This window comes from Protopterus annectens, chromosome 2.part0, assembly GCF_019279795.1.
Source record: "Protopterus annectens isolate FY-2018-M chromosome 2.part0, PAN1.0, whole genome shotgun sequence".
NCBI lineage: Eukaryota > Metazoa > Chordata > Ceratodontiformes > Protopteridae > Protopterus > Protopterus annectens.
Genome location: NC_056728.1, coordinates 488,260,752 through 488,332,840, shown reverse-complemented (window position 1 = coordinate 488,332,840; position 72,089 = coordinate 488,260,752).

Sequence of the window (72,089 nt, the reverse complement as noted above, 5' to 3'; positions counted from 1 at the left end):
CTGATCAGACATTTACACCAATTGGAGCAGCCCGAAAGGTTTCTCACTAAAAAATACAAAGTGTAAGACACATGTCTTATGCAGACTGACTAAAGGCCCTATCCCTTTACTCCATCTCAGATTGTTTATTGAGATGGGACTTATGCCTGAGTTACAAGACATTCTCTGATCCAGCCTGATGAAACTGTTATATATTTGCTGGAAAAATTATATGAGGGTTACACATTCCATGGACCTGAGTATTATTTGTGACTTTAACATAACTTGCTGGAGAGTCAGATTCATATCCCAAAGGCTACCTCATCTATGGAATAAACTTCCCATCTTCATAAAACTCCTGGGGTACTGCCCATGTTCCTTATGGACATAGACTGTAAAATAACCCAGGGCTCCAACATCCAAAGACCCACTACCCTGATACTACTACGCCATCCCATATTTGAGGAATTAAAATATAATATTGTCATATCCTGGGTAATGTTAACTAGGCTTGTAAAGGCTCTTGTACCATTAGCCTAGTAATCACCTATGAACCTATAAGAAAAATTTAAAAGAATGCCTGTCTAACAAATAGAAACGCACCTGCTTTAAAATGCTGTATAACTTTTGGGTTTGATTGCTGTAGTGCTTTGTACATCTGCAGGATAAACAGTGACTAATACTCTATTACAACCACAATGAATATATTGTATATATTTAATACACTGCTCTGTAGTTTGGGATTGCTTGATCTCTTTTTCTATTTTGTGATTTCATGTCCTATGCTCTTACTCTTCTAACATGGTAACCTATGAATGCATGTATTTCTGAATTTCTACTAACCATGTAATTGTTGTTATTTCACTGTTCCTGCCTTATGACACAGGAACTGGCTGAAAAGTGTCTTGTACCAATCCATCTACCCATTTAACAAACAATAAAGGAATAAACTGGCTACAAAATCTGTTTGGCAATTGTCAGATTCAAATGTATTCTAGCAAATACTGAATTCTTCTTTGTCTAACAATTCATTTTAGTAAGGTTGTTGTGGTCTGTTAAAAGTATGTGATATGACATGGTACACTGAATAAAATGCTGACACCTCTTACAACAAAAGACAATTTACATTCCATTTCAGATGTATAACTGGCCACCCTTCTTGAGGTTGGAAAGCATTGGAATTCAGTATTTGATTCATTGGCTAGGACAGTAATGGCCTGCAGATTCAATGAAATTTTATATTTCACTTTAGACATGCCACTGACCATCTCAACCATATGACCAATATCTTTTATTTTCTAAATTGTTTTATTGAAAATTTAACAACAAAACATTAATACATGATAACCGAAATATTATGAAACAAATATACATATTTAAAAGAACAATAATAAACAACTAAAATAAGTCTTTACAGTGGTGTCTACTATAAAACAAAGCTTTTTAAACATAAAAAGAAATGTGGTAAGTGTAGTTGTTAATTAATTATTAAAGTCTGTTTATCCAGCAGTTCTTTGGATTTCAACCATATATTACATGAACAAGTGATTCTAGATGTTCTTGTCTTGAGACATCTTTGATAAAATTGGTGTCAAATATATTTTAGATTCAGAAAAAGATTCGGAATGAAAATGATCCATAACACCAGACTACAGATGTTGAAATGTTGTGGTTTAGTATGAATATTTGCATCTTGTTTAATCAAAATGTGATTATATGACCCCCAAAACATCTAAAGTCTTGAGAGGTCATTACTCAAACAGTTATACTTCCAAGGCTGCAAAAAACAAAACCACTTTTTTGCGGGGTAACATTTTTGAATGGAGGCAATTCCACCAGCACTATGTATAGCAGAGCTGTATCCTTAACCCTGCTAATTATATGTGGGCTAAATGTGAGGCTGCAAAACTATATATATATATATATATATATATATATATATATATATATATATATATATATATATATATATATATGTGGGTCTACTTGACATGACTGAAATGTCAGTAGGCCGACTTTCATAAGACTGAGACCAGAAACTCAAAGTTTCATATGAGTGAAACTTCGCATTACCAACGTTGAGAAGACTGAATGTTTGAAATGCCGACAGTCAAAGCTGAGCAGAACAGGAAATCTGCTCATTTCCACACTGTATTGCGATCTCGGAGTTGGTATATTTAATTTGCAAGGGGTTTAGGGGGGGCACAGCCCCCATGCAAAAATGTAAAAATTGAAATTAAATAGCTGTTTTTATTGAATTTAAGCATTTTTAATGAATATTCATGTCGGTGCTATAGACACCATCATGAATATTCAGTGGGATTTTCTTTGGGTTTGCATGTATTGGTTGATAGGCAGGGTGTAGGTGAGGTCAGCTACATAGTTTGGTTTGGAATGTTTTAGTGTGCTGTTGCAATGGTGTTAGTTTTTACTGTCTTACTTTTGTTGAATGGGGGCTAAGTTGGGATTTCGTCGTTTTGGTTTTGTGTGTGTCGAGTATTTCAGGTTTTGGGTTTGTGGGATTTTGTTTTTCTGGTCTTGGTCATATGAAAGTTGGTCTACTGACATTTTGATTTTATATATATATATATATATATATATATATATATATATATATATATATATATGGGTCGACTTCTACCTATCGAAAATACACTTTACCAAATCCCAGATAGACGAGTTCACGTTAGCAAAAGTGCATTCACTACAGTACTGTACTACAAAATCAAATAAAAAAAACAAAGCAAAAAAACAAATACAGCCCCCACATCCCAGCTACTTATATATACTAACTCCGAGATTGTGCTACAGTGGAGAAAACAGAATAGTCCCTTATCCTCACCATACTGCGATATATAAAAACAAGCTATCTAAACATTAAAGGTTCCCCTCCCATACACCACTGAAGAATCAATGTACCTGCACCACCACAGAATTGTGGAATTGGTGACCTCTCTTCATTGAACTGTTTTTCACGAAAGTGATGGACTCGTCTATCTGGGATTCAGTAAAGTTTATTTTTGATGGGTAGAAGTAGACCTATAGATATATATATATATATATATATATATATATATATATATATATATATATATATACACATATACATATTTTAAATATATATATATATATATATATATATATATATATATATATATATATATAAAACCCGCGGTGGTGGTGCTGTGGTAGTGTTGTCGCCTCACAGTAAGACGCTGTCCAGTTCGATTCTCAGCTAGAGCATCTTCAGCGTGGAGACATGCATGAATGGGCTTACCTTTGTTGAAGGTTGTGCGTCAGACCTGGCAAGCTGGTACGTAAAAATCAACTGCCAATCATTAGCGGACCGGAGTTCTGCCGTGGCGACCCCTAACCGGGAAAAGCTGAAAGACACAAACAAAATATATATATATATATATATATATATATATATATATATATATATATATATATATATATATGGGTCTACTTGGAATGATCTATGCTCACTAAAATAAACAATGTTATGGGATTCAATGTTGTGAATTTTTAGTGTTTTGAATTTTCAAGCTTTTGGTCTCAGTGTTTTAAATTTCAATGTTATGGGCTTTCAAGCTTCTAAAGTGAATACACACACACACACACACACACACACACACACACACACACACACACACACATTTCACAGCTACCCAGTACCTCAAAAAATACGATACAGTGGGACCTTGGACAGGATGGGAATTTGAGTAAAAACTTGATGAAGCAGTACCCATAATAAATGGATGCAATTATAAGTTTTTCATAGATGATGCTTTGAGAACACATAATACCACAGGAGAAAGGGTAAGAGTCATAAGATTAAAAGAAAATCATAAATCTGTGCAATTTGGCAACATAGCAGCAACTGGGTTAGCAGTTGTCATGCACAGGATAAAGTTCTGTGCAATTACTTCCATTTATGAAATCTTAGCTGAGAGTAGAGGAACAATAAAATGCACTACAGTATCGATTAGGTGGGAAATATTAAATCAGAACACCATCAAGCTATAAGCAATACTTGAATACTTTCAGTTCTTACATTGGTTAACCTACTGAAATGTTGTCTATAACATAAGAAATAGTGTATACAGATGAAATAAGGAAAAATATATGGAACAGTTTAAATACTGTATACTGTGGTAATGGCAGAGAAAAGAAATTCATTATCGTAGCTGTTCAAAAGCTTTTGACTGGTATAGAGTTGGTAACTATACTGGATGTCATCAAGACATTTGTCATATGGACACCACACCAGCTGTCCTACCATCCTAATCCATCACCATAGAGACGAAGGCCAGAGTTGCAGTATGGAATTGAACTACAGGGACAAGTGACACACTGGGCATATCATTTGCTTTGTTATTAAATATACTGGATACTGTCCTAATTATGCATGTTGCAGTACATGGGAGAATACATCACATCCCTTGCTACTCCTTTAGGAATCATGAATAACTCCGTTAGCATTACTCATAGTCACAGGCCTGGAAAAGGTGCTTGGTAGAACAGAATGTATACATACAGGTGTAAGTTTTTTCAAGGTGATGGGGGCTTAATGGCATATGTGATTCAGAAGGGGTTCTTTTTCTCATCTGTGAGGTGTATGCAGTGCAGATGCCCTCATTACCAATGTATTTTATAGGTGTCCTGGGAGCACACATGATACTTGTGTATGGCAAATGGCTAGCCTGTGCTATGCATTCATCCCCAGATGCTAACTAGAAGGCCATTTTTCAGCATGGAAGAAACAGTGTTACAAAGGAAAGTTAAAGGAGGAAAAAATACTGAGTAATGCACTTTTTTATTTCATAGTTAATGATGCATGCCCAATACATCCTAGAATAATGACCATATTGGGCATCTTTAGTGGTTTGGTGATATGAACTACAGTTGGGTCTAATGCCATCTGTGTGGTGTAGGACAGCATGTGTTTGGCATCTTGAAGAAGCAGCTGATATGCTTTGATACCTCAGAAAATGAGCATCAGTAGCCATCACCACCAAAGCCATTACTTCTTGTGTAAACTTCATTGGTAATGCCACATACTTATTAAGACTGTAGTTTAATAGTTTTCCAGTACAACATTGTCAGCAGAATTTCTCATAATAATTTTTGGACTCAAAGAAAGAGACATTTGTATGAGGAAAGCTGTTCAGTATATAGTGGAAAGAGGTCAGTTACATAATGCTCACTCTTGCAATGTGGAGTTGTCAGGGCAAAACAACTTTGAATACACTTAATATGTCTCCTAGGGTACACTATAGCAGTGGTGAGGACATGAATTCATGCTGTATAAGCTCTAGGTTTCCTCAGTTTGGATGCAGTTGGCATTTGGTGCATTGTGCAGTACAGCTAAGTGTCACTAAAATATTTTTGGCATGTTCACCTGCACTGTCAAATATCATACAAAACTAATCCATGCTACTGCCCCCACTGGTCAACTGGCATACATCACCTGTATTCACTTTACTTACAGGCATACACATTCTGGGATGCAGCACCAAGAAAGTTAATCATTCTGCACCGTATACCAGCTTCTTCAAACTGCATTATGCCACCTAAACTATAGCACATTTATGTTTTGTTTTTTGAATACATGTACTGTACAACTTCACAGTCTAATTTATGTTAATACAAACTAATTTACTTGGCATCATTAAGACAGACCATTCCTTATATATTAATATGGGTTATTAGCTTGTCATTGTCTTTGAACCACCTTAAAATGACTTCATGTAAATCCATGAAAAACATGCCTTATTGCTTAGTACATAATAACAAAATAAACACGGCCTAGGCTTATACAACATTTTCATGACAATTTTGACACAGTGGAGCTTTGTGTGGAAGGAATTTTGCAAGGTCTTTCAGAACAATTTTTGGATTAGATCAGATGGATTCTGGTAAGCTATTTGTTGACTTTGGGACTGAGGGAACATTGTACAGGCAATTACCCACAAAGGTAGGGAAACACTAGCCTCATATGGGAGAACTCTGAGGAGATGGAAGGAATGGTGTGAATAACTCATGAAATCAGTGGACATGTCCTTCTTTGAGGAGGCACTGCTAGATGCAACTTGGAAAACTGGGTCCATTTTAGTAGATAAAGCCATTCCAGCAACTTAACAGTTCTGTGGTGGCAAGGCAGTGAATGTGGACACAATTAATCGGGAAAATGCGGAAGATGCTGGAGATGATTGGGGTCCTGTAGTTAACATACCATTTCACTGTGGTGTGGAAAGTAGGGATGTTGCAGCTGAACTGGCGGACTAGGGTGATGGTCCCTCATCTTCAAAACAGTGTTTTCCAGTTAGTGGAATTATTCTTATCATCCTCCCAAGGAAAGCATATTCCAGAATAGCTAGAATGGAGAACTCATCCAAAAGATGAACCTCTGATTCAAGATGGGCAGTGTACATTCTATTATGGCTATGGAACTGTTAATCAGCTCCAACCTTGAAAGGACATATGAGAAGTGGTGGCAAGTTATGGTCTAAATGTGTTTTGGGAATCTGGAGAAGGTACACAAATATACACCTTTCAATGTCTACTGTGAGGTGTTTCAAAAAGGCTGCTACTGCATGATCTTTGGTTCCTATATTTCAGTAGAGAAAGAGAGAGCGTGCATGCCCACATTATCAGAATTAAGTTGGTGCCTGTTGAAATTCCATGGACCTTAAGTGGGATCTTTTTAGTCAGAGAACTGAAAGTGCATATATGGGGGATCTTATGTTAACTCCAGTGGTGTGGTATCCTGGATTATTCCACCTCTTCTGAGGTACAGCAGTAATTAGTAGAGTTGTGGGGTGCTTTAAAGTTGAAACACTCAATTTTAAAATGATCTGTTTGTTTTTTGATTACAGTTTATTGTTTTTAAGTACTGAGACTTATAGGATAATGTCTTGCACTGCTGATATGGGGTCCATTAAGTCAAAGACATTTGTGATGGGCAGTGCTGTTTCAGTGTCGGGGGTCCCTTTGCCAATGTGATGCATGGGTTGGTAGGACAGCACTACCACTGTCAGGTCTGATAGCAGAACTGTGCGATCATAGCTGTCGCTGAATTACATTTTCTCACTGTCATGGGAATTGATTTATCTGCTCTAAACAATTACTGAAAGCTATTAGCCTTTTTTCTGAATCCCATTCCTAATATAATTGCAAATTGTTTATTGTTTGTACATGGTTTTGACATTTTCAGACAATGTATGGATATATTACATATATCAGTTTTGTATATTTTATATGCCATTTAGCTAGTCTCTTGAAACAGCCTCTGTATATTTTCTAAGTCACAGAAATGTAGGAACAATGCTAGACATTTGAAAAAGACAAAAGATGTCTGGCCATACAAACCTTTAAGGAGTCACACTTAAAAGTTCTTGTCAAGTAGACATGTGGATTCTTATGTAACTGCTAGAATCACTTCAATGGTAGTTGAGCTGTTTAAGATATAATTTCTGTATTCTGCTGTCAAGAATATTCTATTATGCTGTTTATCTGTGTCTGAGGTCTTGACCATAGCTCAAAAAGTTCTTCAGATCTTCACATTAACAACGAATAAGTAATAAACTAAATACATGTAAATGCCTGTTATCCAAAAACAACTCTCTTCTTCCTTCTCTGTACTAAAACTGAACTTGTGTTGTCCAGGAGAACTCATTCACCCTTATATTCTTCATTCTGCAAAATCGACAATATGCTAAATTGCTCTGGTACAGCATAGCTATCCACGGATACTAGTGTAGCTCATAAGTACGACAAAGGCTGCTGTTATTTTGCATACTAACAACTTACTCTAGTATCATGAATCATGGGTAAGCTGATGTAATTTGGCAGTATGTGAAGCTGTCTGCATAAACACAGCTATAGGAAGGGGCCAGATAACCTTACCTACAATGAAAAAGAAGCATACAGTTCTGTAGAGGAAGAGATAGGTCACCACACTACTGGATCTTTATTAGATATCGGTATGTAGCCAGCCACACTGCTACGAAGATTCTCCTCCAAGAACTGTGGAGTAAGTATGGTAAAGCCTAACAGAATGCTAATTTGGAATCCTGTCAACCCACTGAGGGAACTTGAACTAGTTCAGAAGCTCCTAAAATAACTTATATGATCTTCTCTTTGCAAACTTCAGACTGTTTTTATTTTTGGCATAGGGCAAGCAATGCCGCACTGTTCAAGTGTGGGGTTACCCCCCAGCCCCATACATATCAATACCTATTCTACAGTTACACAACAGTGGGATCAAAGAGAAACTGCAGTGAAGATTAAAGTAGATTTCAGTGAAATTTCTTTATGGGATTGAGACTTCCTGAAAGAGTATTCAAACAACTGACAGTCTCCCTTACTTTGAATCCTGCTCAAGTGTACTCTGTTTCATAGCATAAAACAGAATAAATCATTTGCACCAATTTACTGTAACTATTTGGTTTTGGTAACATATACTGCAAGTTGGCAAAGTTTGTTCTGTGAAATATTTCTTTATGAAACCTACATATAATTTTTACAAAGATGCATTGATTTATATTCTAAACTAAAAACTGAATCAAATTTAATAATCTTTCTGTGGCAGTCAATATCTCCTTATACAAAGAAAGAAAAGTTAGACACTGATGATATCATCCAAATAGCTGGCTCATGGGCAGTAGCTTAGCCTTTGTATAACACTGACCTTTTTCTTGACTGACTAATGAATAATCCTCCGTTTTTCCTTAAATGCTTAAGAAATAATCCCAAAGCATAATCATCTTTTTTTAACAACTGCCATTGTAGTTAAGGTTTTGTTATGAGTGCACTTTCAACAAATATAGTACATGTGAAGGGTTTGGTATGAAAGTGTCATTAATTTACTAGACAGTTTACTTATATGTCTGTGTGGCGTATTTATAGTTTGCAATGTTCTGAGAATCCCATGTGGCATGAGTGTGGTAAATGTATATATGTATGAAGCAGGATGGGATTTGGATGCTGAAGGTGTTTGCCTTTCCCTGCAGCTGTGTGACTATAGAGTTAGTATATTATTAAGTATGGGGATAACATGTGGCTTTCTGTCAATGAAAATATGTTTTATATGTTAAATGCAGTTTAAGTCATTAAGGTTTGATAGATTAGAATTCACTGTAAAATAACTTTGCTATTTAGACATGATTCCTCTTTTCATTAAATCTTATGTGACTGAATCCTAGGTTATCAAGATGCATTTTTAATTTAATGTATATACAACGTAATTTTGAAACCTTAGACACTACACGTGATCTTAGCTAAATGATATTGCTGGCAGAATTGACAAGAACAGTGAAACCATGTTCCATGGAAAACACTCCATGCTTACAGTTTTTTTGGAAATTGGGAAAATAATGAAAACACACACACACACACACACACACACACACACACACACACACACACACACACACACACACACACACACACACACACACACACACACACACACACACACGCACACGGGCAACAGTGTTTTATATAGGCTAGGAGAAAATGAGGGGCATAGAATTAGGTAGAAATATACAGCATCTGTTTCAATGCCTTCCAGTTGGCTGTAAAAATGTGACTGATTCCATTAAGCTGATTTCTGCTGAAGTCTAAGATTATCATTAAAAGGCAATTTACAAAGTTTAATGCTCTGAGCTTGCTTCCATTATGAACCACTAGAACATACCTTAACTGTCAAATAACTTCAGTAAAGAGAAGATTGATTTTAATATCCTGACTGTATGTTTCCCATTTGAAGGAAAGGCTTTTAGTTGTCTAAATGCAAACTCTGCATATATATTCCAACACCTAAACCACTTAAATCAAATTTAAAAAAATAGATCTCCACTTCAAGGCATACATCATGTGCAGTCCTTCCATTAGAAAGCCCCATATAAATGGTTCCTTTGCTATTCCACTCAACTCATTTTACTGTTTGTAAGGCAATCCAGAGAACTGGTTCTTAGCATACTTGCTGTACTGTATTGGAAAGATACATTCATTGAAAGTGTGCTTTGTAAAATGCCATATTCTGTTCCACCCCCAAATTATAATTAGGCCAGAAGTAAGCTAAGTAGGTTTTAACTTTATATCCTGGTTTCAAACACTTGTTTAGGGGAACATTATGGGCCAGTGTCTCAATTCATTTTTAATCTCAGTGTGGGGATATTCCTTTATCTCTTCCAGTGCATCTCAGGTATGTCATAGCCAAAGCTGGCCATCCATAGTAAATCAAATCTGTAAGTCATAATCGACTGTTCCTTGTCCTCACCAATAGTTTTCCATATGCTCACTGAGAAAATGTTTCCAAACTAAATCTAGTTTTGTCACTGTACAAAGAACAGGCCATGAAAGCTTACACAAATGTAAGTAATGAGACGTAATAGCCCTGGATGGAGCATCATGTGTAATGTTGTTATATTTATAGGAGCAGAACCTCCTACTTAAAGAGACTAACTTAAATTTTATAAATTACAAGGTTAATATACTTTAGCTATGGCTTGGCCCAGTTAGCTATGATATCTATCATTAAATATTTTAGCTCCTCTGGTTGTTAAGTTACCCTCAGATACTGACTCGTTAGTTTGACCATCTTGTATGCTGGGGAGATGATATTAATTACACTAAGGTTTACTTCATTCAAAGTGTGTCTCCCAATCTTACTAACTACTTTTAACACCCACTTAATGGTATAATCACGATCATCATAAATCAGGACAATGTCATCACCATAGGTTAATAATTGAATGGACCACCTCACCTGGATTTCATTAAATTTCCTGTTATGATCTATCTTCTTAGTCCACTGCCATGATAAACAACAATGTAGATCACACTTTTAGGACAAGGTATTTAACTGTATACTTTTATGTATATAAGTTCATAGGTGATTACTAAGTTAATGACACCAGGGGCCTTTTAAAGCTTAACCATGTTTCCCAAATGTATCTGACAAGTTTTGAACACTAGGGTTATTTTAAGGGGTGAATGTAGGCTTGGGCATGGGTGGTCAAGCATTTACAGGGTGCCTCTGTCTAACAGAGAGATAGCAGACAGACCAGGTGTAAATTTCTGATTCCCCATACACTGGTCCAAGTTACGCTTGAATTGGGTTAGGGAAGAACTCTGCTACACATGAATGTAAAGCCTGTTCCAGAGAAGGGGTAGTCTCTGAAACACATGCTTGGCCCTCTAATATGTCCTATTTATATTGCAGATGAGATTTAGTTCCCTAGATCTGGTAATGCTGATGCTGTTTGTTTTGTTGATCTGCAACATGTCCATCAGAGCGGTACTACAGGATGTTTTTTAGGCCAGTCATGGATTGCCTTTTAGCAGTCTGAAGGAGACTGAGTGCAGGTTTAGGACTTTGAGGTGTTCCCTGTAAGACTTTTTGTTTATCCTTGTATTCTTTTTGTGATGAATCTCTGTTGATGTTGCAGTTGCTGCATATGCCTGACCAGGAATATACTGTAGGGGGACATCGTACTCAGTGATTGGTCTGATGAGGGCTGAGTACAGTTGAACAATGACTTCCTTGGACCTAGATGCCATACTCTTGCTTATAAGTTGTGCAACATAGAATGATTTCCTTACTACCATAGACACACGATGGACAAAAGCTAGGTTACTCTCTGTATACATTCCCAAATCCCTTATCAATGTGTCTACTCCTAGGGTATATTATAAATGTGGTTGTTTCCAGGGGTTGCATTCTTTGCAAAGGACAGAATTATGCATTTCCTTGTCAGGCCTTCTTTGAAGGTATTTGTGGTTTTGGGGTGATTCTATGACTATGCCTAATTTGCAATTGTCTGCAAACTTGTTCAGCTAGAGGCCCATGATAATGGGCTTGACTTCAGAGAAGTAGATGCCAAGCAGTAGTGTCCCAGCACTGAGACTTGAGGAACTCTGCTAGTGACTGGCCTTTTTGTAGAGGTAGACTCCCCTGTTCTAACTTGTTGTGTCCTGTTTTTGAACTAGCTGGCTATCCAACAGATGGCATAGGGGTTTATGCCTAATTTCATGAGTTTGTTTACAATTCCCTAGTGGAGTATTGAGCCAAATGCTTTGGCCAGGTCAAGGTAGGCAGTATGCACCATTTTGCTCTCATCCATTGCTTTGGTGCCCTTCTTGAAGCAGTCCACCAAGTTGAGAAGGCATGACCTGCCCTTGATGAAACAAAATTGGGTTGGACCCATTGTCTTAAGGTTTCCTGTGTCATTGTTTATCATTTCTATGATAATTATTTAATTTGTATATGAGACTAACTGGACTTATGGGTCTGTAGTTACCTGGGTCTGTAGATGGCCTGGCTTGTACAGAGGGATGGCACATGCAGTCCTCCATTCACTTGGCATGAAGCCTATCTGGAGGCTACAGTTAAATAGTGATTCTAGTGGTCCTGATAGCCCAAATTTCATGCTATTGAGGAGGCATTGTCCATGAAAAGTGTTTTGAGAACCTGTTCACTACTGATAGCTGGGGGAGGTATGGTTGAGGGTATTTCCTGAGGGGTATCTGGGGGGAGAAGATTAGATTGAAAGTAAATTTGTCAGCCAGTAGATTTGCTATATTTCCTGGCTCAGTATAGGTGGCTCTATTTACAATTAGTCTGGCACATTTTGTGTATTGCTTTTGAGAATATGAACATAGCTGAAGAATACCTTCTGATTGTCCTTGGCCTGGGAGGCTACCTTTACCCAGTTTTGGCTATGGTAGACTTGATTATCCCCTTGAGTTTCTTGTTTAGATTGATGAGGGAGTTTTACCTTCCTGGGCATTGCACTTTCCAATTTTTGCCATGATTTTCTTCCTTTTGTTATACAACCTATTTTGCTAGGATTTCACCAGGGTGGCTTGTCTTTTGAGTTTATCCTATGTTTATTCCAGGTAGGTGCAGGTGTCTCTATGTAACCATTAACATGATTATACAGGGTTTTGTGAAAGGCAGCAGTTTTTTCATGGTTTACGAGGGCATGAAATATTGCTAGGGTGTCACTTAATAGTACAAAGTTTGCCTTAGAATAATTCCTAAAATTTTCAGGATTAGCTGGTGTCCCAGATTTTATTTTTATTTCAAAGTAGGCAGCCTTATGAGCCAACCTCACCAGTGAGGACATAACACTGGGTAGTGGGCTGCAACATTCTTCCTTGTTTGTGAGGACCAGGTTAAGGATGTTAGCACCCATAGTGGACATACAGGATATCTGGTTCAGTGTGTTTGTGTCTACAAAGTCCAGGAATCTCTGGGCCTGCATGTCTGGGGTCATGTATGATTCCCAGTTTATAGTGGAGTGTTAAAGTCACCCATTAATATAGTGTTTCATTGAATGTGGAGTGTCTCCAGTATCTAATCATAATCCAAAACACAAAAAGCAAACTTGGAATAAATGGCTCACTGAAACTTGAAAATACAGGCACCATTGTATGTATAAATAGAAGGATTGGATATTAAATTTACAAGCAGTGATTAAAAAAAAAAGTTTTTAAGTGAGTTTTCCTTTAAGTGCAATTCTGGTGCCTGTATTTTCAGCTTTCAGTGAGCTGTTTGTTCCAAGAGTGTCTCTAGCACACTTAAGTATATGTTATGGGTTTTCTAGGTCATAGAGGGGGAGCTGTAGCTTACAAAGCTATGGCATGGGACCTTGCCTGTTGTAATTTGGACAGGGAAAAACTGAGCATGATTAGCCTTGAGGTGTGTTTGTTTTTTATGCAAATCAAGACACCTCCACCATTTGTCCCTTTCTAGTCTACATGTGTGAAAGGCATTATAGCTCTGAACTGCCAAGGTGCTCTCCATGGCTTTAAACCATGTATCAGTAACTGCAGAGATGTCTACATTCTCCAGGGTGAGGAGAACTTGGAGGGAGTGTAGTTTCATGTTTAGACTGGCATCAAACTTTAAAATTAAGCACTTAGATTTTCATGGGTTGGTTTTGCTATGTCAGAATGTTTATCAGGCTGGCAGTGCCTAAAAAGCCACTATGGGGTGGACAAGGTTTTAGCCAATATTCAAAAGCATAGTGGGGACAGGTCTAGACCATCCCTGGCAAAGCAACATGGTCTGTTAATCATACCCTTCCAGATTGACAAATATTGTACCCCTTTCAAATGACACCAAAAGCTAAGCCAATTATTAAAGTCACCTGTCTTCTGTTCATATTATGGCATCTTAATGCTAGGCTCATACCAGCCTGGGATACATAGTCCAAGAGCTCCAGCATGTCTCTCTTCATATAGTAAGAGATATGTCTGAGGTTGTTTCCACCCACATGGACTATGCATAAGTCATATGGTACTTGGGGTTCAACTACCACAGTGTATGCATAATCTGGTGGATCACGGTTCCTGACAGGCAACTGACCGTGACTCTTTCCTTACTCAGTCTAGTGAGTAGGGCATTTGTGTTTCTCACAATGGAGTGCCCTATGACCAAAATATTGGATTATGTCGTGGTTTGCCTTATGGACTTAGAACTTGAAATTCTGTGAGATGTGGCTGTATGTATTGTGGTGGGTGTTATTTTGGTAGAGTGCTTTTGAGGTTGCTGAGGATACATGTTGTAAGTGCGCCATCCAAAAGGACTTTGAGATTTAGGAAGATTACATTTAAGAGCCTCAGCATATGTCAAAATGTCTGGTTCATACTAAATGTGTGGTGGGTGCAATTGTGTGTTTATGACAACAGTCTGTTTGGTATTATAAATGCTCGGTATGTACAGACACATCAATGGGTTTTTAATGTAAAAACTTAAAAAAAACACACGCTTATCTATTAACTTTGGTACCCTGCCTGAATTAGGCTGTGACTGTAAATATTGTTGCTTTCCTTCTTGTTTTCTCATTTATTAATTATTTTATGATTTACGTATTCATTTATTGACATTTGATTACTGGGAATGTCCTTGTAGGTGCCACATTTTCAGCTGAGACCAGAGAAGAAAAGCTCCAAAGTATTACAAAAACATTTTAAGAAAAATAATTTAACAATCTTCAAATATAATACAAAAACATCTACAGTTAAAATATACCAAATTAGACATAATGTGAAGACTTGGTTGACAATATATACAATTTATATGATAAGGCTTTATTATTTAGAGATATTTTGGCCAGCCTCTAGAGAAATTGAAAGTAAGTTAGTATAATATAAACAGGAATTGCAATATGAAGTGAGAGAAAAACTGGGTTATGGCATATTCAGAAAGAGAGCCACAGGAGAGAAATTGATTGAAGTAAAGAAGTGAGTGAAGAAGGGAGAGTAACAAAGTGTAAGGCATGAATAGCTACTTGCCCATATTTGGGGATATAGTTTATCTTGTTACAGATATCATGATACAATGTTCTTTTTTAATGCATCGACTACTGTAACCCATTTCCAGACTGAACCTGTATTATCTCTTCCAATGTATGAGTTGCTGCTTACTGTATATTCATATGTTGTTGAAATAACTGATTTGTGAAAAAGCATTGTACTGCTGCTAATGTATGTATTTCTACAGATTTAATGTTGAGGACATGGGCTGGTATTCACACACAACTTATGTAGCATGTTGTTGTACAGGAAGTGGCCTTATGTAAGCCTGTTGCAATTCACAGTACTCGCACTAATGAATACTGAGGAAAAACAGTATGAGAACAGGTATATATAACTGAATGTATAACGACATACAAATGAAGGTACACAGTCTAATGAGTGCATAAATAGATGCAATGAGTGGTGCTAAATCCAGGTTGTGATTCATAAAGGAAGGAAGCAGTAGCTGCCAGAGCCATAGCTGGCTTATTTAGTACCCAGTTGCTTCCAGTGCTGGTATCCCTAAACTATAAGTTGAGGAGAAAAAAGGGTTAATTTTCCAATCTGGTGCTCATCATCTGTGTCCCAAAGAGTGGCAGGTTCAATGTATTCCTCAACTTTAGCAGCAAAAATGGTCTGTTTTTCAGTCTTGTACTACTCACCTGTCTTCTAAGAAGTCTACTCCTCAACTTAAAAAAGAAGGCTTCTACTTTGAAAAACTGTAGCAAACTGTTTACTATATTTGTAGCAAGTAGTTTGCTACAGGTTATACCACACAAAAAGCACTGAAGCTGTTGATTCAGTCCTGACTGCAAAAACATTTTCATGCTGGCATTCAGAATTGCCAATATTTAAATTAATGTAGTCCAGATGATCAACAGACCACATCCCCTGACACCTTGCCTCTTGGGTGGCTGCCACTTCACCCCACCCTGTAGAGAATTTCTAAAAATCTATCAGCCTATATTGCATTTCCAAATAATGCTCCCAGTTACCTCTTTCTTTCTCATCACACTTCCCAAGAATTGTTGTCTACCTATGGAAAAATTCTCTGAAGTCTACTTGGAGTATAAAATACCTTTGCAAACACTTCCATGCAAAAATGCTAAACTTCAAGAGAGTTGTGGGATGATTTACCTAAATAAATGGCGATGTAGAGTGACACAGATAATAAAGGAGATGTTTCCAGGGGGGACATTATGAAAAAAATACAAAAGGAGGATGGAGAGACAATCCTGAAGAATAGTGGTGATATGGAAATAAAACATATGCAGAAAAAGAAAAAGAAGGCAAAATGGGAGTAGTGGAAAAGAAGTCAGAAGAAAATGAAAAATGGAAGGACATCATAAGGATTTAAAGATGACAAAGAAATGGCCAGGAATGAAGTGTAGGACAATTTAATAGCTTATTTGGGGTAAGGGCAAAAGCACATGAGGCAAGAGAATTTATTCCTATTAACAAAGAGACATTTTGTGACATATTTCAGCTTGTTTTTTCAATGGAAATTTTTCTTGGAGAACATGAAAAAAAAAGAAAGACTGTAATAAATGGAATCTTTATGTAATAAAAACATTTAGCAGGGAAACAAAAAATAAAATTCATGTACAATTTCAAACAGAGGTAGAAAGTCTTTGACTGGACATTTGAAAACTTTATGTAAAGAAGTACTGTATGTTGCAAACATTTATGACAAAAGGGGTTTATGGACTGGTAGCTGGGATTTTAATATTGTGTTAAAATAGAAAGATAAAAAATTATACATATGCCAAGCATGATAAATGTGGAGGGGAACAGGGGTATCATAAAATACTGGGAGATAACCCAAAACATGTTTTTTGGGGAAAAGAAGGATATTTGATAAGTATATGTGACAAAATAAATGTTATATTTGTGGGGAAATGGGACATGATGCAAAAATATGAATTAAAATGTTATAAATGTAACACAATTGGACATTTTTGGATGGACTGCAAAAAATGAGACTAAGAGTAAGAAAGAGAAAAAGAAAGAGTAGAATATTAACAAAAAAAATAAATTTTAGAGGTAGTAGAAATAGAATAAAAAGGTACAGAAATAAGTGATAAAGAATACATTAGTTGCAAGGTAGTAAAAGAAAAAAATAATTCTATTAGTAAAGATGTAAAAGACACTAAAAGAAAATTTAAAGGGATAAATACAAAGGAAAAAGAAAGGAAATGGATGAAAAAGAAGGTATACAGCTAATTATTGGGGGTTGGTATAACAACTGAGCCACTTGACTCACAGACACAAAGTACAGTGTTTGACTCTCACCATTGGGGGGAATTTGGCTAGGCTTAGAATGGCCTATTAATAAAGCTAGCTTAGTTATTAGCTATGAAACCATAAAATCTAAGGAAATGAAAATTCTAGAGTTTTTTTTCTGTAAACGTGAATAGTATTAAGAATATAGTAAAAAGAATATGGATTTTGGAGTAGTATAATACATGTGAAGTAGATGTAATTTTATTAGAAGGCACAAGATTTTTAACAAATAAAGAAAGATTACAAACAGAGAAACTATGGGGAGGAAAGATAATCTGGAATTTGGGAAATGAGAGGTGTTTTGGAATAGCTGTATTCTGTAGAAATACATAAAGATGTTAGATATAATTTAACAAAAATAGGAAGATTAATCATTGTAGATTTAAAATGGAAAGAACAAATGTATAGAATTATAAAATTATATGCTTATACTAATTGTAAAGAAGGGAAAGCTTATTTAATCAGATGTAAGATGTTGTAGTGATAAATATGAATATTATAATAAGTATGCATAGAACTGAAATATATTATTTTATAGTATCAGAAGGTTTAGTTATAGGAGAGGCAGAGATAGTTGAAACAAGATTTTCTGATCATCTTGCCATATGGCTATAGTTAAAGGAAAACAATGAATATATAAAAATAGATAAAGGAATAAAAAGGATAAATGAGAAAGCATGGAATGAAAAAGGAAAGAGATTAGTAATACAGTTATGGAAAGATCATATTACTATGAGAATATTTTATAACAAAATTGATCTGAATGGTGGATGATATTTAAGGAAAAAATATAAACTTTTTTTTATAGTGGCAATATGATGTGAGAAAAGTAAAAAAGAAAAATATAAAGGAACATATAATGATGCATTGAAAGATGTAGAACATAATGACAGAAAGTACTTTGACAAAGAAAAATAATTTTATTTAAGAAATCAAGAATTGTTATATAAGCAAAGATATTTTTCCAAGGGAAAAGAGAAGAAGTATCGTACTACTTAACAGATTGGTAAAGGAAGATGGCAGTGTAATGAAAGGAGTAAAAAATGTGAAATGAGAAAAATAAAGAACTCAGGAAAAGATATTGAATAGTGTAGCACAATATGTACAAAAATGTTTAAAGAAAAAAAGAAGGTAGTGAAAAAACATGGAAAGTATAACAGTTAACAGAAAAAGAGAATGAATAGTTGGAAAATGAGATTTCTTTAAATGAGCTAGATAAAGTTTTAGGACAAGTAAATATAGATTTGGCTGCAGGACCAGATGGAGTCGGGTATGAAATGTATAAAATTTTATGGGACTGCTAAAAAATATTTTTTAAAGATTTTGAATGAATGGTTAAATGAAGGTTTTATGTATAAATAATTATGTAGTAGAATGCTTAAATTCATAAGAAGAAGGAAGATAGATGATAACAAAGAACCCAAGACTGATTGAATAATAATGATTATAAGATTTTTGATGAAAATAATCAAAACAGATTTGAAACTAAAATGGAAAATATGGACGCTAGTATATATAGTATAAAGGGGAAGGGTTATCAAGAATTATTAATGATAGAGAAATTGTGGACGGTATTATGAATAGAAAAAAATATACAGAAATCATAATATGAAACCATAATAAGGCATTTGACACAATTAGACATGTAATCTTAGGGTTAATAATGAAAGAATAAAATATAAGTCAGAAAGTTAGGAAATTATGTATGTCAGCATATAGTAACAGTAAGTAAAATACTTGTAAATGTCTGCCTAAGCCAAGAGGTACATAACAAGAGTGATGTAAGGAAGGGATGTTCAATGTGTTGCATAATCTTTGCATTAGTTATCAATGCAATAGTATGTGAAATAAATTGCAAAATGGAGTGTTTAAGAATACCAGTTGTGTTAACATATGCAGATGCCATAATAATAATTACAAAAAAATCTAAATTTGGATAAAAGAAGCAATAATTTGCACAGATGAGTATCTAGAGATGATAGGGATGGTTTTAAATAAAGAGAAAAGTAAAGGTTTAGGTGATGTAGTAAAGACAGGGGTATATATTTTACAATGAATGCAATTTATGTGTTAGTTATAACATTTGGGAATAAAGATATAAGTAGAATTCAATGGAGAAAAACAATTGAAGAAATAAAACAAATCCATCTTTCTAGGAGAACATAAAATTATTATTCAGAAAAAAAAAGGCTTATGTGAAAAATTCAGTAATGATGGGAAAAACTGCATATTTAGCAAGTGTATTTATGTTGCCAACAGTATTTGAAAAGACATTGCAGATATTTTTTTTTCATTTATAAAAAGAGGAGTTTTGTATGTAAATAAAGAGAAAGTACAGTTAGGGTTAATTAACCCAGTAATATATGCTGCTTCATTAAATTTGTACAAAACGTTAAAGTGGATAAATGATAAAGATGAGAGATTAGTAGTAGAATTGTATAAGTATAAGTATGATATATTTTGGGGTATGGTAAAAAACAGTAAAGGAAAAAAGCATGTATAGATGAAGAAATAAAATGTTACCAAAAAAATATTTTGTGGAATATAAAAAAATTGCTGATATCAAAAAATATACAAAAATATGGTATAAAAATGTAATGATAAAATATTACTGTGCAAAACCATGGGAAAATCTAACAGGTGAAAAAAAAATAAAGCTATAAAAAAATAAGAAGCAAATGGTGCAATCAGAAAGTAGAATGTCAAGATTTTTGTGGAGTCTGGTAATAGATAAAGTGCCAGTAAAAGTAAATATGCCATATAAAAAGAAAACTGATAAAATACATTTGCACTGTCAAGAAGAAGAAGAAACTATGGAACTTGTTTTTGCAATGTAAAAGAGTAAAAAAGTTATGGGGAAAACTATGTAAAGAAGGAGTGGGTACAATAAATGTATATTATTAAATATGGTAAAAGTAAAGAATATATTAAAAAAATAGATAAGTTATTTTATGTTATAAATGATAAATGAGAGAATAAATTAAATTATGTTTAATGGTAAATGGATTTTAGCAACAATATTAAGTAAAATCAAATGGTGGTTATGGAAAATTGAGTGGGGATGAAAATTTAGTGTGATTGTACCAGAAATTATGATTGTAAAGGAAATTATGAATATCTATATACTTGTACATTTGTAAATATTTGTAAATATGTAAATATGTTGTAAATAACAGTTTTTTTTTGTATATAAATAAAGGACCCCTACTCTTCAGAGCTGCTAGTTGGCATTGGAGGGCTCCTACAGCAGTACGGAAGAGGCCTAAGGAAAGCAGTAGCATGGATAAGAAGAGAAAAGCTATGGGGAGTTTGGAGGTGGAAAGTATGAATTTGGAGAGTAATTTGTTTGATATGGAGCATCAGAATATATACAAAGATTTCTGTGTGGCAGATGTTACAAGTGAGCAGCATTTAGCTGTTTCCGTGGAAAAGGAAATAAGTCTATTGAAGTGGTGCAGATAACAGAACTGGTGTCAGCAGGACTTGCAGATTATGTTGTATTAAAAATAGTCAATCAGGAGGCAGTTCTGCTGTTTCATGGGGTAAGAAGGCAGATAAATATTTCAGAAGTGTTGAGGATGGTAATGTGGAAAAGAAACCAAGTGATGTTGCAGCATAGATTGCAGCAGTTAAAATGTATACATCAGTGACAGAAAGTAAAAAAAGAAAACAGTAACAGACTGAGAAGGAGTCTGGTTCTGTGGTGGCAGATATTACAATAACTATAACATTTGCAGCAGTGACAACAGGCAAAAAAGAACAGCAATAACTGAAAGTAAAACTATTTTTAAAAAGAAGAGAAGACCAACTGTGAGACTAAGAACAATTATCTATGGGACAATTTGGTAACTGTTTTAGGTTTTAAGGCTCAAGAAATTCTGTATTTCATACATATTGGGAGAGATGCTTTTTATGACATAACATTTGAAACTGATGGATTGGTGATGGAATTTCTGGAACTGTGTAACAAAAAGATGGGCACTTATCTATGGGACAATTATTATTTTATATCAGTAACTTAAATGTTAAAAAGACTGTTACTTTGCAGTTTAGAATTGATGGACTGGTAGAAGGAGACATTAAAATATGCATGCAGGCTCTGTGTGAAACTGTTGATAACTCTGTGAAAGTTAGAGATGAGAGAAACTTATGGAATGGAGAGTGGAGGTTGGAAACTATTTTGAAATGTGAAAAAAAACATTGTGAAACACTTGCCAAGTATTATTTTTGCGGCTGGTCATAGGGGACAGACAGATATGCTGGCCTTAATCATATTTCTTTTGTGGGGACTTTTCTCATTTAAAATAATGATTGTGACAATGTACAATGTAACCACTGTGTGTGTGTGTGTATGTGTGTGTGTGTGGGGGGGAGAATACAGCAAGAAAGTGTGTTCATTAGGAATGACAGCAAGAGGCTGGGAGAAAGGTAGAAGTAGGTGAAGATGAAACTGTAGATGCAAAACTATGAAGAGAAAAATGAGGAGAAAGAGTGCATGCAGGAGGAGAGGTCAGGAGAAGGGATTGACACTAATAATTTTTGAAGTTTTAGCCAGTGAAAAATCTGACTATGAGGATCAAGGATTATTTGTTCATAAACCCAGGAAAGCTATTCAGTCGGGGAAAGAGTAAAAATAAGAAAATTAAAATGTAAAAATATTTACTTTAAACTTAAAAAGAAAAGCAACAATTGTAGAGTAGTTTCAGCAAATGTGAAAAGTATTATTAACAGTGTAAGAAGGATAAAGATACCAGAACAGTGTGCTAAATGTGATGTGGATATTATTCTGTTAGAGGATGTAAGATTCCTGACAAGTGAAGGAAGGCTGCAAACAGAAACATTGTGGGGTGGAAATATAATATAGAACTTAGGAAGTGAATGTTGTTTTGGAGTGACTCTGTTGTGTAAAGAACAGGGGAAATACTAGATGTAATCTTGGTAAGCATGGAAATGTTAACTTTTGTGGATGTGGGGTGGAGAGAACATTTTTATAGAATCAGAGCATTATATGTACGTATAACTAGCAAGAAAAGAGAGACTCTGTTTCATCGAATATTAGACTATGTGGTGGTTGACATGAACATTATAATTGTAGAAGGCTTTAATTGTGATTTAAGGGGAACATGTAAAAAGAAAGGGAAGGATGTAGAAAATACAGGAAGTGGTAAAATGTGGTAAATTAGCTATGTGGAACAAAAGTCAATGGAGTTATAGAAGTGGGCATATGGATCTGAAATTATTTCATATTATTGGAAGGCTTGGAGTAGGAGTTAGTGATACAGGTGTGACAGTTTTTTCAGACCATTAAGCAATATGGATGGAGGTGATTAAAGAAAGGGAGTATTAAAATAAGAAAGGCAATAAAAAGAATACATTAAAAATTATGGGACAGCATTGGAGAGTAAACTGTAATTATGGAAGGATCATATGACCATGAAATACTTTTTTTAATAAAAACTGGTTTAAATGGTGGACTGAATTTAAAAAAGAAGTTGAAAAGTGTTTTTGTTTCATAGTTTCATAGTTTCATAGTATAGTACTAGGCTATCTGCCCTGGGGCATTTGTAAGCCTAGCCATAGTGATGTGGCTTTTGCCACCCCATGAAATGGTACAAAAAATGTACAGAATAAATTTAGAATACTGTGCCTCTGTCTAGTAGTGACACAATGAAGGTCCCCTTATATAATAGAATTAGTTTACTGTGCCCCTGTCTAGCAGTGACACAGATGTGACCCCTGGGGTAAACTTACGATCTCCCATCCACTCATCAAGATTTCTCTTGAAGAGAGTCAGTGAGGGGTTCTGCCTAATATGAACTGGGATCTTGTTCCAAAGTATGGGAAGCCTCTGGGTTATGAATCTATCCCTCCAGCATGTCCTATTCATACTTGTGCCGACGTTTAAGTCTTTAGCTCTCGTGGTCCTGATGGATTTGGATTTTTTGAGGTGGAGCATGTCCATCAGATCCTGATTGGACATGGCCTTGTACATCAGGCAGAGATCACCTCTGAGCAGGCGGTATGCTACTGAATAGAGCTGAAGTTTCTTTAGTCTGGCAGAATAAGACATATGTTGGAGACCCTTGATCCTCTTCATGAGGTACTTTTGTGGTCTCTCCAGCTGTTGCAAATGCCGGGTGAGGTACATACCAAATGGGGCATTGTACTCAATCATGGGTCTGATCAGGGAGGAGTATAGGGGTACAATGACATCCTTGTATCTGGATGTGAATCCCTTCATGATGAGGTGTGCAAGGTAGAATGTTTTTCTAACCACTTTGGCAACGTGGGTGTCAAATGAGAGGTCGCTGTCGACTTGGGTCCCTAGGTCTCTGATTACTTTTTCCGTACTCAGTGGGTTGCTGTCTATGTGATAATTTGTGGGTACTTTGTTTTTCCCAAAGGGGATGACTATACATTTTTTGGCATTTAGTTTAAGGCCGTGACTCCGGCACCAGTTGTCGGTTTCTGTGAGGCCTTTTTGTAGGATGTATGTGCCCGCTGGTGAATCGACTATGGCGCCTAGTTTGCAGTCATCTGCGAACATTGTCAGCCACAGCCCTCCCATGTTTGCTTTAACATCTGAGAAATAAATGCTGAACAAGAGGGGTCCCAGGACAGATCCCTGTGGGACACCACTTGTGACTGGCTTTGAGTCTGACATTGCTCCAGCGATTTTAACTTTATGGGTTTTGTCCTTTAGCCAGTTTGCAACCCATCTAGTGTTTTTTAATGGCAGGATAATATAAGAAATGAAGAAAAAGTGAAGTAAGGAAAATGTGTAGAAATGTACTAGATAATTTAGCAGTAATACAAGAGACTACTCTGATATGGAAAAAGAAATATATAAAAGAAATCATGAAAAATTAAGGCATTACTGTTTAGGCAGAAATATGATTTAGAAGGGAGAAGGAAGGTGGTACTTGCATATCTGAGTAAAATAGTAAAGAAAGATAGTAGTATAATGAGGGAAATGAAAAATATAAAATGAGATCTTAAAACAACAAGAGCAAATTATGACTATTGTAGTACAGCATGTAGAAAATATGTATAAGAGTAAAAGAAGGAAAATGGCAGAACATGGAAAGTAAAATAAAATTCCAGAATAAGTTAAGGAAGAATTTGAAAAAAGAAATTACTATTAGTGAATTGGATAAAGTATTTAAGAAAGTAAATACTGATTGAGTATCAGGCCCATAAGGTACAAGAAATTAATGAATTGGTAAAGATAGTATTTTATAAATGCATGGAATGAATGGTTGAAGGAAGGGTTTGCTTATGAAGACTCATGCAGAGGCAATTTAAAATTTATATGTAAGAAAGATGAGAAGAATGAAATAAAAATGGAGGCCCATCACACTAAATAAATGGGATTATAAAATGTTATGAGAATAATGCAGAGGAGAATGGAAGAACTTTGTTCATTGTCTGGCGTTGACATCTCCAGAATAGCTGCTTGCTTGGTCATGTCAGGTCTCAAGCCTGTACTTGTAAACAAATGCCCTACATAAGTTACTTCTGTACGTATGAATTTGCACTTCAGCGGATTGAGCTTTATTTCACGTGCTCTGTCTAGAACTTTCTTGAGGTTTCTGTCATGCTCTGCTTCACCATTGCCTTCAACTAACAGATTGTCTACTATTGTGGAACAAGGATAACCTGAAAAAATTTGTTCCATTGCACACTGAAAAACTTCACTTGTGGAATTTATTCCAAAGAGCATCCTTAGGAATCTGTATCTGCCAAGCAGAGTACCAAAAGTAGTTAGAAATGAGGATTTGCAATCCAGCATCACTTGCCCAAATGAACTACTTGCATCCAAAACAGAAAATACAGTGGCAACGTCTTCAACTGTGTAAATTGGACGATGCAGTTTTTTAATGGTTCATTCGAATCTCTTGGGCCAATGCATATTCTGATTTAATCTGAGCCTTTCTTGTGAGTGACTACCATGGATGATACCAATTCAGTTGGTTCTGTGACTGGACAAATCACACCTTGCTGCACCATTTTATCCAAATGAACGTTTACTTTATCTTGCATAGCTACTGAAACTCTTCTTGCTGGTCTGACCACTGGAGTGATCCTTGGGTCTAACTTCATGGAATATCCAACTGGAAGCTTGACCAATATGTCGTCGAAAACATCAACATACACTTACATGATGAACTTCTTTAGAAAAAGAAATTAGATTTATTCTTAAACTGTTTTTGAGACCCAATAAAGATTGCACTGGCCTTCGGACTATGTAGAATAACAAGCTGTAACAGTCCTTGGCCAAATAACATGAAAGTATCACTGAACCTCCGGTTTGAATTTCTTCACCTCCATAAGCAATAATTCTCACACTACTGATTATATTGAGTTGCTCATTAGTTCTCACTTTTGCAAAAGTGTCTGCTGATATAACATTACACTTTGACCCAGTATCTACTTTGAGCTCTGTGGATTTCCATTGATCTGGACTTCACAAAACACTTCACTTCTTGTCAAGTTTACTGCATCAGCTCTTTCACCAAGCACTGATGCACTATCTCCGTAGAAAGCTGGCTGTTTCAGCTCTACTTGATCAACTTGTTTTTTTGTGTGACCTTTCTTTACAACTGCATGAGGATTACTTGATTTACAAAACTTTTGGAAATGGTTCCATATTTTACACTTGTGACATTGCTGACCAAATGCTAAGCACATCTCTCTTTTAGACTCATGATTTGCACTACAATTGCAGCAGTTAACACTAAATCTTGGTTTGGGTTTTGTTGATTCACGTTTGTGTTGCACTGAGCTGGTGCTGGAGCTTGCACCTTTCCTGGAACTTTCTAGAAAACCTTGTGGCTTCTTTGGAAATCCTGTAACTGCCACATGCTTAGGCCTGTTCTTGTTTGTCACATGGTCCATGCTGTCTACATGTGCTCTGGAGCCAAGTGAGTCCATGCTTTTGTCACTTACAAGCATACTTGCATGTTTTTCTGTCATCTCATGGATTTGACAAACTTCTATGGCTTTGCTCAATGTTAAATCACTGTTACGAAGTAAAATCATACTCAGCTCACCAAACTGACACGTCTTAGCTCTGTTTCTCAAGTCAGTTATATAAGCTGCAAATGTTTCCCCTGGTTTCTGATCTCTTGTGTAAAACAAGTGCCTCTCTAATGTAACATTCGCCAGGGAGTTGCACGTTTCTTTAAACTTGCAATTCAAACACTTGGGGTCTTCCCTTGATTTAGCTTGTACAACAATATGGTGATCTGCACCTTCTCTTTTCTATACTGTTGGTGCATACACAAATGAATGCTCTCTTTCTATGGCCTCTGACCCTGCTAGGTTTAGCAAAATGAATGCCCTGGTGTGGGCATCTCTAGCTGCATAAGCTGCTTATATGAAAATATTGTACTCTTGCTCAAATTTTCTTCAGTTTTCTGCAACATTCTGATCAAACACAAGTGGTAGGGGGTTTAGAAATCTGTCTGCCATATTAACACATACCAGCAAAGGTTTTTTTTTTTTTGCAAATAAGCATGAGTATACACATATACACATATGCAGACATTTTTGGAATAAACAGTACTTGTCCAATGCCTTCGTGCGCTAAACTTATATCCTCATTGGTCAGAATTATGCAAATGAGCAAATTTGTAGAACTTTTGAATAACTGGACTTTGCGAAATAAACTTCTTGGGCTTTTTGATACTCTATTGAACTTTGCAAAATAACTTTCCAATACTTTACTGAACTTTGTGAAATAACTTCTCAGCTCTTTACTGAACATTGCGAAATAACTTCTCAGTGCTTTACTGAACCTTGCTAAATAACTTTTCAATGCTTTTGGAATATTATTAGTAAAGCAGAAATGCTGAAGTAATTTATCATCACTTGTGAATCTCATTCATAAAGGCTAAAATGCTACAGTCATGCACCATCACTTGTTAAATTTGTCACTTTAAGAAACATTTGAGAACTTTATGATGCAACTGAATAACTCACAGGCACTGTAATACTCTTATAATGTCATCTTTTGCAAGAAAACGCCTCTTATTAGTGTAAGAAACATGTCAAGCAACTGCGCAATGCAAATAAATCAAACATCTGTTGCCCAAAACTCAATAACTTTTGAAGTAACTGCATACAATACACTGAAATGTTCCCAAAATGGCAATACCTTGCCAGGCAACTCTTTACAGTACAAGAAACACTTTGTAATGGTGGCACTTTGTGAAGAGACACACCCAGCACAATAACTATTTGAAACAGCTATACTTTGACTGGAGTGCATGAAATAGTCGCACTTTTCTCACAATAAACTCTTTGAAATACATGCACAGTAATAAGCACACACTGTAAGCCATTTTACACACTCTGAGATACTTTGAATAAATTTAGTTATGCCCTAGAAAAAATACGAAGTCGTAATTAGCAGTTAATTGTTTTATTGAATAATTTTATCTTAAATTTTTTTTAGTTAAACTTTTCATAATTTCCGCTTGCCTGATAAAGCGGTTTGTGCCCTTGCAATGCCCCTTTATTATCTTTTGCATTTAGTAAATAATGTGTTTTCTTTCTCATTACTTTTGATTCTTTCTGGCTATATTTGTGCTCTTTTACCTCAGTTTTACCTTTGCTGTTGTCTTTACATCTCATGGCTCAGAATATTCTTCTATCTTCCATCCCGGTTCTGACACCATTTCACTTTTGTGTTAGGACATGAATAAATGAATCTTCATGGATTTTGTTCAAGCAGCTTTTTTATATACAAACACATTACTACTGTCGACTTTAGACTGTAACTTAAGTAACTTAGATACAATTAATGACTATGATCATGATTACTTACTCCCTAGCTGCTCTTTCAAAATGGCACTAAGGTTGTGCACATGTTTGGGTTATATACATGCACGTACAGCCTCGCCTGCTTCTTAATGATACAGGCACACACACTTTACATTCTGATCTACAACTGGAATATGGTTCACATTGGTAATGAATGTGACAGTGAGTGAAGTAACTTATTAAATGAAAGATGCGGGGTATGTGATGAAAAAGGATGTGGTGATTCCAGTAGTTTTGACATGCATAGACAATATAACTGTTGTTGCTAAGAACAAAATACGGATGAGGGAAATATTGGTTTGGCTGAATGGATGTTTAAAGGAAATGGGAGAGACCTTTAAACGGGTTAGGAGGGTTAAAAGGGTTGGGAGGGTGGCCTAATGGGTAAGGTGTTTGCAAACACAAGGTGCAGGGTTTGAGTCTCACAAGGGATAATTGTCTAGGCTTACAATGGCCCGTAAGGGCAGTTAGCTTAGTACTAATCTATGAATCTATGAATCTATGAATCTTGAATAAAGATAAAAAGTAAAGGTTTGGGTGATGTGGTAAAAATTGGGGGGGGGTGCATTTTTCAGTTACTGGTGTCCTTGCTATGTTTAATGCTTTGGAAAAATAATGTAGTTGTGATACAATGGGAAGGTTTGATAAAAGAAATTTAAGAAACAAGGCTTCTGTGGAGGCAGTATAGATTAGCATTCAGGGAAAAGGTTTGTCTGTTGAATTCGGTATTAATGGGAGAAATAGCATATATGTCAATTGTTTATATGATCCCAGAAAATATTGGTGTTTTCTTTCATATGGGGTTCAAGATTAAACCCAGGGAAAAGAGGTGTGTTGTATATGATTGAAGATGAAGGAGGATTGAGGATACTAAATCTAGTTGAGGGGTAAAGGAAGAGAATACAAAATGAATAGTGAGAATGTTTAAGTACAAGTACAAAAAGTTCTGGCAGATTATGAGAATAAGAAAAAGAGAACAATAATATGTAAATGAAAAAAATAAAAGTTATCAAGAAAAAATGCAAACATGGAAAAAACTGATGAGAAAGATAAAAGGATATGATATAATAATGTAATGCAATATTATTCTGTAAATTCATGGGAAAAGTTACCAGAAGAGTGATTAAAGCCATTACAGTAAGGAAAAAGTGGTGTACTAAGATAGTAGAGTGTCAGGTTGTCCTATGGAGATGGGTAATAAATAAGTTACACGTAAAGGGGAATACACTATGTAAAAATAAAGTTGAAAGAGTTTACTCATCTTGTGGGGTAGAAGTGAAAACAGAACATTTTTTTTCAAAGGCAAAAGAGTGGTGAAACTCTGGAAAAAGTCTGAAGAACATTTTTGAGAATATTAATGATATAAACAATTTAGATATGAATATAATTATATATGGATATTATGAGAACATGATGAAAGAATATGTGAGAAGGAGAGATAAGAATTTATTTTATGTAATAGAGATTATTTGAAATGAAAGATTGAAACTGTTTTTAATGGAAAATTGATTTTTGGCAGATATATTGTGAACAATTCAGTTATGGTTATGGAAGAAGGAGGGGATCAATTATTGAAGAATAACAATGAAGACATTATAAGAAAATTATAAATAGTAAAAAAATAGAAATGCATATGTGTGCTTGTAAATATGTACATTTTGTTAATATGTAAATAATGTTTTCTGTTGTGTTAAATAAAGGACCCTTACTCTTTGATAGGTGCTGTTTGATCTTTTACACCCCCCTGTGATCCCACTAACTAAAGCAGATGTGACCTTGGCTGAATAGTCCTTGTGCAGTGTTATATGTAATGTTGCTAAATGTTGCCGGAGTACTCTGTATGTTGTATATGTACTACTGGTATATGTACTACTGGGGCTTTTCTCCCTGGGCATCCTAGGAAAAGGGGTTTGTTTGTCCAGCTGGACCTTCTCAGCAAAGACATGGAAATAAATAAATAAATAAAACTCCAAATGGGATATAAATTGCTTGACAATGATAATGTTTTCAAACTATAAATATCTCTGAAGATGCTAGAATATACCTGGTGGGCCACTGTTGGGACTATATCTGTGCTGTGCCTGTTGATTGTCTATATGTGAATGCATTGCTATATGCTGTGGGTAACACATGGGTGTTCAGCTTTGAGGCTATGAGCACCATGCCAGGCTTCTGCTATCTTGCACTTGCATGCAAGGCTATGATAGTTATCAGGTTGCAGAGACATTTCTAGGCTAATGTTATCATGTTAAAACACATGGTAGTGCTGTTTAGAACTTCTGTCTGTATCTCTCTTGCACCCATGTGAAGGCTGTTTTGTCCTTTTGTCTTTCAGCACTGCTAGAGCAATAGGCCAACCATGTTTTCCTACCATAGGAGTTAGCTGAGACTTTTGACACAGCTGGGTTAGTTTGTGTATTACATACTTACTTGTAATGGTACCATTTGTAGAACATCTTCAGTTATGCCAGTACTCATACTCCCATTTTGTCTTCCTGCTGCATGTAATGATGATGCCAACAAGCCACAGGGATATCAGCAGGTTCCAGAACCTGGCCCTGTGACTTTGACTGTGGTAGGTGAAAGGGATGGGAATTTCTTGTTATGGGAGGTTCAACTTCTCCCATGGAAGCAGCTCTGCAAATCTTCCTGGCCCAGTATTACAGGAGGTGTAGGGGACATGTCCTCCTGGAGTGCATTGACTAGTAAAACCCTCTCATCAGGTAACCGGAGGTGGGCATGGCTCCTGACACCACCATCTATGAGATTTTCAACCATTTGATGGGTCACACTAACATCCATTTAGGCTGTGTCAACCAAAATGCTGCCTGCACCCCAGCCTGTCTCCAGAGATGTGCAGCTTATCAAAGTTTTATAGACTACACCCGCTACATTGTCCACTTCTCTTCATTGACATTGCAAAGGGTGTTTCGTAGCAAACTCTCTACATTGTTTATTCCTCTTCATTGACATTCTAGAGGGTGTATTGCATCAAACCCTCTACATTGCCCATTCCTCTTCATTGACATTGTAGAGGGTGTATTGTAGCAAAACCTCTTCATTGTCCATTCCTCTTTGTTGACATTGTAGAGGGTGTATTGTAGCAAACTCTCTACATTGTACACTCTTCTTCAATTATGTTTATCCAACCTGTGTTTGTCTCTGTCCTGCCAGTGTCTCCCTCTCCTATTGGGTGCATACCTACTCTCATTTGTCTGTACTGTTTTTTCTGTTTGTTTGCATTCCCTACAGTGACTACCCTTCCCCACTTTTCCTCCATTTATTTTCTTATTATGCTTCTCATAATCCATTCACCTCCCATATATCTAAAATAGAGAGCCATCTCCACAACAATATGTCTTGTCTTCTCCTCACCTGTTTTATGTTTGAGCTTTTCTTCTGTGTGTACTACTGCTCCCTATATTCCCTAATATCCTACTGCCCTGAATTCCTCATTCATCTCTTTCCTAGTACCAGTAAGTATTGTGATGTAAATTATTACTATATGACATTGACTAAGAGTCTATTCCAGTACATGATAACCTGCACTGCCTGCAGGCACCTAATCTCTTAAGTAAACATGGTCATGGGTAAAAAAAAGAAACAAAGAGCATGTAAAAGAGACACTATGCACATATTTACAAGACACAGTTTCAGACAGTTTATAATGAATAAATGTGGTAGCACAGGTTAAATATAAAGGAATTACACGCAGGTTAATCAGTAATAATGAAGATATATCAAAATATATAATGATTGGTAAGCAAAAGAGACCAATCAATGTGCAGACAAAACTGATACAAAGTACATATGTACAAAAGTGCAGTGTCAGTGGTGCAACAGATAGCATGGTCACCTTTGGTGCTGGGAAACCAGATGGCTGTAGGTTCTATTCTCACTCAGGGTGATTGTATTGACACTTCAGTGTAGGATTAGTGGGGTGCTCCACTCCACTCCCAAGTGTGTTGCCCATTAGCTGAGATGTTAAATGGAGGTCCCATTTGCTTGAGTTGCTGGTAACTCAGGTGGATGCAAAAGATACCAGCACCTATTGAAAAGTAGATCCTTTGTTTATATATAACCAGGGTAAAAAGTGGAGCTAAGGTAAATCAACACAAACTAAACCACAGAAAAATCATCTGTGGTAGGCAACTAGAAAACCACTCCATGCTCGAAATAAATGAGAGAATAATAGTTATTTTTCTTTATAAATAAAGGAACTAATAAAACGACAGAAAAATCTCAGTGATAGGCAATCAGAAAACCATTCTATGCTCCAAATAAATGAGAGAAAATATTTATTAATCAATTTAGTGATTTCTTCTGAAAAGACTTCTTCAGAAAAAACAACTCATATATTTATATACAAAAATAACTTTTTTTACAAAATATTTACATATTTAAATATTTATAAATGTACAGATATATAGATATGCAAATCTGTTTACTCAATCATACTAAATTTTCATCCCTATTAGACTCCCACTCCTTTTTCCATAACAATCTGATTTTACTTAATATTGTTGCTAAAATCCATTTACCATTAAACATAATTTCATTTATTCTCTCATCTCATATAACCCATATAACACAAAATAACTTTTTATTTATTCTTTTAACGCTTTCTTTGCTTCTGTTATAATATCCATATTTTAATCATATCCATGTTTATTTTATCCACTTCTTCTATATCTTCGAAAAAATCTTCTTTACATAGTTTTCTTTATAACTTGTTTACCCTTTTGCATTTCAAAAACACATGTTCTGTAGTTTCTTCTTCTTGACAATGTAAACATATTCTATCAATTTTCTTATATGGAATATTTCCTTTTACTGACAATTTATCTGTTACCAGTCTTGACAAAAAATGTTGACATTCTACTTTCTGATTACACCATTTTCTTCTTACTTTTATAGCTTTAATTTTTTCATGTTAAAATTTTCCATGGTTTTACACAGTGACATTTTATGACTGCTTTTATATATCTTACTTTTCTATATTTCTCTATATCATCAATTTTAATTTCCATAAAAATATTTTTCTTGGTAATATTTTATTTTTTCATTTATGCACATATTTCTCTTTTGCTGTTTTTACCATACCCCAAAATTTATCACACATATTTATACAATTTTACCATTAATCTTTCATCTTTTTAATTTATCCAATTTAACAGTTTGTATAAATTTAATGAAGCAGCATATACCACCAGGTTAATTAACTGTAAACCACCTTCTTCTTTATTTACATACAAAGCTATTTTAGTGGGTTTAATATAGAACCCGATATAAATGAAAAAAAAATCTGTAATAATTCTTTTTCAAATACTGTTGGCAACATAAATACACTTGCTAAGTATGCTATTTTCCCATCAGTGCTGAATTTATCAAATACGCCTTTTTATGAATGATAATTTATATGTTCTGCAGAAAAGACAGGTTTGTTTTATTTCTTCTATTGTTTTTCCCCATTAAATTCCACTTCCATCTTTACTCCCAAATTTTATACCTAAAAGAAAAGTTTCATTCATTGTAACATATATACCCAGTCTTTAATACATCACCTAAACCTTTAATTTTCTATTTATTTCAAAGCATCCTTATCACCTCTACGCACTAATTTGTGCAAATTATTGTTTCCTTTATCCAGATGTTTTTTGCAATTATTATAATGTCATCTGCATATGTTAACAGAACTGGAATTATTAACCCTTCACATACCATCATATTCATAATTAATGCAAAGAGCATGCAACTCATCGCACATTCATTTCTTACACCACTTTTCTTATGTACTCTTGGCTAAACAAGCTTTTTATAAGTATTTTTACTTTATTATAAAGAAGAAGAATTACTCTATGCTGACATACATAATTTCCTAACTTTCTCACTTATATTATATTCTTTCATTATTACCCATAAGACTTTAAGTCTAATTGTGCAAACACCTTAATTAAAGTCTCCTATCATGATTTTCACTTCTTTTCTATTCATAATATCATCCACAATTTCTCTATCAATAATAATGTTTGACAACTCTTCCTCTTTATACTATGTATACTGTCTTCTATAATATTTTCCATTTTAGTCTCAAATTTCCTTTGTATTATTTTCATAAAGATCTTATAATCATTATTATTCAATAGTATCTGTCTCCAGGTTTTAATTGTCTTCTATCTTCCTCCTCCTTCCATATATAATATATTTTTGCCAGTCACTTAAATTGTTATACATTTCATACCCTATTTCATTTGGTTCTGCAGCCAAATCTATATATATATTTTTCCTAACCCTTTGTCTGTCTCATTTAAAGAAAACTCCTTTTCCAACTCTTTATTCTCTTTTTCTGTTACCTTTTATACTTTCCAAGTTTTTTTCACTGCCTTCATTCACTGCCTTCATTTTATTAAACATTTTTCCTGCATATTGTACTACACTAGTCATAATTTTTCCCTCAGTTCTTTCTATTTCTCCTTTTAAATTTTTTATTTCTCTTATTACATTACAATCTTCTTTCACTAATCTGCTTAAGTAACTTAATACTTTTTTGCTTGTTAAAATATCTTGCTTATATAATAAATCTTGTATTTTTTCTTGATTTCTTTCATGCAATTCTTTTTCTTTGTCAAAGTACTTTCTGTCATTATGTTCTAAATCTTCCAATGCATCATTATATGTTCTTTTATATTTTTCTTTCTCTACTTTTCTCACATTATATTGGCACTGTAAAAAAAAACATTTTTATATTTTCCTTAAATGTCATCTACCATTCAGACCAATTTTTTCAAAATGTACTCATAGTAATATGATCTTTCCATAACTGTATTACTAATATTTTTCCTTCTTCATTCTTGTTTTCTAATTTATCCTTTTTATTCATTTGCCTATTTTTATATATTCCTTGTTTGCCTTTATCTCTAGCCATATTGCATAATGATGATATGAAAAGATGATAAGAAAATTCCATTTCAACTGCCTACCTCTTTCCTATAACTAAACCTTATGATACTTAAGCAATAACCAACAACGTGGTGTGGTATATTGAAGATTTATCCATGGTTAGCATGGTTTAATCATGAGGGTGAAGCCCAAGTGATTAAATGAAGCCAACAATGGGTAAATTTCAATATATTACAACCACGGAGTCGGTTATTGCTATTATATAATGACATTATTTTAGAAAAATATATACTTACTTTTCTTAAATAATGTCTTTGTATAATGGTGCCGTACTTTCCTTCTGCAGCTGGTGGTATCCTGCTGCCTTGTTTTGATGTACTGCACATGCGTATGGGACTTGCATTCACACGCATATCCAGTACACTAATGCTTTGAAAAGGAAGCAATGGAGAAAAGAAAGTCTCTGTTACAACATTTTTGTTTTCTTTTTTTTTTTTAATTAAAAAAAGTTGTGGCTACTGTAGGTGTGGGAAAGAGAGAGAGAGAGAGACAGAATGGAGGAAATGCAAAGAAAATCAGGTATGTGTCTTTAGTTTTAAATAAAGTACCTGATTTTCTTTGTATTTCCTCCATGCTGCATCTCTGGTATGTCCAGAGCCTGGACTATAGATTTTTTTTTTAACTTTTTGTTAAAAAAAAAATAAATAAATAAATAAAAGTTATGGAATATACAAATGGAAAGAAGTCCAGGTGACTGGTCCTTTTTCGTTGGTATATTCTGGAATTTACAATGGGCATGCTGGTTGGGCTGGCCAATCAGCATGCTCATTTTTGAATATTAATCGGCAGTCATTGTATAATATAAAATAATCTAGTTCATTTCTATACATATAAAAAAATCAGATACGCTGTATGTATAAATTCTTCAGGAGCTGCTTGTGTAAAAACACGTTTTATTCCAACAGAGCATAAAACTGGTTAAGCGTTTTTATCCATAAAACAATGGACTTCATCAGAACGTAAATGTAATACATTTGAATCCTTATATAGTAACTTTTTGGCACCAACAATTTCATTTAAAGGTACACCTACTCAAAACTTTAGTGTAAAACAATACCATACATAAATCAAGTTCCCTCATACATAAGCACTGAATATCATTGCTAAATATCTTAATATTACTTAAAAATCTAAAACCACATTAAGTGTAGTAATTTTAATTTAAAATTGATACATAAAATACTTATAAACTAATTAACTTGTTGAATACTTATTCATGATCTGCTTTCCTACAATTCCCCCGATCAGAGAGATGAGTTGCAGAAACTTCAGTCTGAAGTGTCTATTTTGAAGGGAGAGGTCACTTGTCTCATCAAACTATTTACCCAAGGTGGACCCAATGTTCAGCGTTGCATTCAGATGCCTTCTCCACGTAATGCATCAGCAGGAAGTATTCTCGAATTTGAACTGCCTAATGGCCAGGGAGAAGGAAATGGATCATCTACTGCTCATGGAACTGGAGACTTGCTAGGGGTAATGGCTGCTAGTAACACAAGCAGGCAGCTGGACAAGGATTTCACTTTTGACTTTTCTCTTCATTTGGATGAGGAATACCATCATGTGGGTGCCAAACCGAAACGAATTATGGCTGGCAGGACATATTCAGCCGCAATTAACAATGCAAACTCTGCAAATCCCATTCACACAGGCACTGTTATACATAGCTCTAGTGGTAGAGCTAGCAACACCTGTAATGAAAATCAAAAAGAGGTGATAAAACAGAATTGTACTAATTTAGATAATTATTTCAAAAGTAAAGACAGTTACAGTTTTAACATTAATAGCAATAGCAACAATGTGAACATTAATGTGAGTGATGATGTGTTAAAAAATGGGACATTGAAAGAGTTAATCTTTTTGTTTGGAAAAAAACTAAACGCTATTAAGGGCGTGCAAATAGATAATGCTTATTTAAACAAATGTTTGATGTGCAAAGTTGTCCCTATGGGGTTACGCTTTTTCAAAGTACCCATGGGGATAACATTGAATGAAACTACATGTAGTGAATTTGATGTATTATTCAATCAGTTTGGATTTGAATTTATGAAGCTGTTGATAAAGACAAACAATGAGAAACTATGTATATTAATGAATGAAGTTGAGCATATTAATAACAGAATAGTCGATGACTTGTTATTTACGTAATGGGAAAAATTATACAGTAAGCAATTCACTATGGCAGATAAAAAAGCAGATAACATTTATTCTAAAAAATGTAAAAAATTAATTAGGGATTTAGAACATTACAAACACAATTCAGTGTATCCATGGAAGAATGAGGGGAACAAGAATGATAGAAGTAATAGATATAATAAAGAAGAACAAGCCAGTCGTAGGAATTCACATTTTTACAGGGATTGGGAACAATCACAACAAAAAATAGGATGGAAGAAGGACAGGAGATGGAAAGGGAATGGAAAACATTGGGAAAAGGAGCAGAACACAGGTCAGAATTGGAAAGAGAACACGAGACAGAAATACCAAAAGTACCTGTGGGGAAACCCACTATTACAACCTCTGATGGTATAGTGTATTGCTTAGATAATTTTAAAATTGTAATTATACTAGTATGGCTATAAACAACAGCCATTTTGATCTTTTTTCCAAAGGTATGAAATATATTCCAAAGGGCAAATTTCAGGTGGTAGACTGTCTAACAGAGATAAAGTTATTTTTAAGGAAAATCAACTTGGCTCTTACTTTTCAGAATAAGATTACACCAAATTATAATAATGGTTTAAAGAAAAGAAGCACATATATTCCACCTACCCATCCCAGTGTGGCCTTATATGAGGAATTACTAACTAAGTAAGGAAATTTATAAGTTACAGAAGGACATAAGATGTAAGAAATTTTCTAGTAATTTGTCTAAGGAAGAAATTAAAACATTAGAACGAGTCAGAACTGATTTTAATATTAGAATTATGAAGCCGGACAAGGGAGGGGGAGTAGTGCTTTGTGATAACATGGATTACACCAACAAAATGTTTAAAATTTTACAGGATTCTGGGAACTATGAGACAGTCTCCATTAATGAAATTAACATTGGATATCGATGAATTGATATGTTTCTTAAAGAGTTTTTGTTAGACAATCATATATCTAGTGAAACATTCAACTATCTTAAGGTAGAACACCCATTAATGGCCACAATAGTTGGCATTCCCAAAGTACACAAAGGTGTTGTAGATCCACCTCTCTGTCCTATTATTTCTGGCAGCCACTCTAAAACTTTCCCCTTGGGTACTGCCATCGATAAATGGTTAAAGCCCATATGCACCAAAATCCCACATTTAGTTAAGGATTCTTGGGTATTTTTAAGTAATCTTACCCCAAGGATGTGGAAGGAAGGACTGATATACATCACTGTTGATGTAATAGATCTATTTTCCTGCATCCCTAAAGCAAGTGGATTGGAAGCATTTTGTAATAGTATCAGACAGTATTTGGACTTGAGTTGGGACCAGACTAGACTGATAATAGAACTCATGCATGAGACATTGTGGGAGTTGCAGTCAGTGTGGGTTAATTAGAGAGGTTGAGGGTGTTACCTTAGACACTATAACTAACACCAAAATCATTTTTCAACATGGTAACTGCAACTCCAAGAATATTATATATTTGGCTAAGTGCATATTATGTTCTAGCTTTTACATAGGGAAAACAGAGAGATGTTTTAAAAAAAGAATTTATGACCATCTTTACTGTATTAGGAGGAAAGACAAAAGTAATGCCTTATACAGGCATATAGATAGGTATGGAGATTCACACACATTTAAATTTGCCATAGTGGAACAACTTACAATGGGAGTACGTGGAGGTAACTACAAAGCAGTATTAGGGCATAAAGAGATGAAATGGCAGTTACTAACTGATGCATCTAATGAGCCAGGCTTAAACGATTACACAACTATTAAGCCTATATTACAATTGAAGGTTTAGGAAATACATTTTTCATAAATGGCTCTGTACAAATAAATTCATTGTTAATGTTTTTAAATGTTTTTTGAAGGATCATGGATAAGTATTCAACAAGTTAATTAGTTTATGTTATAAGTATTTTATGTATCAATTTTAAATTAAAATTACTACACTTAATGTGGTTTTAGATTTTTAAGTAATAGTAAGATATTTAGCAATGACATTCAGTGTTTATGTATGAGGGAACTTGGTTCACGTATGGTATTGTTTTACACTTATGTTTTGAGTAGGTGTACCTTTAAATGAAATTGTTGATGCCAAAAAGTTACTATATAAGGATTCAAATGCATTAAGTTTACGTTCTGATGAAGTCCATTGTTTTATGGATGAAACTGCTTAACCAGTTTTATGCTCTGTTGGAATAAAATGTGTTTTTACACAAGCAGCTCCTGAAGAATTTGTACATACAGTGTATTTGATTTTTTTATTGGTGTTCTTGGTTGGTGGAGTGCGCTGCTTTTTGTTCATTTCTATACATATCCCTTTTTGTAAGTCTGTGACTTATTTGTCCCAAAGTTTTTACTTACCACATCTGATATCTTCTAACATTTTTCTTATATCATTTCTTTTCTTGTTACACTTGCCTTTAAAATCAAAATTAAAGTTTCCTGTTATTATAATATTCATTTTTATCACTACATACTCTAAAATCTGATGAAACAAACTTTCTCTTTCTTTACAATTAATATAAGCATATAATTTTATAATTGTATATATTTGTTATTTTTGTTATAAATCTACAATGGTTAATCTTCCCATGTTTGCTAAAGTTACATCTAATATCTTTACTGTATTTCTACAGAATGTGGTTATTCCAGAACATGCCTCATTTCCCAAATTCCAGATTGTCTTTCCTCCTCATAATTTCTCTGTTTGTAATCTTTCTTTTTTTGTTAAAAATCTCATGTCTTCTCATATAATTACATCTACATCATATGTGTTACACCATTCCAGAATTCCTATTCTTCTTACTATTTTCTTAATACTATTCACATTTACAGAAAGCACTCTGAAATGTTCATGTTCCTTAAGATTCGTTTTCATAAGTTCATAGCTAATCACTAGGCTACATTTCTTAACAGGTCATTCTAAGTTTATCCAATTTCCTTCTCAAAGGTGAGAATCGAACACTGTACTTCATTTTGCTAAGTCAAACACCTTAACCATTATACCAATCCCAACCATTAGCTGTGTATATTCTTTTCCATCTCTTTCTTTCTTTTTTTCTTTTGTACTTATCATTTGAATTTTCTTTTTCTGTCTCTTAATCTTTAACCAATAGAAATTTTTTTTTATTTTACTACCACCCAATTTATGTATTCATCATCACTTATTTCAGGACATTCTTCTATGTCCTCTTTATTATTTTTCTCGTATAATTTTTCTTCTATTTCTAATACTTCTAAATGTTTTCTCTTTGTTCATTTTCTTCCCGTTCTTTCTCTTTTTCCTTACTCTTATTTTCATTTTTTGCAATCCATACATAAATGTCCAATTTTGTTACATTTATACGCTTCAAGTCACATTTTTTTGCATTGTGTCCCATTTCCCCACAAATATAACATTTTCTTTTGTCACAGCTACTTATCAAATGTCCTTCTTTTTCACAAAAACAAACACAAAAAAACATGATTTAGACTGTCCCCAGTATTTTACAACACTCATATTCCCCTCTATATTTATCATACTTGGAAAATGTATACTTTTTCTCCCTTCTAATTTTAACGCAATATTAGATGTTAGCCACCAGCCCATAAACCCCTTTTGTCATAATTGCTTGCAATGTCCAGTACTTCTTTACATAAAGTTTTCAAATGTCTTTTCAAAGTTTCTCTTTCTGCCTCTTTTTGAAATAGTACATGCATTTATTTTTTATTTGCCTGTTAAATGCTTTTATCACATCAATATTCTGTGGATTACAGTCTTTCCTTTTTTTTTTCATATTCTCCAAGAAAATTTTCCATTGAAAAAAACAGGCACAAATATAATGTCACAAAATGTCTCTTTGTTAATAAGAATAAATGCTCTTAACTCGTGCTTTTACACCCAAAGGAGCTATTAAATTGTCCCACACTTCATACCTGTTTATTTCTTTGTCTTCTTTACTTTGAATCCTTACCATGTATTTCCATTTTTCATTTTCTTCTGCCTTCTATTCTGCTACTCCACTTTTGCCTTCTTTCACTTTCTCTGCTTAGGTTTTCTTTTCCATCTCACCACTGTTCTTTATGAGTGTCTCTGCATCCTCCTTTAGCATTTTCCCATAATGTCCCAGAAAAAACATCTCCTGAATGGAAGGTTGCAATTATATATCCATCCATTAATGACTCATCGCCATCAAACAGATCCCACATTGAATTTACCAAGACAAGAATTAACACCAGACCACTTACAGGATGAATTTAGACTTAGTTATGTCCCCTTTCTTTAACAGCTTGAGGGACCAGACTAATAATAAACCATAGTTGTAAGCAAATTGCTGGAATTCAACTAACACAAATTATGTACCATTGCCTACAACTAGCTCAGTAGGTTTTATGTATCTAGTAACCATGGCCTTGATTTATTTGCTAGTTGTGATAAATATGCGCACTATCTCAATATCTGAAGCAATAGTCCACTAGTATTAAATTGCTTTTGCCTTTAAATTTTCACAAATTAGCAGATGTCCTCTGCTAAAGGCCCCATAGAAAAGGAGTTGGTAGAAATGGTTCTCTTCTTTAGGATGGTTTATGAAAAATATGCAACTAACACTTTGACAGAAGCTTTGCAATATTCATGATGATGTTGGACCACCATACAGATATCTTGACTCTTTCACAACACTTTGTGACTCCTTAGTCTCCTTTGCTTTAACATTTCAGCATGTTGTGATAAGGTACTACTGTTCTGTCTTTGTATAGTAACCATCATGTTAAGGCAATTGTGCCCTGACAATGTAAGATGTTTGGTTTGTGCCAACAGTAAGGCCATACTTTCCACTGACACACACACACACACACACACACACACACACATATATATATATATATATATATATATATATATATATATATATATATATATATATATATATATAAAACATGCTTGTTTGTTTACTGGGATATCAGCAAAGTTCCAGGGATAAAAGCTCTGTAGTAGTAAGGATTAATAGAACATTTTTCTACTAACTGGATCACCATAAACCACTTTTTTCTTTAACAGGTCTTTGCAAATAATATTTGCTTACTGTAACTATTCTCTTCCTGAAATTATACTGGTCATAAAATTTCTCCACCAAATTTAAGTGGTGCATTGTACCACTCTTATTAAAGGAATCTTTAGGAATGATTTGTACAGTTGCAAACATTATAAAATGTATCTCTGTCAATGTTACCTAATGTACAAAGTGTAATAAAATTATCTGCACATTATTGAATTTTGTAAAATGTTTCTTCTATTAATCCTTGCTACTATGGAGCTTTTCTACTTGGAACTTTGCTGATATCCCAGTAAACAAACAAGATATATATATATATATATATATATATATATATATATATAGGCTCATAGGTTCATAGGTAGATACTAGGCTATCTGCCCTAGGGCATTTATAAGCCTAGCCAGAGTGTATTTGGCTTCCGCCTCCCTATTAGATTAGCCTACTGTGCCTCTGTAAAGTAGGTCACAGAAGGTACCCTTTTAAGATTAGTTTACTGTGCCTCTGTCTAGCAGGGACACAGAAGAGATCCCAAGGGTGAATTTGCGATTTCCCATCCACGCGTCCAAATTTCGCTTGAAGAGGGTCAGCGAGGGTCTATGTCTAACATGAATTGGGATTCTATTCCAGAGTGAGGGGAGCCTCTGGGAAATGAATCTGTCCCTCCAGCATGTCCTATTTATTTTTATGCTGAGGTTTAGGTCCCTGGAGCATGTAGCTCTAAGGGACTTGGATTTTTTGAGGTGGAGCATGTCCATTAATTCTGGGTTTGACATGGCTTTGTACGTCAGGCATAGATCGCCTCTGAGTAGGCGGTAAGCAACTGAGTAGAGCTGGAGTTTCTTTAGTCTAGCTGCATAGGACATCTGTTTGTAGCCCATGATCCTCTTGGTGAGGTACTTTTGGGGTCTCTCCAGTTGCTGCAGGTGTCAGGTAAGGTACATCCCAAAAGGGGCATTGTATTCAATTATGGGCCTGATGAGTGACGAGGCACAATGACCTCTCTTGATCTAAATGCGAACCCTTTCATGATAAGGTGGGCTGTATAGATGGTCTTTCTAACCACTTTGGCAATGTGATTATCAAAGGAGAGATTACTATCTACGTTGGTCCCCAAATCTCTAATTACTTCTTCCGTACTTAATGGATTACCACCTATATGATAATTTGTGGGCACCTTGTTTTTCCCAAAGTGGATGACTATGCACTTTTTAGCATTTAGCTTGAGGCCGTGGCTCTGGCACCAAGCATCTGTCTCTGTGAGACCCTTTTGCAAGGGTGCTTGTGTCAGCTGGAGATTTGATTATGGCCCCCAGTTTGCAGTCATCTGCGAACTTTGTCAGCCATAATCCCCCCATATTAGCTTGAACCTCAGAGAAGTATATACCGAACAAGAGAGGTCCCAGAACTGAGCCCTGTGGGACGCCACTTGTAACTGGTTTGGATTCGGACATGGCACCTGCAATTCTGACCATGTGGGTTCTATCTCTGAGCCAGTTTGCAACCCATCTTGTGATATAGGGGTTGATATTTAAGCTGGTAAGCTTATTTATGATGCCTGAGTGGGGTATTGTGTTGAAGGCTTTTGTGAGGTCCAGGTAGGCTGTGTAGACTATCTTGCCCTCATCTATGGCTTTGGTAACTGTTTCAAAGAAATCAACTAGGTTTAAGAGGCAATATCCGCCATTAACAAAGCCGAATTGGGTAGGGTCCAGTGTCTGGAGGCTCCCAATGTCTTTGTTTATGAGTTCCATGATAATACGCTCCATAGCTTTACAGACCAGACTAGTGGAGTGGGACCACTGTAGCTGTATGCCATTCTTTGGGTACATATCCTGTAGTAAGGCTAAGTTTGAACAGTGACTTAATGTGAGGGTTCAGTTCTTCTTGGAGCTCGTGTAAGACACAGCCTGGGACACCGTCCGGTCCCATAAATGCTGTGTTTTTTGCTTTGGAGAGGGCAGCTTTCACCTGTGCATCTGTGATGTCAGGGAGGTTACATTCAGTTGGGATAGGCATTTGCTCCTTTGGGGGGGAAGGGGGGGAGAAGTTTGCGCTGAATCTGTCTGCCAGGATGTTGGCTATGTTTGTAGGTTCGGTATATTTTGTACCGTTATGCAACAATTCAGAGAATATCTGGGAGTTTCTGCCCATGTTCCTGACATAACTAAAGAAGGCCTTGTGATTATCTTTAGTGTCTAAGGCAATTTTTCTTTTGAAACTGGCCTTTGATGATTTTATGAGGGATCGAAGTTTCTTGCTAATACTGATCAGAGATGCTTTCCCTTTTTGGGATTTTGCTCTGTCACGTAGTAGCTTCCTCCTGTTGTATAGCTTATTTATGGCTGGGGTCCACCAGACCAGTCTCCTGTTTTTGGAGGAGTGAGTCTTGGTGTTATTTGGGATAGCACAATCCATGCATTCCTGCAGGTGCTCATAGAATGCATTTGTAAAGGATTCTGCGGATTGGGCTGTATTGTCCTCTGGCCCAGGGGCTTTGAAGGATTCCACCTCAGTCTTGAGAAGTGCAAAGTTGGCTTTTGAGAAATTCTTTACAGTGATTTCCTTGGCTGGGGGTGGGGACGGGATATGGATGTCCAGGGAAATTTGTTTATGGTCTGATCTTACCAATGAGGGGTTTACCTCTGGTGTGGAACATAGAGTCCCCATGTTGGTGCTGACCAGGTCCAATATGTTGTTCCCTCTTGTGGGAGTGGTGACCAGTTGTTCCATTGCGTTAGAGTTTATAAATTCAAGGAACCGTTGGGCGAGGGTGTTTGGGCTTGAGTAGTTTTCCCAGTCAATGTTTGGGTAGTTGAAGTCACCCAATTCTCCAGTGTTCTCAGGAATGCCAAGTGGGGTTCCTGTAATAGGGAGGGTGTTCTGTAGCAGGCTACAAACTGAAAGGCAGTTTTGCCCGCTGTTTGTTGCACATGGATGGTTTCTGATGCTTCGTGCAGTGCCACTAACCTGGAGGTGTAGGTATCTTTGATGAATATAGATACTCCCCCTCCTGTTGTGCTTCGGTCCGAGTTTTGGGGCCAAAACGCATGGTATGAGTTATAACCTGGTAGTGCTGGGGTGCTCTCAGGAGCCTTAAACCAGGTTTCTGTTACTGCACAGACATCGATTTTCTCCATACTGAGGAGAGCCTCGAGTGCATGCATCTTGAGGTTTAGACTTCTGGCATTGAGTAGCATTACCTTTAGTTTTTTTATCCTTGGGTTGTCTATGGAGGTGGGTTTGTCCTTTGAGCCTTGCCTAAAAAAGGCACTATGGGGATGGCAAGAGCCTTGGCCAGTATACGAAAGCCTAAGGGTGACAGGTGCAAGCCGTCTCTAGCGAAGCAACGTGGCTTGTCGAGCATGTCATCCCAGGCTTACAGACACTGGATCCCCTTTGAATGACACCAATACTTTAGCCAATTGTTGAAACTGATCATTTTGTCTTTATACTGTGGCATCATTCTTGGTGAGGGCAAGATGCTACTCAAGGTCAGGGTCATACCAGCCTGGGCTACATGGTCAGAGAGCTCCTCTATGTCTCTTTTCATGTAATCCAGGGAGGTACGTCTCAGGTCATTCACACCAGCATGGACAATGACGGAGTCATACTTGTACTTGCTTTGGTGTGACCTGAGTGCTTGCATTATGTGGCGGATCCTGGCACCCGACAGGCAGCTTACAGTGACCTTCTCCTTGTTCAGTCTGGTGAGCGGGATGTCAGTGTGCCGGACAATAGAGTCCCCTATAACAAGTGTATTTGGTGTGTTGTTTGGCCTTAAGGGCTGTGACTGTGAGGCACACTGATTTTGTGAGATATGTGATTCATGGGTATTGTTGAGGGGTGGCTGTTGCTTGGATATCTGCTTAGGAGGTCTTTGCTGTTTAGGCAGATTTTTATTTAGAGCCTTTGAGTATGTTTTTGTGTGTTTATGTGTTGGGTATGCAGATGCAATAGGTCTGTGTGAGACTGGATTTGTGGTGTGGGTGGTTACCTTTTCCTCCTGACTGTGCCATATATATATATATATATATATATATATATATATATATATATATATATATGTGTGTGTGTGTGTGTGTGTGTGTGTGTGTGTGTGTGTCTGTGTCTGTGCGCGTGTGTATGTGTGTATTTGTGTGTGTGAGGGATGGATGGCCTTACTGTTGGCACAAACCAAACATCGAATGTACAGATATTACATTGTCAGGGCACAATTGTCTTAACATGATGGTTGCTATATAAAGGTAGAACAGTAATACGTTATCACAACATGCTGAAATGTTAAAGCAAGGGACACTAAGGCCTCACAAAGTGTTGTGAAAGAGTCAAGGTATCTGTATGGTGGTCTATTTTTATCAAGAATATTGCAAAGATTTTATGAAAGTGTCAGCTGTTTGTTATCCATAAACCATCCCAAAGAAGATGACCATTTCTACCAACTCCTTTTCTATGGGGTCCTTAGCAGAGGATATCTGCTGATTTGTGAAAATGTAAAGGAAAAAGCAACTTAATATTATTGGGCTATTACTTGAGATATATTTATCACAACTAGCAAATAAATCATAGCAAAGTTCAAAACCATGGTTACTAGATACAAAGAACAATTGAACTAGTTGCAGGCAATGGTACATGAGTTGTATTAATTGAATTCCAGCAATTTACTTACGACTATGGTTTCTGCATAAGTGCATGTCTATTCTGGACCCTCAAGCTGTTAAAGAAAGGGCATATAACTAAATCTAAATTAATTCATCTTGTTAGCGGTCTGGTGTTAATTCTTGCCTTGGTAAATTCAATATGGGATCATGTAGCTAGGCTATAAAAGGTCCACTAAATCTACAGCCTAGTATTAAACTTATAGGTTCATAGATTCATAGGTGGTTGCTAGGCTATTGTCCAAAGAGATATTTAAAGCCTAGCCAAGTCTTCCCCAAATTTAAGAAAATATTGCTGACATGTAAAAACACCCCAAGGAAATTTATGGTTACAGTATAGACTTGTACACACCAAGTGTTCACAGGCTGCCATTATCTATTAGGGAACATTACAGAAGTGCTATCCCACACCAACTACTAGGTATGATTATAAGTGACCACTTTAAATTTGATCTCCACCTTCAGCACGCAATAAAGAAGACACATCAAAAGCTAGTCTGCCTCTATCAAGTAAAACATCACCATATACTGACTCTATTAGACAAAACATGGCCACTTCTTTTCTACTCCCAACCCTATTCTATGCCTCTCATATCCATTCTCAACTCCTCTCTATTAGCCAAACTAGAAGAATGTTACAATAAAGTAGCCAAATTTGAAACCATCCATCAATACAGATCACATCATTGCCTTTTTTTCTCTAAGACAACTAAACTGGATTGAACTAAATAATTCCCTGTTGTACTCACATTTAATCACAACTTCAAACCAGTGTACAACCCTGAAAAATTCCCATCTCTTCACTCCATCATTCAACCTTATAGTACTGAGAGACCTCTACAATTAACTGACAAATCATTTTCTCCATAACTAAACCTAACAGCAATGCAGGATACTCTCTGTATTCACACTGCATTGCTAATAGCTGGAACACCACCGCACACCACTTAAGGACAGCCTGAAAGACTTTAAATGCCAGATGAAGCAACACCTAATACATAAATGTCTCTGCACCTGCAGTACTCCTGGTTAAACTGGTACTAATATAGCCATATGAATTCATTACACATGTATCTGCTGTACAAAACTTAATGTGTTGTCTAAATAGTCTGATTGGGGGGGGGGGGGTTGCCTAGCAAGCATGATGATATGACACTTTTTAGCATTTAGTTTGATCCCATTTTTGGTACAGCAAGAAGACGATTTCATAAGGAGGGCTTGTATGTCTTAGGGTGACTTGAGAACAACACCCAGTTTGCAGTCATCTGCAAGCCTTGTTAGCTAAAGGTCTTGGTTCTGTGTTTGGAGATCTGAGAAGTAAATACCAAAAAAAAAAGGTTTCAGCACTGATCCCAAAGAACATTACTGGTCATGTTCATACATTCTGATGGGGCACATGCAACTCATATTGTGTGGGTTCTGTCTTTCACGCAGTTTGCTATCCATCTTACCAAATATGGGTTGATTTTTTTAAGCATTTCATTTTTGTAATATGCCAGCAAGAGGAATGGCATTGGCGGCCTTGGTCACATCAAGATTAGCAGTAGGAACTGCATGTCTACTATTTAGAGCCTCTGTAGCTCTTTTGAAGAAGTCTCTCAAGCTAAATTGACAGGATCTACCTTTCACAAAGCTAGACTGTTGCGGAGGAAGGGGAGTGGGGGGCATCCAGTCTAATAACATTCTTGTTATCACAGTTTGTCAGGTCATTTATAATGCATTCCATGGCTTTGCAGATAAAGCCTGTAAGGCTGAAAGGTCTGTAATTACCCAGACTGATTTTAAGGCCATCCTTACAGGGAGGGCATCACCACCGCAGTGCACCACTCATCAGGGACAAAACCACTAGTTACATTTCAGTTAGTTTATTAGTGTAGTATACTTATTTTTCTTCATCTTTTCCTGCAATACCAGTATTTTTCTGTATGCTCCTAGCATTTAATAGCAATTTTATGTGTTGAGTTAGTACTTTTTGTTATATCTTCCTATCTGTTCTTGGAAAAACAAGTCTATTTGCTGCTCACTGGTGCCTGTTCACACTTATTCGTCACCATTCTTCCGGCATTAGCTAGGGGTAATTGATCTTTCATCAAGAATAGTCTTCTCTATCAAGCTGGTAAATATCAATATAATGTCAAAAAGAAACAAATAAACTTTAAAACTCGAACAAACGTGAAATGGCAATGAGAAATATCACAATCAGTACATCACAATCTATTACACGTTTCGTCCGCCTTTAATCACTGTGAACTTCATCAGAAAACAAACATAACATCAATTAATCAGCTTAAATACTATTGGATAAAAAGTCACATGATTATATAATCCAATAACGTTACAAAAAATCTTACTCACTGTCTTAACAAATATGTCTGATATTTAAAATGTATGCCCACATAAATTATTTATTTCAATTTAAAAAATTTTTTTTAAAAACTGTAAATGAGTGTGTGTAAATATATAAAAATAACTTAAACACTGGTATTTATGAAACCAGTGTTGTCATCTATAACCTCTGTGCTTGCAAAAAACATTTAATGTTGATGGATTCGTTTAAACCAGGAATTGCATCTGCTTTAAGCATAATTTGCCAAAAGGCTTCTCTACATTCCAACAAAACTTTATAGTTACCACTGAACAGTTCATCGTTGACTTTTTCTAACACTGAAAAAGTAAACTTTTTGAAAATAGGACAGTTATCTGCGTGCTTAGCAAGTGCATTGGTGAAATCTTTGTTTTTTATTGCCAATAAGTGTTCATAAATTCTCTTGTTTAAAGTTCTAATAGTTTTTCCTATATAAAAATGTTCACATGAGTTGCACTGGGCAACATAAACTACATTTTTGGTTTTACATGTGTAATGTCCCTTACTATAAATTTCTTTCTTCAGATGTTTGAAAAACACTGAACTTGTACCAGAAACATGTCTACACTGTTTGCAACTTTTACAAGGGAAAGTGCCCACAACTAATCTATTGTCCACCTTTCTGCACTCATTGTTGTATTCCAAGATGCTTTTTAAATTGACTGTTTTCTTGTAAGTAAAAATGGGGAACTTGCCTAGTATATCACTTAGATCTTGATTCCCCAAAATGATTTTCCAATTGTCTGAAATGATGTTTCTAATGAAACTCATCTCATTACTTATGGGAATAGGAAAAGCTAACTTGTACACCTGATCCTTTTTGTCATCGGTGACAACTACACTAAAAGTACTTGACTTTTGTAGTATAGGAATCGCCTTTGTTTTCCGTAGTACAAGAACCTCTTTTACTACATTATGTAGCCAAAATTCCTTGTAACCCCTGTCTACAAAGAAACAAATCAATTTGTTGACTTCTTCTAAAAAAGTTTCATTCTTGGTGGTTAAACGACTTAACCTAATGAACTGTCCTTTAACTACTCCACGTTTCATAAATTGTGGATGTAGGCTCTCAAAATGTAAATACTGATTCGTGAAACTAGATTTTCTAAAAATTTTACTTTCAAAATGAGCAAGTTCTTTATTGTAACTTAAATGTATATCCAAAAAATCTATAGTGTCTATTTTTGTAACGTTATTGGATTATATAATCATGTGATTTTTTATCCAATAGTATTTAAGCTGATTAATTGATGTTATGTTTGTTTTCTGATGAAGTTCACAGTGATTAAAGGTGGACGAAACGCGTAATAGATTGTGATTTACTGATTGTGATATTTCTCATTGCCATTTCACATTTGTTCGAGTTTTAAATATCAATATAACTCCAACCTTCTGTTATACACGTTTTCTTAATGCAGTTATTTATCATTTTTATTTTTACTTCCTGTTCATTTGTGGTAACCAGTAACTGATTGGATTATACTTGAAAACATTGGAAAACGTTTTTATTTCTTATAGCTGAAATGTCAATGATTTGTGTCACTACATTTACTTTTATTTGTACTGCTACTGACTGTTGGAGGCTTTGTACAAATTCTAAGAACTATTCAATTGCTTCTTTGATATCCTTTATTCTTGCAGTTGGTGAACATTTTCCCATTCTGTAACAGTCACTTCCTTTGCAGTAATAACTGTTCATTTAATTTATTATTGGGCCATTAGTTTCTAGTGCCATGCTGTTATCCTATTGTGTGTTTATGCCATTTGTAATGTCACTTCGATTATTGCCTATAGTGATACATAATATGTTCACTTCTTTATCACTTTTGAAGTCACAAGTTTTATCCTGATTTGAATCATTTTCAATATTTTTTTCTCATTTTGACATTCTTGTTTTAGTCCACCTATACCATTTACCTTTTGTGTCCTTGATTGGATCTCTACATCCAAGGAGGTCATTTTGTTATATCTTCCCATTCATCAGACCTATCACTGAGTACAATGCCCCTTTTTGTATGCACCTAACCAGGCACAAACAAATTGAATGTCGACAGAGGTTGCTCACTAAAAGAATAAAGGGCTTAAATAAAATGTTCTAAGCAAATCACCTCAAGGCCCTATCCATGTATCCTGTCTCCTACAGGCTATTGAGGGGAGATCTATATCTGGCATACAAGGAGTTGTCAGACCCCATCCTGATGGACCTCCTGGATATCTATAAAATAAACAGCATGAAAATTGTCCATTCTAAAGAATTAAACCTTGCCTGCAATATAAATAGGACCTGCTGGAGAGACAGGTGTGTGTCCAAGAGACTACCCCTTCTGTGGAACAGGCTCCCCATCTATATGAAGCAGAGTTCTTCCCTAACCCAATTCAGGTGTAACTGGGGCAATTGGATGGGAAACAGGAAATTCTTCCCTGGTTTGGCACCTATGTCTCTAATGGACACAGGCAGCCTGTAAATGGTTCATCTTCTAAGCCCCTGCTTACACTTAGCAAGAGTACCAGAAAATGTCAGAGATTTTTTATGCATGCCTAGGCTTTAAAAGGCCCTAGTGGTCACACCTATGAACCTAATCTTTCATGCCAGTCTGACTTCATTCTTCCTCTTTTTAACATCAAAATGCTGCAGTGTACCTTGTCCTTATTTCCATCTTCATCAAATCAACCTTGTTTATTAACACATATTTCCTTTACCACTTGGTCATACTCTACTTGTCCAATAGTTTTAATTCTTTGCCTACTCTCTGGCCATACTGAATTGTGTTTAATTATACATGCATTACTGACTAATACTATGCTGCCCAATGAAGCTGACATTTCATTTGGCACTGTTTTCCTTTTCTTGTCTTTCCTTTATTTCTTTTTTTCTGTATTAACTTTCCTTCCTCTTACTTTGCACTCCCAAGCAAACTGTCAGTTCCTCTGGGTCAGTTTTTACAATGTGAGTTATTCCATTTTCTGCTTACCATGTCTCTTGGCTCTCCTTCGTTATGCTATCAATTTGTTCATTCTGCATTTCACAGTGTGCAATTCTATCATTTTTCTCTTTTATATGTATGTATCTATCTATCTATCTATCTATCTATCTATCTATCTATCTATCTATCTCTCTCTCTCTCTCTCTCTCTCTATATATATATATATATATATATATATATATATATATATATATACACATTTATAATTTGTAATTAGTAATTCTATCAGACATTGTTTTAAATAGTAGCTTAATGTCAGTATCTCTTTTTAAAGGTCATAGTTCAATACTCTTCCTAATATTCACAACTAAGTTCTGCAATTTTTTTTAATTATTACACTGATTTATGCTTATTTTGATGTAGCTCATGTCATCATTTTGTACATATGTGTAGAAAATTGCATTTCAACAAATCTGTGAAGGTGAAGTTATCAGATCCTTCCATGAAATAGTTCTAGTTTCTCTACAGCCACATCTTATATCCCCTTTTGTGGTTCGCTACATCAGGTTTGCACCATGTCATTGTCTCTACTCACTAGATCTGTTTACAATCCATTTAGTTTCTGTTTTCTGATACCTACAACCTTATTTTCTTTTTCAGAATGTGTATTTATAAGGCAATATATCAGGACATAAAGCACTGTTGTATAGAATTCTTTAATGTGGCATTCATAAGGCAATAAGAATGGATGTTGGGCAAGAAGGTGTTCTTATTAAAAACACTCTTCCTAGCTATGACCATATGTAACCCAGTATACATGTGACATATTGTACCCTTCCTAGCTATGACCATATGTAACCCAGTATATATGTGACATATTGTACTCTTCCTAGCTATGACCATATGTAACCCAGTATACGCATGACATATTGTACTCTTCCTAGCTATGACCATATGTAACCCAGTATACATGTGACATATTGTACCCTTCCTAGCTATGACCATATGTAACCCAGTATATATGTGACATATTGTACTCTTCCTAGCTATGACCATATGTAACCCAGTATACACATGACATATTGTACTCATCCTAGCTATGACCATATGTAACCTAGTATACACTTGACATATTGTACTCTTCCTAGCTATGACCATATGTAACCCAGTATACATGTGACATATTGTACCCTTCCTAGCTATGACCATATGTAACCCAGTATATATGTGACATATTGTACTCTTCCTAGCTATGACCATATGTAACCCAGTATACACATGACATATTGTACTCATCCTAGCTATGACCATATGTAACCTAGTATACACTTGACATATTGTACCCTTCTTAGCTATGACCATATGTAACCCAGTATATATGTGACATATTGTACTCTTCCTAGCTATGACCATATGTAACCCAGTATACACATGACATATTGTACTCATCCTAGCTATGACCATATGTAACCCAGTATACGCATGACATATTGTACTCTTCCTAGCTATGACCATATGTAACCCAGTATACATGTGACATATTGTACCCTTCCTAGCTATGACCATATGTAACCCAGTATACGCATGACATATTGTACTCTTCCTAGCTATGACCATATGTAACCCAGTATACATGTGACATATTGTACCCTTCCTAGCTATGACCATATGTAACCCAGTATATATGTGACATATTGTACTCTTCCTAGCTATGACCATATGTAACCCAGTATACACATGACATATTGTACTCATCCTAGCTATGACCATATGTAACCTAGTATACACTTGACATATTGTACTCATCCTAGCTATGACCATATGCAACCCAGTATACACATGACATACTGTACTCATCCTAGCTATGACCATATGTAACCCAGTATATGTGACATATTGTACTCTTCCTAGCTATGACTATATGTAACCCAGTATACACATGACATATTGTACTCATCCTAGCTATGACCATATGTAGTGACACACTAACCCACGCACGTTCAAGCTTGCACGGCCCAACAGCAGAACAGGAACAAACAAGAGCCAGCAACCGGTTCCCAAAAGCTTTATTGAAGTGAAAATAGTGTCGAAGACACTAACACTCTCCAGACAAAAACAAGCCTCAAACTAGTTTCGGTGTAATACCTTCTTCAGTGAGGAAAAAACATGATAATTCCATTAGACATGCTCCTTATATATATATAAATAATTAGCCAATAACCAAGTGGCTAACAATCAATTACAAAGCCAGATTTAAAGACATGCATCACCCTGAAACCTGACTGAAATACATGAATCCACAAACTGTGCATAAATAATACAGTTTAAACAAAAATGTTATATCAATAACAATAATGTATGGCCAAGATGTGGTATATAATAACATATAAGTATATAGTATATTGAGTATATTATAAATGGTCATTCAAGCCGGGTGGAAAAAGGGCTCCCAAATGTATGATCCAATATTTTTCTTTCATACTTAAAACGCTCTGCCAACCAGTCTGATTGGACCTATTACCCTGTACTTTATCAATAGCACAAAATATGAATTTAGCAGATGAATGCTTGACAGTATGTTGATATAATGCATTGCTGATTTTGTGAGTCCGAATGTCACTACGGTGTTCTCCTATTCGAGTTCTGAGGGACCGTGAGGTTTTGCCAACATAAAAAGCCTGACACTGACATATAGCTAAATAGATCACCCAACATGTTGAACAATTGGCAAATATACGTATGTCAAATATCTTACTGGTGTTGGCACTGGAAAATTCCTTAGTTTTGTTAATACTTGTACAGGAGGTGCAATGACCACAGGGGAAAGTCCCCAACAACTCATCACCAGTGATGGTAAGTTGTCTGTATGTTGCACCTCCACTGTCCTGATGTTTATAATGAGAAAATAACATGCCCAAAGTTTTGCCCCTCCTGTAAGAAATAGAACATTGGTCGGTCAAGATGTGACGAAGATGTTCATTAGCCAAAAGTATATTCCAATTATTATTCAACACACTTCTAATCAATTGGTGATTCTTCCCAAATGTAGTAATAAATCGAATGGTATCACCTTTAACAGCGTCCTTAATCTGATATTTTAAAATATCTGATCTAGACTGCTGATCTGTCCACACCCTGGCACTAGATATGTCCCTGATAGAGTAGCCTCTATCAAGAAATCTCTGATTTAAATCCTTTATGGCATCCTCATGATCCTGAGGAGATGAATTAATACGTTTAAGACGCAAATATTGTGATTTTGGGATGTTGCGGATGGTGTGACGTGGGTGCATGCTTGACGAATGAAGTAACGTATTAAATTGTGGGTACTTCCTATGTATTTTAGTACTTAGGGTATTGTCATCATTCCGATATACCGTAACATCCAAGAAGTCAATAGTAAACTTATGGTATGTTATAGAGAATTCAATACCCCAAACATTGCTATTCAAATGTTCCACAAATTCCATCAAATAGTCAACATCCGCACGCCACACCATCCAACAATCATCAAGATAACGTCTCCAAATATCCATCTCCTCTAAGTAAATGTTGTGCAAGGGATCATATATGAGACATTCCTCCAGGTATGCCATAAAGAGGTCAGCGTATATAGGGGCAAAAGAAGCCCCCATAGCTGTACCTCTGAGTTGCCAATAGCAATCACCCTGGAAGAAAAAAACATTTTTATTCAGAACATACTCTGACAAACATACTAGTAGCGTATTAAATCCGGGTGGGTATAGATCAGATCTTTGAAGCCAATAATCCAACGCCTGTAGGCCAGCCCAATGGGGAATGCTCGTATAAAGGGATTTCACGTCTAAAGTACACATTATCCATTCTGGATCTAATTGTGTATCAACAATGATGTTTAAAAATTCCGTGGTGTCCTGTATACGAGCTCTGACCATGGGCAATAATGGCTTGAGGTATGATGTTAGAAAAACCGATAAAGGTTCTGTAAGGGATCCATATCCGGACACAATAGGTCTCCCAGGAGGAGCACTGAGAGATTTGTGGATTTTGGGTAACAAATAAAGAATCTGCTTTTGTGGATCACCAACTTGAAGATGACTGGCAGTTTTATATGAAATAATACCTTCTTGTACTGCCTGTTGGATAAATGCGTCAATGTCTTGTTTAAACTGAGGTGTTGGATCTATCCTCATATGCTTATAGCACTGGGCATCTGACAATTGTCTTAATCCTTCCTGTACATAGTAGTCATTATTCAGGACAACCACAGCACCCCCTTTATCCGCCTGGATAATGACAATTTTATGATTTTGTCTCAATTCCAACAAGGCTTCTCTCTCAGAAGGTGTGATATTGTCCTGAGCTATGTTGATATTAAAATTTGGAAAATGTAGGTCCCTCAAAACTGCTTGTTGGAAAATCCCTACATTTTTATTCATTAGAGGTTGGAATGTTGATTTTTTAAAAGTAAAATCAGTAGATCTTTGAGTGACAGGATTACTCTGATCGTTAAAGAAAATTTTTAAATTCAACTTTCTGCAAAATTCCATAACATCAACAGATACTGAATAATGGTCAGAGAAAAAACTTGGGACAAAACCCAATCCTTTATTAAGAATGCAATGTTGTTCTTTGGTAAGTATGTGATCAGACAAATTTAGGACATTGTCAAAAGGTTCAACTACTTGTTCAACAGTGCCTGAACTAACCCTGTCATGGAATCTGTATTCATGTCTGCTCTTATGCTTCCTCCCCCCTCGGGATTTCCCAACATGTCTAAAGGGAACTTAGATTGATTTTTCTTTTTTACAGGAGATCGGACACTGGTGCCTCCCTCGCTGTCAGTGTAGGATGACTCCTCTCCTGAAGTACTAGTGTAACTGGAATCATGATGTTTTAAAATGGACCTAGGTCTTTTCTTTGATTTGCCTACATTTACCATTGATCCCAAGGCCCTTGAATCTAACACTCCTTTGAACCTGAAATGGTTGACCTCTCTCATAATCGTGTATATCCCTAGAAAATTTTTTAAGTTTTCTATCCTTCACCATATTGTCATAAACCGTGAGTTCCTTAGACAACCGCTCAACACAACTAGAATATTTAGTACTGTCCTTGTATTTTTGGCATTCCATACTTAGATCTTTTACCTCCCTGAGCAGGATATCTACTGTTCTTTCATAATAATCCAATAAAATTTTCACAAATACCATTGAACCCTTCCTCAGGGCATCATCCCATTCCTCTGTGAGTCTCTGTTCAGATCTACCCACAAGAGGGCGTAACTTAATACGAAGGCCTCTGGGTGCCAAGCCTTTATGAAAATAGGCCTTAAACAACCTTAAATGCCAAATATTGGCTCTGAGACCCCTGAGTCCCTTATCCAATCTACGGAATGCCAAATCACAACCCCCTTCACTGTTTGGGTTGTTTATATTTTGGTTGTTGCTTGGGGCTTCCACCAGGCCAAAAATGGCTATATCCTCCCTATCAGCACACAACCCTGATAATATTTGGTCCAAATCCATATTGAAAAAACGTGTGTTGATCAGTCGTCCAAGGAAGTACCCCAATATAAAGACAAAAAAGCTGTAAAGAATTCAAGGAACGCAGAAAAAATGATTTGTAGATGTAAATTAAATGATGTCTACCAAGACCTAGTGTATATCATTCAATATACTTATCCAAATAGAATGGAGTCATCCCCCATACACTGAGCTGCTATACTCATTTGTCCTTTGGATAATATAAAATTAAACATGGCCTAACATAATAATGATGAAAAAATATTCAAATGTAATTCACTAATCAAAAGATTTTTGTTGAAAAAATTTTTGTTGAAAAAAATTTTTGTTTGTCACTACCTGAAATAAACAGTGCATATAATACAATCATAACATGTGCCAAAATGCATGAGTTCAAAGGATACAAAAAAATTTTTACAGACCATTAACAGATGATATAATAAAGATGTCACCATCCCATAGCTGAAATGGCCATTAATTACCAATAGTACAAATAGGTATGCTAAACCAAATATTGTCCTACTCAATTAAAGTCTGTCAATGTATGATGACTGACAAACAACAATGTTCAGTCCTCACTCAAAACAATAATGATATTTCAAATATGAAAATGTATATGAAAATAATGGGCATGACCACAGTAACTGTAATCAAATAACAGATAATATTCCTGAATCCAAAGGGTTAAACATACATATACAATAATATATAATGTATGATGACCCTATCGTATGGTCCCTGTATAGTAATTAAACATGAATACCATAATTTGTATTCTGATTGTCATGAATATATTGCAAAAACCCATATAGTACCAAAACCATTTCCATTATAAGAAAAAATGAGCCCAATGTATAGGTGTACACATGTCTTGCCTGAAAGGACCTATAACATGCGAAGCATACACTATGTTGTACTTGATTATCAACCTAAAAGTATTTGCATATTATAATAGTAAATGCAGATTGTATATACATATCACATAAGCCCTAAATATCCTAAGAATGAAACCATTCTTATAAAAAATGGGCTCAACAAGTGATTATGTTCCAACCCCTATAACCAAGAAATGAAATCGTAACGTGTAGTACACAATTTCAATAACATTTGAAAATGTACATTTGTTAATACAACATATTACACCATGAGCATAGCATCCGCATATAACCCTTGTAATTCAAATAACAAATCTGACTGTATAATCACAGCCATATGTAACCCAGTATATATGTGACTTATTGTATAACCTCATGAACAGTTCTGCACCCTGTTTTATCCTTGATATTTATTATAAATTACTCTAGTGACCTATGCTAAATGTAACCTCATATGCAGATGACATAGTTTAAACTGCACTGTCACATCATTCATACTAGAGGAAAACACCTATAACTGCTTTTCAACTACCTTTGAGATTTGCTTTATGAGGAGAAAGTTTACATCTGTGAAAACATCATCATGCTTTTTGGTACCAATTATAAGCGAAGGAATACACTAGTGATCAGTATTAAAGACCTACCACATGCAGGTGTAGCAGTAAAAGCATATTGGAATCAAATTTGATCTAAAACACCATACAGAAACAGCACTAGAGCAAATAATTAAGCAACTTAAAATCTCCTACAGACTTCCTAACCTACTAACAAATAAAGCAACAAAGACTATAGAAATTAATGTTTAATCACCAAAGTAGAATATTATCTTCCACTCAGTACCATTTTTTTACTTCCTATAATAGCAAAATTGTACAAATTACAAATGAAATCTGTAGATTCCTCTCTTTATTAGAACGTTGAACCACAAGAAACACCATTATCTGGTACTATCCAAAGCAAAATGGCTTCTAGCGATGTCTAGAGCTACTTTTTCTTGACTCATGACAGGTAAGGGTTTACATTTTAACTACTGCCCACTCCTATTTGAAAAAAAGCTTATATTATAAGATCAAAAAATGAAGGCATCAACATCTTATCTAGCCCAAGCTTTATCCTGTCTACCGATGAAAGAATATTTTTAAAGATCTCACCTACCTCCAGGAATATACTGTCTGAAGCAATAAGATGTGAATTTAATTATCACTTTTTCCAGAAAAAAAGCTTAATAACTATCTCGATTACTATTAGCACAACTGTTTGAATGTTTCTAATATTCACATGTCGTCCTCACACTCAGTACCTCGGGTTGTATCACAAATCTGCATTATAGTGTAACTCCTTTTGCAGTTTAGCTATTTTTTTTTACATTTGACCATATGACATAGTTTAGTACTTGTTTATGCAATACCTCTTGAATGCAATCAGGTTGTATTTATTATTCTTATGTAAATATGTAAGAACAACTACTGCAGTGGTGGTGCTGCAGTAGTGTTGTCGCCTCACAGTAAGACGTTGTCTTGTTCGATTCTCAGCTAAAGCGTCTTCTGTGTGGAGATATGCATGAATGGGCATACCTTCATTGAAGGTTGTACGTCAGGGCCAGCAACTCGGCACGTAAAAATCTACTGCCAATCATTAGCGGACCGGAGTTCCGCTGTGGTGACCCCTAACCAGGAAAAGCCGAAAGACACAAAAATGTAAATATGCAAGAATGATAATTTTCTTATTTCATTGTTAACAGAGTTTCCAGAGTTAACTTGTTAGTTTTTTGCATGTGCTTATATACTAATATATACATGCAATATTATCTTAGATTGTATGGCTAACTATGGCCTAATTGTGATTGTAGAGTTCTTGGACTAGCCCACTTCACTGATTAATAAATAATTAAATAAATAATCTAACAAATAGGTAAATCAGTAAGCAAATCATAGAGTGGGGGGTGCACTACTATAAGTGCAAGACCCAATATTATAAGTTGTGACACATTGAAAAATTAATTGCAATTCAAATGAAGAAGCAGCAAATGAAACTTGCTGTTACACAAATCAAGGGTTTTATAGCTCCCTGCATCCTGACTCTCCTGTTACCTGTTTATACTAACACCAAGACTGCTGAAAATCTGCGTATGGAGGGCAACTGTGACAATATTCATTAACCTCACTCACACGTGTTGTTCTGCTATTCTAGAGAATGTAATTATGGTTCCAGGAATTTTAACAAGCATACAGAGAATGGGAGATCAGGAAGTGGAAGGCAGAAAGAAGATAAAAAAATGAGGAAAAACAAAGTATTTGTTAAGACAAGTAAGGTAGGCATTGATGGCACTGGAGAAGGAATGGCTAGGGAAACTGAACAAGAGACAAAAACAAGCAAACAAATAAATAAATAATCAAATACGTTATTTTAGTAGAGTGGAGAAAATAAGGGGGTAGACATGAGCTATGTTTAGTGAAAGGCATTAGTGAGAATAAGACTCTGAGATGTACTTGATACTTCTAAATGACATCCACGTTTAATGCTTCATAAGATTTGTCCATGCCATACTCTTATGCTTAACATTTTTTTCTGTCTGTCTGTCTCTCTGTCTCCCTCTCTCTCTCTCTCTCTCTCTATATATATATATATATATATATATATATATATATATATATATATATATGGTTCTACCTGAGATAGTCGACAGCGGAGAACACTGACAAGCAAATCGCGAGCGCCAGAAGATCAACAATGCAGAAGACCAACGCGACGGATGAAAACACTGACGCCGAGGATGCCGACATGGGAAAAGGCTGTGTAAGTATGCGGTAGTGACGGACATTAGGGTGCGAGTAAGGTAGGTGTGGATATTGACGGTCTGTGGGGATAGGGGTGGGTTAAGTGAGTTAGGGTCAGTGCGCGGGTTAGGTAAGTGTCCGGTAGTGAAAGTCTTTGGGTTAGGGGTGGGTTAAGTGAGTTAGGGTTAGGGCGTGGGTTAGGTAAGTGTGTGGTAGTGAAAGTCTTTGGGTTAGGGGCAGGTTAAGTGAGTTAGGGTTAGGGTGTGAGTTAGGTAAGTGTGTGGTAGTGATAGTGTTTGGGTTAGGGGTGGGTTAAGTGAGTTAAGGTTAGGGACTGGGTTAGTTAAGTGTGCGGTAGTGATAGTCTTTGGGTTAGGGGCGGGTTAAGTGAGTTAGGGTTAGGGCACGGGTTAGCTGAGTGTGCGATAGTGACGGACCTTAGGGTTAGGGTTTGGGTTAGGGTTGTAGATAGTTGTGTATGTGAGGTTTAGTGTGGGTTTGTAAGGATTTTGGTGTGCTTGTGTTGTGTGTGTGGTTTTTGGACAGGGGATGTGTTTTGTTTGTTGATTGTTGTTATTGTGGTGTGCAGTGTATGAGGTTTCGTGTTTGTGTACCGTTGGTTATTTCGTTGTCGGGCATGTGAGGTTTCGTGTTTATGCACTGTCGATTATGTGGTGTCGGTGATTACGTTGTCGGTGTTCTGCAGTTTCGATTATGTCAGGTAGAACCATATATATATATATATATATATATATATATATATATATATATATATATATATATATATATATTTATGTGTGTGTGTGTGAGTATAGAAGGCAAGATGGTACAATCTCAACTGAAAGCAAGAATGCAATGCGTTGTAATGCAAGCAGTAGACCAGGCTGCAATATGACTAAATACAATTATTTACATTATAAGACAAACTAAGAAGCCTTGTCATAGCTATGTATTTCTATAAAGGAGTGTCCGGAGGTTCTTGTCATGTGAGCTCTTTTGTTACCAGGTGGCAGAAACTATGTTTCAGCTACTTCTTCACATTTTTGCAAGTAGAAAGAAAAGAAAAAAGTGAAAAACTCCAATAAAGACTTTATATACAAAATTCAATTTTAACAGCTTTTTTCATTTCAGTTTTTAACATATCAGTCAACTGGTTTCTTGTTTTTTTTTTATGTAAGTGGAATGAATGCTAATTTCATGCCCATTGTTAGAAAAATCTTGTGTCAATTTGGATTCATGTTCTTACACAAGTACATTCAGTTACATATCAAAGAATGTCTAACACTGGAAAAGTATCCTGTGTTAGAGTAACATTTTAAAGTGACAGATGCATGCTACATATTGACATATATATATATATATATATCTATATATATGGGTCTACTTTGTTCTGTTGAATCTAATTTCACTTAATTTCACTGAATTTCATTTCACCCTGACCACATCGGTGAACTACACAGTTATAAATCATCAACAAAAAGAAGATGTTGCACTTTGTTGTTTTCTGGGAGCCAAATTGTAGCTATGACCTAATGTTGTTGTTGTATCTTTCGGCTTTTCCCGGTTAGGGGTCGCCACAGCAGAACTCTGGTCCGCTAATGATTAGCAGTAGATTTTTACATACCGAGTTGCCAGGCCTGACGGACAACCTTCAACGAAGGTATGCCCATTCACGTATGTCTCCACACAGAAGACGCTTTAGCTGAGAATCGAACAGGACAACGTCTTACTGTGAGGCGACAACGCTACCGCAGCACCACCACCGCAGCAGGGTAGCTATGACCTAATCTGCTAAGTAAATAGCGTAATGGGTTAAGGACAAGACAAAAGAGCAGCAGTGACAAAGCATCACTGGGAATATCCCCCTTTGCATTTTTATCCCTGGAGTAATAATTTGTCCTTTATCATGGCTTAACTGCAAAGTGCTTTGCTACTGTTTTATGGTCGCTGTAATGCAATCACTCAGTATAGGGTGTATCTGATACATTTTTAAGCACTCTTTTATTCAGAAATGTGGGATACTATCAAATGCTTTTTTGTTGTCTACCATGCCATATTTATATTCTTCCCCTTTTTACAGTTCTCCATTATGTCTTTGTTTAACAACAAATGATCCTTTGTTTCATATGACTTTCTTTTGTTACCCTTTTGTTCTATTGCCATGACTGAGTTCTCTGCTAAATGACTATAAACTTTGTTGGCATCAATTCCAGTGTATATTTTATAAGTTGGTGAAAGGCAAATTATTGGTCTATATAGTTTTTAGGATAGCTTGTAGGTTCGTGCTTAAGTAGGAATATTGTTTTTCCTGTTGTTAACCAGGTTGGTAAACATCTAGGGCATGCATATAAATTGTTCTTACTCATGGGTAAATCTTCATGTAAAGATGTTAATACTTTTAGCCAGAATATCTGGGACTGAGGTTTTCCATTTAGGAGCTTTTCTTAACTTTGTTTCAATCTCTCTGGCCGTTACTTCATCCCATTTCATATCCTGAATATTTGAACATCTTATTCTTTATTTTACTTCTTCTATCCATTTAGCATCTTTGTTATGTTCCGCAGGATCTTCATAAATATTTCTCCAAAATGTATCTCTTTTTTTGTGGTGGTGTTTCAATTCCTTTTGCCTTGTTTCCCAATTCTCTATAGAACTTTTTTGGGTCATCAATAAATTGCTTATTCTGAACTTTTCCTTTATAATTATCTGCATATCTTCTAAATTTTTAAAATTTTTACTTTATTATTTGTGTTAGTGCATGATTGATCCTGATCCATTCTGATACTGCACATTACTTTTATCGCATTTATCTTTCTGAGTATTTTTGTTGATATGTTCCCTCTTCTGTACTCTTCCTGTTTACCTCTGTTACATCGCATGAATATCTATGACCAGTCTTAATTACTGTGTTCATTTGTTTTATTAAACTTCTAATGTTTTGTGTTTTATTGATTTTCTGTAGTCTATTTCTTTCATTGATCTTAATGTGTCTGTCCATTTCTATTAAAATCAAACAATTCTTCTCTTAAATCATTTTCTTCTAAACTGAGGGCACATTCTTTCTTCACCATTTTCTGTGGGCATTCTGCAGAAAGTTCCAGAGTATCTTCTTGTGCCGCATTCTCTTCAGTTCCATCCCATGTCATCTGTTGCTCTTTCATATAGGAACTCACTGGCCTACCACTCCACAACACTGACTGCGTTAGAGTTGCCACAGTTTCCTGTTCCTTCCCTTGCTGTCCAACTCTAACTGAACTTTTGTACTGGTTTCCTGTGGAAAGCTCCAAAGTATCTTCATATGGCAACTGATCAGATGTTTCCCGCTCCACTGGTTTCTCCTTAATTTGGGGATCCATTGCTCTGTCTTACTGTGATGGTATCAGACTTAGAATTTTTACACTAAATCCTTCACTTTGCATGTAATAAATAACCCCAGTTTCTATTTCTTTAACTTCTCCATTACTAATCCTCTTTTCTACTTTTCCTTTGTTTTCTTACTTTTTGTATTGTAAGATTTTAAATATTCCGGATGCCTTTGCCTGTATTTTTCTTCAAATATCTTTGGTGCTGTTCTTTTTGTATTGATTAGTTTTGCTTTCTCCTTTGCATAAATATTGCACCATATTAAATCCCTTTTTCTTTCCCTTGTGTGTGTGTGTGTGTGTGTGTGTGTGTGTGTGTGTGTGTGTGTGTGTGTGTATGAGACTCAGTATACTATTAATAGATGATCTGCACAAATGTCGATGTGCTTAACATTCACACACTAATGTTGACAAAAACATGTTGATATGCTACAGTACATGCTTAGATAGCTAATCCTTGGAATATTCAAAAGAAAATAAAGTGTTTTTTGCAGGGAGCAAGTCCCCAGTACACCCTATATAGAGGGCTTTGCCTGCCACACTTCCTGCACAATCTCTAGGGAAAGGGTGCATCCCATTACCCTAGGGACTGTCAGTCTTGCACATCTGTGGACCATTTTTATATGTTAACCAAATATATATATATATATATATATATATATATATATATATATATATATACATGCTTCTGCTAAAGGTAGAGATGAAAAAAGAATTGCTTTAATCACTCTTAACATGGAAAGTTTTGCTATATATGACAAAACCTAAACTAAATTTGCTTAGCCAGAATTGCTTCATTTTAATTAATTTACTGAGTTATTAAAATTAAAATATTAAAATTAATACATAGTGAGTAGCTTTGTTAAATATCTCATAACTATAAACAATACTTCTTTTTATACTTTGTACTGAGGTATAGCAGGCTAGCAGAAGGATTTGTATGACAATGTTAGAATGTAAGAGATTTAGGGTCAAAAACAGAAGGAAAGAATAAGAAAAACAGGTCTCAAAGCTGATTTTTTTTTTACAAAACTCTGGCACGTAGAAATAAATATATATTTATGGAGAGAGAGAGAAAACATAGGGTTGTGACTGAATGTGAGAAACCCTCCAGATTTACTTTAGCTCACCATCATGAATACTTAAGTTCAACCAAGACTAAAGCAAAACATGTTTGAGTAAGTATGATTTTTGAATATGCATGCTATGGTATTACAACATTATGAAGAGATTCTGGGAAACAGTGAAGGACTGCATCAGTATTACCCTAGAAACATGCCTCGCTGTGGATAAACTCAGTTGTACACTTGGCCTATTGTTGTACTTTGTCTAATATGTGCTTAACTGCTTCCTTTTTGGGACCCTACTCACAAATGGAACTTTAATAGGTCTCAGAGTCAACCTCTTAGTGCAAAAAATCTGGACAACGTCTGACAGAATGGGGGGGGGGCAAAGGCCCAAAAATAGGGACAGATTTTAAACATTGCTCTTATAAACTTAGAAAGTTGCTAGAATAACAGGATTTGTGTTAGCATGCATTTTTTTCTGAAGGATATGAAGTCTAAAACACAAATGTATATCATTATTTAGTGACATCAATCCACAGATCATCCCAGTGATTTGCCAGAAAATTACACATTTTATAAGGAACAGATCAAAAATATGAGGCAAAAATCTGGACATTCCGTGAAAATCTGTAGAATTGAGAGGTATGTCTCAGACACTCACTGCGGGGGACTTTGAGCTGCTGCCAGACAAGTTGCTAAGTCCAAAAATTGATAGTTAGAAAAGACCCCCACCCAAAAAAAAAAAAAAATATATATATATATATATATATATATATATATATATATATATATATATATATATATATATATATAATAGATATATAAAACCTCTGTCACTCATTGTATAATATATAAATAACTTCCATCACTTGTTCTCTTTCTCACTCTCTCTCTCTCTCTCTCTATATATATATACACGAGTGATGGATTAATGTGAAATTCATCAATTCATCGTCTTGTTTAGAATCATCAAAGAAATGACCAAAATCTAATGTAAAAACTGCAAAAGGCTGCTCCAGACGTTTTAAGGCCCTGCTGATTCTTCCCGTTTTCTTTTCAGTGATAATTTGGTATAAAGTAGAAATAACGGGTCAGAAAGAAGGAAAATGAAAGAAAAAATGTATATCATAATACAAAATGTATAACGTATTAGTTATATTAGAAGTATTTAAGTATATAGTAATGTTATTATGAATGTAACATGTATATGATAGCAAGGTGTAACAATGACAAACATGAGCTGTACAGATCAATATGGTCAGAGCTTTGTTAGTTAACACATATGCTTCTTGATAAAAGTTACGAAATAAAAAAGTGAAAGTTGTATAATGGTGGACAAATTCCCATCAGACTATATATATTATTTTACATCTGTACTGCAAGCCTTAGGTTGCCAGTATATTTTAGTTTTCAGGACTATAAGGGAAGGATGGCATGTAGTATTCTGTAGTACTTCATGCAGCTACTGATTTAATTATTTAAATAAGATGCTTGTAAATCTAAAATAAATAAATAAAAATGACAATTTCTAAGAACAATTGTTTTTTTTTTTTAATTTCATAACATGAAACATGAGGCAGAGCTACAAGAGACTTCTCAGTTATAAGGGACAAGGTTTGCTTCCAAGGTCATTAACTATGTTCCAAACCCTGGCAATGAGGGTATTACACTGAAGTCTTTAAACCCAGGTTCTACTCATCTAATTTAGTTTTAAGAAGGCATGTCAGTGCCACATGCTTTATATTTCTTCTTGTATAAGTTGTCATGAGGGAACAGAGACTACTTCTAAGATGGAAATTTAGGGTCATGTCCCATAAGCAGGTATGAGGACGTAATTGCTCCTTTAATGAATTTTTCTTAGTAGCTATTAATAAATTGTACCACAAATGTGGCATTTAAAATAGCATGCAGACACATTTTTAATAAATACTGTTTTTGTTTCTTATGAATAGAAACTTATATATATCATAATAATAAAAACAGGGATAGAACCATGCCAGCATTCCAGACATTGAGGTTTTGGGTTCAAGACCCAACCACACAACTTTGATATTGACTGATATTTTTGGAGCAGTAATGTTAGTAGTGCAATCCATCAAAGAAGTTACAAAACATAACACTGATAAAGGACAACTTGCCAAAAGTCCATTACCAAACTGGACAAGTAACTAAATCAATAAATTCATAGAATTGTCAGGTAACTGTATAGCAGCTGTTCAGTAATGGATTTTAGTTAGCCTACCACCAATGTTCTACTTATACTCCAAAAGTCATAAGGATGTCTGCATCAGAATACAAAATTTAGGAGGCTCTAGGAAAAACACCCTGTACATTTTATGTTTCTTAGACTTTGTCTATACACATTTTATTTGCTGCTTCCCAGGTTTTCCAGTAGATAAATTGAGACATGATGGTTACATTTGAAAGATAAGTATGTCACACTGTACAATATAATTTGCAGCCGATTATTGCAGACATTATTTTGTATACTTTCCGTAGATGCAGAAAACACAATTCACTGCCTTAATCCATGTTCATTAGTTTCTGAAGAACAGAGAAAATAGTACAGTGTCTTGCTAATGTGTATATCAGCAATACTGAGGCATAATTTAAAACAGATTCCACAGATTTAAAGCAAATATGATGGCACTTAGTCTTTAGAAAACTGCTTATTAGTTACTTTGATACGAAAATCAACTTCCATTTGTCTGAATAATATATACTATATATGTACTATGAAATCTATGATATATAACATAACACAATAAGAACTGACTGTATTCCTGGCAATGTTGTTCTTTAGTACTAAGACCGGTATTTATAAAGATGTAGCTTGTTTCTTTATACATATTATTTAGGTGCTATAAATAAATTATTGCAAGTAAACTCCACTACATTCAAACCTGCAAAAAATTAACAGATGTCCCATGACAGCTTTATATCTGCTAACAGTATTCATTTTAATAAACAAAGTGAAAATATCCACTTAATCCTCTTATGTGAGTTTTTCTTTCTTCTAATACATTTCCTGAACTGCCAGTTGTAACTCCAAGGATTGTTTTCTCTTTCAGGGAGTGTACCTATTATGTTTGAAATTACCATCAGCAATACTGAATGTGGAGGAATACATGGTATGAGACATGAGGGTTTTTCAGAATGGTCAGTAGACAGCTAAGAAATACAGAGGGTGTGCTGTAACCTCTATGGGTGTTTTAATCAGCTTGAACTCTGTAGAAGAAAGTGCACCTCAGTGCATGCAGCTTCTTTTAGGTATCTCATTAACATTTAAACATTTAAAACTATATGCCCTGTATGTAACATCCCCCTTTTCAAGTCTTAAACTATTCATTGTTGACATATATTGACTACAAGGAGGAGCCATTAGGTCAAAATTTGCTGAAATGACTAAGAAACTAAAAAGAACAGTATCTTTTTTAGATAGTAGCATTTAGAAAATGCATTCTCCTAATATTTTGTTTCATTTGGACGTGAGGTGGTAGGAATGATAAAATAAGCTGACAAAGTAAAAATAAACTGCTTGTAGAGATAGACGTACAGTCACCCGGATATCTGAGATACTATACAGAACCAAACAATGTATATTTAATACATATGACAGGAAGATGTAAACTGATTAGACTTCTATTCAGTATTTCATTAGCAGCAGAAGTATTCTAATTGAAGGCTCAGTATGTTTTATAAATAATCGATGATCTAATAAATAGATTAATACAATATAATTTCATTAAGTGAGAGCAAATGCAAACTAACAGTAACAAGTCTGACTACATGAGTCATATTCTAACATCAGAAGGACTGAATCCTAGAACAACGGTACAAATGTAAAAGCCAGAAGAGAAGAACGCAGCTACGTCTTGCACTTACGAAGCACAACATAGCCTTGGAATGGATATATACACACAGCAAGAGGTGTGACAAACTTAAGAAACTAATTATAGATACACCAGGCTTTAAACACCTGAATGGTATAGGGGTTCTGATCTTACAAGAAAATAGACCATTTCCCTATAGTTTGTAAGTTCATAGGTTCATAGGTGTGTACTAGGTTAATGGCCCTGGAGCCTTTACAAACCTAGCCCATAGGATTACCCTGACATCGTTTCAAGTGCATTTACAGCTACACAAAAGAGATATGCCCCTATACCAACGATCTGTAGCACAGGTGTATGGATTTGGGAAATTCCATTAATATGTCCATTATATATCTATGCTGATGAAATGCAGGTAGAAACAGACCTTAAGCTCTTGCAAGGCATGCTAAAAAGTCTTTATACAGGACACTACCTAAATTAAAGATGACGTCACTTTATATAAAAAATAAATAAATAATCTGAATGTGAACTATAAGGCCACACAATGAACTACACATAACAGGTAAGTTGAAAAGGAAATATTTACCAGAGGAGAATGAAAAACATTTACAAGAAGGACTAAATATTGTTTGATAAAACTCCATTTGCCAATTACAGAAGAAAAATTAAATAGTTTCAGAGATGTACTGGCACTGACGTAGAAATTCAGTTTCTGAAAGTTTTCAAAAAGTTTGCCAGAGCAAAAATTATTAGTAAGAAGAAAATCATTCTTATTTTTCTTTCTATGAAGAAATATTGTGTCCAGGGCTTAATGTTTAAAGCTGACAAAACAATGTCTCTCAGTCGAGATGGCACATGCTTGGAAGAGAATAACTAAAGTACATTAAGTAATAGTAAATGGCAAATGATGAGCATGAGGTATGCATTGGTTAGGAGTGGTGACTCAAATAGAACAAGGAGGACAGTGTCATACCATTACAATGCACAGGATAACAACATTTCAAAATAAGAGATGGTAGCAGAGCAAGTACCAGATCAACTGGAGAACTACAGCTGCACAACTTAAGGAATATATTTGCTTTCAAATACTTATGTATTTGGTGCTACAAATGCATATTTCACAATGGAAAGTGCTATATCTGCAACTGCCAGGAACTATCTCACTTCAAGAAAATTTAATACAAAACTGGGAACTTTGACTCTAGAAGTTTGATTTATTCCTCACTGCAAGTGGAATAACTGAGGCTCCTGTTTATTCATCATTTGTATTTAACAATGGCATTCTGTCCATCAGAGAGTATTCATGTTTATGTCACTACACTGAATAATAGACCCAAACCTGTATATTTGTAAGTTGTGTAGTTAATTAATAATGATTAAGAATATCTGGTGGTATAAGAAATAATCAATCAAGGGTACACTAATGAAGAACAGACCAGAACAAGTGAAATTGCACATACAATATTAAAAAGAATTAAGTGAAGAAATAGATGCCTGCAATATCAAACATAATTTGAATAAAAAGGCAAAAATAAGAAATAAGGTAAGGATGCATCAAAAAAGTAATGGGTATACAAAAGGACTAGAATAAAATGCACTGAATGCAAATGAGAGAAAAGATTGTGCAACTATAGTTCAAATCTTGTGTAGAATGTGTGGCTATAACTATGAGAAGACATAATAAATAAGAAATTTTGTAGCATTTGTGCTAGAAAATTGCATTTTGCAAAGATATACAAAAAGGAAATATGTGTTCAAAAGATATGACATGATGTTAAATAAAATATGACAATGAGCTGTTTTTAGTCGTATTGCAATAAGAAGAGCTAAGAGAGTAAAATCTGAAAAAATCCATCAGACACAATTGGACAAGAGTGCAGTCAGACTATTAGCAAGAAATTGTGAAAACAAACAAGCCAGATCTTTCATAGATGCAAAGTGTAATATTATGTCTGAACATAGCATTGGGGTTCAATGACACTGAAAAGAGAGTTGTGTGAACACTCTTAACACATTCTTTTCTCGAAATGGAGGTTTGAGTTCAGCTCCCATTTCTGACATCATATATCTAATAGTTTGTCAGATATTGAGCAATGTAAACAATGCAAAGGTTTTAAGGATGTGCTCTAGCTTTCAGGAAGTCTTCACTAAGAGAGAACTTTGTACAATAAAATCTACCA